Genomic DNA, 64,008 nt, shown 5'->3' with positions numbered 1-64,008 from the left:
TCACTATTGTTTATTACTCAGGTAGCTTGCTGTGACATCACTATTGTTTATTACTCAGGTAGCTTGCTGTGACATCACAATTGTTTATTACTCATGTAGCTTGCTGTGACATCACTATTGTTTATTACTCAGGTAGCTTGCTGTGACATCACAATTGTTTATTACTCATGTAGCTTGCTGTGACATCACTATTGTTTATTACTCAGGTAGCTTGCTGTGACATCACTTTTGTTTATTACTCAAGTAGCTTCTGTGACATCACTAGTAGGTCAGTGAGGAAAGCTGTTGTGATATTACAAGTGGGTTTCTGTGACATCACAGAAAGTTACTGTGATATCATAAGTGCTTTTCGGTTTGGAAAGTTATTGTGGCATCACAATTGTGTTATTCAGTCAGGAAACCTGCTGTGACATCCCAAGTGAGTTTAAGTCAGGAAAGCTTCTATGACATCACATGTGGCTTTCAGGCAAGAAACTTATTGTGACATCACAAGTGAGTTTCAGTCAATTAAGCTGCTGTGACATCACATGTGGGTTTCAGTGAGAATAGTCACTGTGACATCACTAGTGGGGTTGTGTCACTATAGCTGCTGTGACATCATAAGTGACTTGCAGTCAGGAAAGCTACGTACTGTGACATCACACATGGGATTCAGTCAGGAAAGTTACTGCGACAGAGAAGGACATGGTCACTCTTGGGCGACTTTCTCCTTATTGTTTCTCCTGAGATGGGAAGTCCTGTGGGGCCAACCTAAGAATGGGGCCAACCTAAGCGGTGCCGCCTTTTTCCATGTACCCCACACTAGTCACAGGGCTCTATATCTTATCTGTAAACATAGAAACTTGGTGCAACACGTTCAACATGAAGAATATGTCAGAAAAGAAGACAGATAATTAGGCATGGTTAGGATCTCAAGGACACTGTAAAGGTCGCGCCCTTCCCTTCCCCACCACCACACAAGTGTTGTACTTTGCACCTCAAAATAATGAATTAAGGACAGACGGCGACTTATTCTTTCATATAAGAGAATCTTCTGGAGAAGTTTGTTACTTTAATTACTATGGTGGTTTCCGAGCGTCTGCCCTGGAACAGACAAGACACTGACAGATCGCCCAAGAGGAAACCATAAATCACCGTCTCCCCACATCACAGGACTTGCTATTTTTTTTTTTACTTTGCTGCTTGATTTGTTCCCTTTCTCTTCTGTGTTGTTCTTGCTGGATGTGGCCATTGTCTGGATTAATTTCTGGGTGTTTTGTGCCTGTAATATTTTATGTGGAGTCTATCTGATGTTCTCGCTGCCTTTCCATCACTTGCACTCGTCTTGTTAATTCTGAAGAAAGTGAAGCCGGAGCCGAGCGCCTTCTATAGATAATATCCGCATCAATATTTCTGCTACTCAAGCAGAGCAGCGCGACTCGAGAAAAATAATTGTTATCTTTTCAGTAAAGTCAGCAGCGTATAAATGCTTAGTATTATAAACTCCAGAGAAAAGAAAAGACGAAGCCAGGGCCGGATTAAGGTCGGTGGAAGCTGCATGCAACAAATTTGGGGACCCAGCCCCCATGTAACCCCCTCTAACACCTTCATGTAGTAGAAGTGGCCGTCTCTACTGCCATTTATGAGACAGCCAAGACGGCGACTCCCTTAGACCTGGCTGAGGAGTAGCCCCCTCTTTTAGCTTGAATGTAATGGCCTAACGCCCATCAAGGAACCCCCTGAGGGGTGGCAGTCCCCGAGGTGAGCAATATACAATAATTTGTGACTTCCTAGGGTGTAACTAGAGATGCTGGGCCCCATAGCAAACTCATTCTGGTTACCTGAATGTCTCTTCGAGACAACCCCTGTCCATATGACCCATTAGGGGAACATCATGGTCGTAGAGGGGGGTCCTCTGTTTGTCACCCTCTTTTTGGGCCAGATCTGGGAACCGCTCTTTAATAGCGGCTCCTGTACTGGCAATCAGCTAATCACTGCACAGGTTCTTTCATATTGTGTATTTCTTAGAAGGGTCCCTTGAAATTAAGCAGATCACAAAGCATCCTCCTGCTGGGACCCCCAGTGATCAGCTGTGATCAGTGGGGAAACCTGGCAGTAAGTGTTCAATTTCCCTGCAGCGCCACCACAGGAGAAATGAAGTATTTCACATTGTCCATTCATATCAATGTGTTATCTGTGTAATACAGGACAGGTCCTCCAGAGAGAGACACTCTATGTAACCGTTCTCCACTCTGATCAAGAGATGAGGAACCTGAACAGAGGACCCCCCCCCCCTCTATTAACTCAGAATTCCCTAATAAGGTGTATGAAAATAGATTTTCTAAGCTGGGCAGCTATTCTTAGGGCTTATTCAGACGAACGTGGAGAAACTCGGACGTGAAAAATGGAAGGGTTTTTTTTGTTGCAACCGTGCGGGTCCCGTTTTCACGGATCCCCATAGACTTGAGTCTATGGAGGGATCCATGAAAACGGAAGATAATAGGACATGTTCTATTTTTCAATGGACCCTTCACACAGTTCGTTGAAACGGCCCCATTGAAACACATGCGTCCGTGTGACGGCCGTTGTTTTAACGGTCGTCCCACGGACGTATTTACCATTCGTCTGAATAAACCCTCAGTGCAATAGAAGAGTAAAGTCTCTGACCCAAAAATTATGAGGATAAAAAGTAACACTCCATCTGCTTGTTACGGTGCAGAATGTTGATAGTTTCATTCGGGTGCAATTGTACATTAAATAGGAATTCTACCTAAAGATAATATCAGGGTTCAAACTCCCACAATTCCTAAAATAGATTCCAAAATAAATGGTCGTCTATCATGAATGCTATGATGTTTATAGAGAAGCACAAGCTCTTAATTTTGGTTACCAGTTGGGTCCGAGCTGTCATCAATAACTCTAAGGCCGGATTTACACGAGCGTTGCGTTTTTGCGCGCGCAAACAACGCAGCGTTTTGCGCGCGCAAACACTATTTGACAGCTGCGTGTGTCATCCGTGTGTGATGCGCGGCTGCGTGATTTTCGCGCAGCCGGCATCATAGAGATGAGGCTTGTCGACGCCCGTCACTGTCCAAGGTGCTGAAAGAGCTAAATCTTTCAGCACCCTCAACAGTGAATGCCGAACACAACAGCGAAAAACCTTTTGAAAAAAAGATAAAGTTCCTACTTACCGAGGTGACGCGCCTCTCTTGACATCGAGCCCCACCTCCCTGGATGACGCGGCAGTCCAAGTGACCGCTGCAGCCTGTGATTGGCTGGAGCTGTCACTTGAACTGAAGTGTCATCCCGGGAGGTCAGACTGCAGGAAGGAGACAGGAGTAATCGGTAAGTTAGAACTTCGTTTTTTTTTACAGGTTCATGTATTTTGGGATCGCAAGTCACTGTCCATGGTGCTGAAACAGTTTAACTCTTTCAGCACCATGCACAGTGAATGTCCCCCGACGTCGCGGACAGGAAATTTTTTTGCCGGGTTCGGCCAAAACGAGTTTGGCCGACCCCGGTGAAGTTAGCTTCGGTTGTCGGGGTTCGCTAATCGCAAAGACACTCCGTTTGGATGTTCGGAAACAGAAAAGCACGTGGTGCTTTTCTGTTTACATTCATCCTTTTGACAGCTGTTGCGCAAACACGCAGTTCGCACGGAAGTGCTTCCGTGCGACATGCGTGGTTTTCACGCACCCATTGACTTCAATGGGTGCGTGATGCGTTGAAAACGCTGAATCAACGGACATGTCGTGAGTTTTTTGCAACGGAGCAACGCTGCGCAAAAAACGCTGCCATGTCTGCACGGCCCCATTGTCTAATATAGCTACGGGCAACGCACGTGAAAATCACGCGCGTTGCACGCGCGTATTTTACGTTCGTCTGAATAAGCCCTAAGGGTATGTGCACACACACTAATTACGTCCGTAATTGACGGACGTATTTCGGCCGCTAGTCCCGGACCGAACACAGTGCAGGGAGCCGGGCTCCTAGCATCATACTTATGTACGATGCTAGGAGTCCCTGCCTCGCTGCAGGACCACTGTCACGTACTGAAAACATGATTACAGTACGGGACAGTTGTCCTGCAGCGAGGCAGAGACTCCTAGCATCGTACATAAGTATGATGCTAGGAGCCCGGCTCCCTGCACTGAGTTCGGTCCGGAACTTGCGGCCGAAATACGTCCGTATATTACGGACGTAATTAGTGTGTGTGCACATACCCTTATACTCATGGTGGTGTAATTCCCCTTTAAGAAGCTGATATTTTTATGTTACTTTTGTATCGTGTTGTACTTTTTATTTCCACACTGTCTGCATTGGATGTCAAGGTCTCCTGTTGGAAATGTTACCGAGTCACCAAGAAAAGAAAGTTTGGAGCAAATGAGCTGTGAAATTCTCCGAGCCTTCGATTAGCATTAAACTGTTAAACAGCAGGAAAAAATCACCAACCAGACCAGCCGAATATATGTTTCAGAATGGTTGTCATGGAGACCAGACCATAAAGCGCTTACAGCTGTATAACATGGTGGGCGAGGGAGCCCCCTGCCCCATTCGAGGCGCCCCTTTGACTTGATGACTGTACAATGTGAACATTTGGGAACCCCCCCGCAGAGCAAATTGACGGAGAGAGCAAAGTTGTCGGGGGAATATTTTAGGTTTTCGGTGGATCCATCCTGTGCTCCTTACAAAGCACAGACCAGCACGTCTTATTCAATTGGGCGACCCGGGTCACCTCCTGAATATTTATACAGCAAGATTATATTCATCATGTGAAACTGTGAAATGGTCAGACGGTTTAATGGCAGAACCTAAACACGAACAAGCAGAAATCTGTCATTGCAGCACAACATAAAAGCAGCTACAACGACCACATCACAAAGCACAAAGATCTCCAGAGAAAGAGAATAATCAGCTGCAGAATCACCCAACACCACCCAGAACATAAAGAGAGGTGCAAAATAATCATCACAGCAATAATGATAAACCACATATACATTTATATCACACTAGTCACACACGATCAGGAAAATCTGAACCGTGACACTTCTATTCTTGTATATAGGGGCAGTATTATAGTAGTTATATTCTTGTATATAGGGGCAGTATTATAGTGGTTATATTCTTGTATATAGGGGCAGTATTATAGTAGTTATATTCTTGTATATAGGAGCAGTATTATAGTAGTTATATTCTTGTATATAGGAGCAGTATTATAGTAGTTATATTCTTGTATATAGGAGCAGTATTATAGTAGTTATATTCTTGTATATCGGGGCAGTATTATAGTAGTTATATTCTTGTATATAGGGGCAGTATTATAGTAGTTATATTCTTGTATATAGGGGGCTGTATTATAGTAGTTATATTATTGTATATAGCGGCAGTATTATAGTAGTTATATTCTTGTATATAAGGCCAGTATTATAGTAGTTATATTCCTGTTTATAGGAGCAGTATTATAGTAGTTATATTCTTGTATATAGGGGCAGTATTATAGTCATTATATTCTTGTATATAGGGGCAGTATTATAGTAGTTATATTTTTATATATATATATATATATATATATATATATATATATATATATAGGGGACAGTATGATAGTAGTTATATTCTTGTATATAGGGGCAGTATTATAGTAGATATATTCTTGTACATAGGGGGCAGTATTATAGTTGTTATATTCTTGTATATAGGAGCAGTATTATAGTAGTTATATTCTTGTTTATAGGGGCAGTATTATAATAGTTATATTCTTGTATATAGGAGCAGTATTATAGTAGTTATATTCTTGTATATAGGGGGCAGTATTATAGTAGTTATATTCTTGTATATAGGAGCAGTATTATAGTAGTTATATTCTTGTACATAGGGAGCAGTATTATAGTAGTTATATTCCTGTATATAGGAGCAGTATTATAGTAGTTATGTTCTTGTATATAGGAGCAGTATTATAGTAGTTATATTCTTGTACATAGGGGGCAGTGTTATAGTAGTTATATTCTTGTATATAGGGGCAGTATTATAGTAGTTATATTCTTGTATATAGGAGCAGTATTATAGTAGTTATATTCTTGTACATAGGGGGCAGTATTATAGTAGTTATATTCTTGTATATAGGGGCAGTATTATAGTAGTTATATTCTTGTATATACTAGGCAGTATTATAGTAGTTATATTCTTGTATATAGGAGCGGTATTATAGTAGTTGTATTCTTGTATATAGGGAGCAGTATTATAGTAGTTATATTCTTGTATATAGGGGGCAGTATTATAGTAGTTATATTTTTGTATATAGGAGGCAGTATTATAGTAGTTATATTCTTGTATATAGGTGCAGTATTATAGTAGTTATATTCTTGTATATAGGGGGCAGTATTATAGTAGTTATATTCCTGTATATAGGAGCAGTATTGTAATGGCAGCAAGGAGGTGAAGGGAAAGTGAGCCCTAATCTACCCACCGCCCTGTCCCTGCCTACTTGCAACGACCCGCCCTAGGCGACGGGGTACAACTGGGCGGCGGTCCCTACGCTGTCTAAGTGCACGGGAGAACAAACAGGTAACACGCAAGGGAAGGGGCAGTAGCCACGGAACGCCGCGAGGAAACGGAGCGGTGAATGAGTAGTCAGGACCAGGATGAAGTGGAGTATACCAAAGTGAGTACGGAGAAGGAAGCAAGCCAGGGGCAAAGCAAAGCAGGTTAAGCGGAACTGCAGCAAGGCAGAAGCACGGCAGAAGCAGGCTGGAGCAAGCAGCAGTGAGGCCAGGAATCCAGAAGACTTACAAGCACTGAGGAAGAGAACACGGCAGGTAATAAAGGACAGGGGGCGGAGCTAACGCCGACTGACCAGGCCGCGATAGGCTCTCCCACTCCTGAGCCTGCCACCCTGGTTGGTGGGAGATGGTGTCAGTCGAACAGGTCTGGCCTCAGGTGTGGATTGATTAATCCCAGGAGTATACCTAGACGTAGTACCTGGCAGATCCCTAACAAGTATTATAGTAGTTATATTCTTGTATATAGGGGGCAGTATTATAGTAGTTATATTCTTGTATATAGGGGGCAGTATTATAGTAGTTATATTCTTGTATATAGGGGCAGTATTATAGTAGTTATATTCTTGTATATAGGAGCAGTATTATAGTAGTTATATTCTTGTATACAGGGGGCAGTATTATAGTAGTTATATTCTTGTATATAGGAGCAGTATTATAGTTGTTATATTCTTGTATATAGGAGCAGTATTATAGTAGTTATATTCTTGTATATAGGGGCAGTATTATAGTAGTTATATTCTTGTATATAGGGGCAGTATTATAGTAGTTATATTCTTGTATATAGGAGCAGTATTATAGTAGTTATATTCTTGTATATAGGGGCAGTATTATATTAGTTATATTCTTGTATATAGGGGCAGTATTATAGTAGTTATATTTATATATATATATATATATAGGGGACAGTATGATAGTAGTTATATTCTTGTATATAGGGGCAGTATTATAGTAGTTATATTCTTGTATATAGGGGGCAGTATTATAGTAGTTATATTCTTGTATATAGGGGGCAGTATTATAGTAGTTATATTCTTGTATATAGGAGCAGTATTATAGTAGTTATATTATTGTATATAGGAGGCAGTATTATAGTAGTTATATTCTTGTATATAGGGGGTAGTATTATCGTTGTTATATTCTTGTGTATAGGGGGCAGTATTATAGTAGTTATATTCTTGTATATAGGAGGCAGTATTATAATAGTTATATTCTTGTATATAGAGGGCAGTATTATAGTAGTTATATTCTTGTATATAGGGGCAGTATTATAGTAGTTATATTCTTATATATAGGGGCAGTATTATAGTAGTTATATTCCTGTATATAGGATCAGTATTATAGTAGTTATATTCTTGTCCGCTTTAGCAGAGAACAGAATTATGTTTTTGTCCAGCAAAATAAACACTTCATGACACTGATTTAGCAGAGACGTCTGAATTTTGAGTTATTTGCATATTCATGAGCTCATTAGGGACATATGTACTTTGCGTTAGAAGAGCAGATTTTTAATGCATAGCGGCACTTGTGCGGCAGGCCGTTATTAACTACTGGGACCAGACGGAGCCGTGAGGGACAGAGTCTCATCGCAGTGTAATGGGGCAGCAGTTAGTTCCTTTAAAGAGCAAACTTCAGAAATGAATAAGTCACTTCGGATTCATGAAATTAACATTTTCCAAGTTAAAAAGCCTTTACAGATCTGGGGAACCCGGCCATGATGAGATGAGAGAAAACCGGCTGCATCTCTGAACAGCCAGCAAGACAAACATAATAAATTCCTCTAGATTGCTGTTTATGGTCAGGATATGAAAATCCACTCTGACCTGGTCCTGCTCACACAGCTGCTGAGTTTGTTACAATGCTGGCAATCCTTTTTTTGCTAAACACACCAGCTACAGAAAACGTTTTCCTGTCTTGGACTGGACTCCATCCTGATAGCTCTTGCTTACACTGATACATCGTCAAAAATCACAGCTGTGTGAGCAGGACTTGGTTTAGATTGGTTTCCATCCTCCGATAAACCATTTAGGGCATCATTGCATAGGCATTCATCAGTGGACAGATCTGTTTCAGGCTTTTGGTCCTCATCAGTGCAGACCTTTGATTGAAAATTTCCAACTGATGGTCCATATAATCTAAAATATCGGAAATTGTTTATCAGACTGGTGAATGGGGGATGGTCTATTACCCCTGGTTTTCCCTTAGCACCGTGCTGTTAGTTATACAATTATAGGGCCATAATGAAGATATGCATCCCTCATATTATATATTCATTTATATATGTCTTATTTTACTGACAAGTATCAAAGTCAACAAGAGTCCATAGACCAAAACCTGTCCTATTATCGGATGTTTACTCCTCCTAATGGTCCCATTTCTGGTAGGACAGTGCCAGATTTAAGGCAGTTTTGTTTCTTACTGTCTTACACACTTGCATTCCTGTGGAAGCAATGAAAAAAAACTCTCCTGCTGACTGTAACTGATGGAGCAGCTGTCATGTGACAGCTGCTCCTCGCACTCGTTCATGCAGAGAAGATCCCTGCTAAGAATAGGAGTGAGGAAAGTGACTTTTGGAAGCCATGGACTGGTTATTGGTTCTTGTCTTTTGAAATGTGCTGTCCTGGTCTTCAGACGATTAGGGGGTGATAGGACGTGCCTATGAGACGCTCCTCACAGACACTTGTATTTATGCAGAAGGTGTAACGCCCTGTGGTGTTAGACAATGACTAATCATAGACTGATCCTCCCATGATAAATGAGAGGACCCTTATAAAGATGGGCTTACAATGGATCCAAGGCAACATCATGGCACGGTCCATACATAACCTATAGCTACAGTGGATGAGATAAACCATAAGGAACACCCTATTATACAAGGACAACTTGCCCTAAACTACTATAAAAGTAGATCTCTTTTAAAGGCATATACACACGGTTTGTTGATCAAATTGGTCAATCTCGATTCCTCCATGTTCAAGCTGAAATCTACGATTTCCCCATTAGGGAACCTAATGTATTTCTATACATACCAACCCATCAATTCCCAATGGCCTGTAGACGCTACTAAGACATGAGGCATTAAATAAAGAGGTTTTCCAGGATTATAATAACATGTCTGCTTTTTTTCCAAAAACAGTGCCTCACCTGTCTACAGGTAGTGTCTGGTATTACAGCTGTTTTTGGAAAAAAAGAAGACATGTTTTTATAATCCTGGACATCCCGTTTATTAAGTACAAGTTGTTAGTAATTGTCAGTAAAATGACTTTTACAAGGTGGCTGAGTCTCTAGATATGGAGGGGGGGTGGATTCATTATCAGGTTACTGACAAGATCCTCAGAAAAAGGTCAAAAGACGAAAGAAGACGACGAGAAGATAATAAGAAAAGAGATGATGTGAGGTATAAATGCTGACAGCTCTGCTCTATCATTACACCTGTCTTCCATCTGACCCTATTCTGTATATAGGACAACCTTGTAGCTACGGCAGGTGGTTCCAAGCTCCAGCCGTCTGAAACCGACTTTTAATCTGGTGCCTGCTGCGCTGACATTAGTATAAGCCAGAACACGGAATTAAATAGAAACCTCTGCAGAAAAGAGGCTCATGAATTATGAACATAAATGGCTACAAGTGAATTTCGACATTTTAACATCATGTCATTTTAGGTTCAAAATTCTGTGCGGAATAATTTCTTAATATATCTTTATAGGGTTCAGAGATATCTATGTATAGCAGTTCTTGTCTGCAACAGAGCTCCAAATACCCTACATTGGTACAAACGTAAAGGATAACATTTTGGTTATTTGCAGTCGCCACTAGAGGGAGCTAAGGAGCTTGCTGCATACTGTAATATTATTGTGTTTCATATATAATCAGCATACTGTAAGCTATTTAGCTCCCTCTACTGGTGGTTGCAGGCAGACAGACTTCTAGCATTTAGCCCCTTCTCAACGCAGCCGTTTTTCATTTTTATATTTTTGTTCTTTCTTCCCCACCTTCCAAGAGCCATAACTTTTTTATTTTTCCGTCAAGATAACTGTTTTAAGCTAATATTGAATTTTTTTTATATATATATTATATTGGTTATTTTATTAAACAGGTTTGTTTTTAAAAAAAAGATTTAGTCCTCCTAGGGGATTTGAACAAGCAATCAATTGATCGCTGTATTGTATGTATTGCAGTGTATTGTAATTTTTACCAGGGCTTAATAGAAGCACCAAGAACAGGGGGCCTCTCGGAAAACCCCTGCTTTCTATAGGAGAACCTATAGCTGTCTTCATCCTGAGCCTCCTGGTTGATGAATAGAATACCAGAGCTACAGTGAATACTGACACACACACACACACACACACACACACACACACACACACACGGCATTAAGAGCAAGCTGTGTGAAAACCTCTATGTACACTTCCATGTCTACCATTAGTGATTTTTCTACAAACAGACTAGAGAAAAACCACAATGTATGAGACCTGCAGGAAATCCGCTTGCTTCACCTGTGCATCCAAATTCCCCAATGATCAGCAGATAAAACGTAGCACAGACAGATGGTTAAAGGCAGGGACAAGACACGAGAGCCAGATCAGTGACGAGACGCAGGGCACATCAAATGCCCCAAACATAGAGAGACAGATTAGAAATGCAAAGAGAAAATTTAAAAGCGACAGCGAGAGTGACACGCACACATGCGAAAGGGAACTTCAAAGATGTCCTTCTTGATGCTACAAACGCAGGAGATCAGTGGCGGGAAGAAACGTGCGCAGGTTGCACGAAGAAGAAACAAGATCAGAGGATAGAGTGGCGAACCAGCCGGGACATGAATCTATTTGCTGCAGCCGGGCTTAAAGGGGCAGTCACAGCAGGGGATGGACCGAACTGACCCCTGCATATCCTTTACCTCATTTATTTATGAAGAAAATACAAAAATATCAGCCTCAGGGAATTTAACACCTTAATAATTGTCCGCCCTGTAACCTCATATTTTATATTCTGTGATGATAAATGTCATCATTTATCTAAATCTTGTAAGGAGCTGCGTTTTTTCTGATACGGAGCTCCAAATCCCATGCATAGACATAGTTACAAGATAAAATTCTGTCTACCTGCAGCAACCACTAGAGGGAGCTCATTGCATACTACAGGTCCTTCTCAATGAATTAGAATAACATCAAAAAGGTCATTTATTTCAGTAATTCAAGTAAAAAACAGAGTGATCTATTTCCAGCATTTTTTTATTTTAATGCTCATGATTATGGTAACAGTTAATGAAAACCCAAAATTTAGTCTCAGAAAATTCAGAAAATATTCAAAAAGCCCAATTTCAAAATTGATTTTTAATACCGAAATGTTGTCCTACTAAAAACTATGTAGAGTATCTGCCCTCAATACTTGGTCAGGCTCCTTTTGCATGAATTACTGCATCAATGCGGCGTGGCATGGAGGCGATCAGCCTGTGGCACTGCTGAGGTGTTATCAGTGCGGCGTGGCATGGAGGCGATCAGCCTGTGGCACTGCTGAGGTGTTATCAGTGCGGTGTGGCATGGAGGCGATCAGCCTGTGGCACTGCTGAGGTGTTATCAGTGCGGTGTGGCATGGAGGCGATCAGCCTGTGGCACTGCTGAGGAGTTATCAATGCGGCGTGGCATGGAGGCGATCAGCCTGTGGCATTGCTGAGGGGTTATCAATGCGGCGTGGCCTGGAGGTGATCAGCCTGTGGCACTGCTGAGGTGTTATCAGTGCGGTGTGGCATGGAGGCGATCAGCCTGTGGCACTGCTGAGGTGTTATCAGTGCGGTGTGGTATGGAGGCGATCAGCCTGTGGCACTGCTGAGGTGTTATCAATGCGGCGTGGCATGGAGGCGATCAGCCTGTGGCACTGCTGAGGTGTTATCAATGCGGCGTGGCATGGAGGCGATCAGCCTGTTGCATTGCTGAGAGGTTATCAATGCGGCGTGGCCTGGAGGCGATCAGCCTGTGGCACTGCTGAGGTGTTATCAATGCGGCGTGGCATGGAGGCGATCAGCCTGTGGTATTGCTGAGGGGTTATCAATGCGGCGTGGCATGGAGGTGATCAGCCTGTGGCACTGCTGAGGAGTTATCAATGCGGCGTGGCATGGAGGTGATCAGCCTGTGGCATTGCTGAGGGGTTATCAATGCGGCGTGGCCTGGAGGTGATCAGCCTGTGGCACTGCTGAGGTGTTATCAGTGCGGTGTGGCATGGAGGCGATCAGCCTGTGGCACTGCTGAGGTGTTATCAATGCGGCGTGGCATGGAGGTGATCAGCCTGTGGCACTGCTGAGGTGTTATCAATGCGGCGTGGCATGGAGGCGATCAGCCTGTTGCATTGCTGAGAGGTTATCAAAGCGGCATGGCCTGGAGGCGATCAGCCTGTGGCACTGCTGAGGTGTTATCAATGCGGCGTGGCATGGAGGCGATCAGCCTGTGGTATTGCTGAGGGGTTATCAATGCGGCGTGGCATGGAGGCGATCAGCCTGCAGCATTGCTGAGGGGTTATCAATGCGGCGTGGCATGGAGGCGATCAGCCTGTGGCACTGCTGAGGTGTTATCAATGCGGCGTGGCATGGAGGCGATCAGCCTGTGCACTGCTGAGGTGTTATGAATGCGGAGTGGCATGGAGATGATCAGCCTGTGGCACTGCTGAGGTGTTATGAATGCGGTGTGGCATGGAGGCGATCAGCCTGTGGCACTGCTGAGCTGTTATCAATCCCCCCCCCCCCACCCCGCAAACTTCTCATGGCCGACGGTCCGCTTTCAGCTGCATCGCTGGGTCTCCTAAGTGACCCAACAATGCAGCACTAGCAGCCGGGGCGTCACTAAGGCTGGGTTCACACACACACTATTTACGGACGTAATTTGGGCGTTTTAGCATTGAATTACATCCGAAAATGCGGCTCAAAAGCGTCGGAAAACATCTGCCCATTCATTTGAATGGGTCTTACGATGTTCTGTGCCGATGGTCATTTTTTTTTACGCGCCGCTGTCGAAAGGCGGCGCGTAAAAAACTGCCTGTCACTTCTTCAGATGTAAATGGAGCCGTTTTCCATGGACTCCATGGAAAACCAGCTTCAATTACTTCCGTAGTGGACGCAGCAAAAGACGCCTGCACATGCCATTACGGCTGAAATTACGGTGCTGTTTTCTCCTGAAAACAGCACAGTAATTTCAGCCGTAACAGACGCTGCCGTGTGAACATACCCTCAGGGCTTAAAATGTCCGGGAAATAGCCCCAATACATATGTGTCCGCCCCAAAAAAAAGTGTGTGTATAGGAGACAGCATAGCATATCTATAGCACTACGACCCTATAAACTATGGATAGGATTAGATACAGTGGCTGAGCAGACAGTATCACACATGATAGGATTAGATACAGTGGCTCAGAAGGCAGTATCACACATGATAGGATTAGATACACAGCTCAGCAGACAGTATCACACATGATAGGATTAGATACAGTGGCCCAGCAGACAGTATCACACATGATAGGATTAGATACAGTGGCTCAGCAGACAGTACCACACATGATAGGATTAGATACAGTGGCTCAGCAGACAGTACCACACATGATAGGATTAGATACAGTGGCTCAGCAGACAGTACCACACATGATAGGATTAGATACAGTGGCTCAGCAGACAGTATCACACATGATAGGATTAGATACAGTGGCTCAGCAGACAGTACCACACATTATAGGATTAGATACAGTGGCTCAGCAGACAGTATCACACATGATAGGATTAGATACAGTGGCTCAGCAGACAGTATCACACATGATCGGATTAGATATAGGGCCCAGCACAGTATCATACATGATTGGATTAGATACACAGCTCAGCAGACTGTATCACACATGATAGGATTAGATACAGGGCCCAGCTCGCTGACATTGCGGCTCCAGCGCTGGACCCAGGAAAGGTAAGAATAATAATTTTGCTTCTTTATGTGTTACTGATTATTTTTGTGTGTTTGTGTTTTTTTTACAGGTTCGGTTGTTGGACTTCGGATACGAGGACTTCAATGACGGCGTTTTTTTTATTCTCAATAAAATGGTTAATGAGGGTTGTGTTTTTATTTCAATAAAAAAAATTTCTATGTGCTTGTATCTTTTTAAACTTTATTATCACCGCCTTAGTAATGGCCGCTGGCTGATTGACAACCTCCATTACTAAGGCGGGGCTTAATGTTAGCCGGTGCAGAGTCTACACTAACCCCCATTATTACCCCGGTACCCACCGCCACCAGGGGTACTGGGAAGAGCCGGGTACAAACCAGTACCCGACCAGCTGTAGTGACGGGCAGGCACCGGGGTGGCCGCAGGCTGGTAGTATTAGGCTGGGGAAGGCCAAAAACAGTGGCCCTTCCCACCCTTGTAATGCTGCCTGCTGCTGCTGTGTTGTATCTGGCTGGTTATGAAAATTGGGGGGGACCCGACATCGTTCTTTCCAATTATTTTTTAAATGACGTGGCGTCCCCCCCATTTTCATAACCAGCCAGATACAATAAAGCAGCAGCAGCCTAGCATCACCAGGGTAGGAAGGGCCACTGTATCTGGCCTTTCCCCTCCTGATAATACCAGCCTGCGGCCACCCCAGTGGCCGACCATCACTACAGATGGTCAGGTACTGGATCGTACCCGGCTCTTCCCAGCACCCCTGGTGGCGGTGGGTACCGGGGTAATAAAGGGGGTTAGTGTTAGCCTCTGCACCGGCTAACACTAAGCCCTGCCTTAGCAATGGATGCTGTCAATCAGCCGGCGGCCATTACTAAGGCGGTAGTAATATAGTTTAAAAAAAACCACAAAGACATAGAAAAAATATTTTATTGAAATAAAAAAAAAAAACACAACCCTCATTAACCATTTTATTAATAAAAAAAAAAGCTGTCATCGAAGTAGTCCTGGAATCCGCCGTAGTCCAACGACCGAACCTGTAAGAAAACACACAAAAAATGATTAGTAACACATGTGTTAGGGTATGTGCACACACACTAATTACGTCCGGAATTGACGGACGTATTTCGGCCGCAAGTAGTGGACCGAACACAGTGCAGGGAGCCGGGCTCCTAGCATCATAGTTATGTACGACGCTAGGAGTCCCTGCCTCGCTGCCGGACAACTGTCCGGTACTGAAAACATGATTACAGTACAGGACAGTTGTCCCACAGCGAGGCAGGGACTCCTAGCGTCGTACATAAGTACGACGCTAGGAGCCCGGCTCCCTGCAGTGTGTTCGGTCCGGTACTTGCGGCCGAAATACATCCGTCACTTACGGACGTAATTAGTGTCTGTGCACATACCCTAAGGCTTAGATACAGGGCCCATGTGTGATACTGTCTGTGGGACCCTGTATCTAAGCCTACCACAAGGTAGGCTTAGATACAGGGTCCAGCAGACAGTAATCTTATACAGTATAAGATTACTGTGTGCTGGGGCCCTGTATCTAAACCTACAGTGTGGTAGGCTTAGATACAGGGCCCAGCAGACAGGATCACGCATGGGCCATGTATCTAAGCCTACCATGTGATTGGCTTAGATACAGGGCCCAGCAGACAGCATCACACAATCTGTGATCCTGTCTCATGGGCCCCCTAAGCCTGCTACATCGTAGGCTTAGGGGTTGTGCAGTCCCTAAACATTGATGGCCTATCCTCAGGATAGGCCATCAATAGCTGATGTGTCGCCCGGGACCCGCAAATCAGCTGTTTTGAAGGGGCCGCAGCACTCGTACGAGAGCTGCTTCCCCTTCATTTCACTACTCGCCCACACTGTGAATCGCCGAAACCGATTCACAGTGTGACCGGAATGAAGTGACAGGAATGAAGGGGAGCAGCTCTCGTACGAGTGCTGCGGCCCCTTCAAAACAGCTGATTGGCGGGTCCCAGGAGTCGGACCCCGCCAGTCAGGGCTATCTTACCTTCCTCTTCGGCCGCGGCGGGAGTTCTGTAGTCTCGATGCTGTGCGCGGCGGCATAGCGCTGTGACGTCATGCGCTGCGCACAGCGCCTGACGTCAGGACCTCCGCTGCGATCCGGAACCAGGAAGGTAAGTAAAGTATGTTACTATAGTAACAGGGGCCCGCGGCCCGAGTTACTATAGTAACTTTTTATTGATGTGGTGCGGGGGGCCGTGGGCCCCCCTGGCTTCGGGGCCCGGTCGCAATTGCGACCGCTGCGACCCCTATAGCTACGCCAGTGGTCCACGGGCCTCTGTCTCAGTCCTCAGCATCGCGCAGCTGAGAACTGAGTCGGCCAGCAGAGGAACGGGCCCCCTTCCCACGCGGGGCCCTTGTGCAGCTGCACCGGCTGCACATGCGGTATGTCCGCCCCTGGATATCGGCCTTCAGCTCGTCTGCATTGTTGGGTTTGGTGTCTCATCTTCCTCTTGACAATATCCTATAGATTCTCTATGGGGTTTAGGTCGGCGAGTTTGCAGGCCAATCAGGCGCGGTGATTCTGTGGTTATTACACCAGGTATTGGTACTTTTGGCAGGGTGGGCAGGTGCCAAGTCTTGCTGGAAAATGAATTCCGCATCTCCATAAAGCTTGTCAGCAGAGGGAAGCATGAAATGCTGGGAAATGTCCTGCTAGACGCTGCGCTGACTCTGGACTTGATATAACACGGTGACCGGCACCAGCAGATGACACGGCCCCCAAACCATCACTGACTGCGGAAACTTCACACTGGACCGCAGGACACTTGGATTGACGCCTCTCCACTTTTCCTCCAGACTCTGGGACCGAGATTTCCAAATGAAATGCAAAATTTACTTTCATCTGAAATCAGGACTGTGGACACTGAGCAACAGACCAGTCCTTTTTCTCCTTAGCCCAGGTAAGACACTTCTGACGTGGTCTCTGGGTCACGAGAGGCTTGACACAAGGAATGCAACAGTTTTCTCCCATGTCCTGGATACGTCTGTGTGCGGCGGCTCTTGAAGCACTGACTCCAGCCGCAGTCCTCTCCTTGTAAATCTCCCCCAGATTCTTGAATGGTCTTTTCTTGACAGTCCTTTCCAGGCTGCGGTTATCCCTGTTGCTTGTGCACATTTTTCTACCACACTTTTCCCTTCTTCTTCCATTAATCTGCTTGGATACAGCGCTCTGTGAACAGCTTCTTTAGTAATGTCCTTTGGTGGCTTCCTCTCCTTGTGGACGGTGTCGATGACTGTCTTCTGGACAACGGTCTAGTCCGAAATATTCCCCATGATTGTGCATGTCACGATCTGTGGGTATGTGGACCCACTAGGCCGTACCACCGTAGCGGGATAGCAGCTGGCCAAACAGTGTACCAAGTCAATGTATAGATATAGTCCAAGCACAAGGGTACCTGTGCTTGGACTATAGTCGTTCAGACAGTAATGGAGGCTCGGCACAGACGGTACCTTGGCAGCAGACACCAGGCGTGGTGTAACACAGCAGGCATGACCGGGGGCACAACACGACTCCAACTTCCTAAGGCACAGGAACAATAGTAGCATGGGATACAGGATACAGGTAGCAGGACAGGGGAACACTGGGAACAGGATAAAACTAAGGGACCATTTGCAAGACTAACACGGGTAAACACAACAATACTCAGGCAATGGTTGAAAGGGTGATCATGAGCTAATTACAGATTTTACTCATGTGTGTGCACTGGCCTGTTAAGGCCTGGCGCGAGCGCGCGTGCGAGCACCCTATGGGAACCAGTGCAGCGATGCGGAAGTGAGTGCTGGTGTCTCTCAGGAGAGAGATGCCGTCCGGCACTCACTTGTCCATTGCCGCGGACGCCGGGGGGCAGGTAAGCACGACGGTTCGCGTCTGTGGACATTACAGTGCAGCCTACTGTACCCGACTGTTAGACCATTTAAAGGCTTAGGAAACCTTTGCAGGTGTTTTGTGTTGATTCGCTTATTAGAGTGTCACACCAGGAGGCGACAATCTTCGACTTTTACCCAATATTCTAATATTCTGAGAGACAAAATTTTATAAGAAAAAAATTCTGGAAATAGATCACTCTGTGTGTAATGGATCTATAGAATATATGAGTTTCATTTTTTTTAATTGAATTACTGAAATAAATTAACTTTTTGATTATATTCTTTGAGAAGGACTAGTATATTATTATTATTGAGTTCTGTGTATGACCAGTATGCATTAAGCTCCTAAGCTCCCCCTAGTGGTGACTGCAGACAGGTAAAATCATATAACTTTATATCTGTGCAGGGGATTTGGAGCTCTGTATCATATGGACATTTGGGGTATATATCTATTAGCATTTTATTTCCATTAAAGGGTTATCGCACCATAGACATTTATAAAAACCAACATTGGGACTCTCAGAATTGGGAAGAACAAGGGTCCCCTGAATATTGAATAGAGAAGTGACCACTCATGTGTGAAGCTCTTTTTAATCAAATTTTTGGTGGAAACCCTAATGCCCTACGAAGCGGTAACATTGAAAGACAGCCCTTGGGTTCTTCAATGGACCCTAAACTGTCTTCCCATTTAAAAGCAAGTGGGAAAATCGTGTTTCTGTGACACTTAGGAAGGTGCCATTTCTTTTTTTCTTTTTTAAACAGCGGGGATCAGGACTGTAGCATTGATTGACAGTAAAACTTCTGTGCACTCTGAAACAATTATATGGGGGCAGGGATGTATAATTGGGAATATTAGCAATTAACAAAAAATGACTTGATTAGATCAACAGTCGTAGTCGCTAATTATTTTGGTAAATTTGTCAATGAGCCCAAATATTACGAGTTTCCTGGAGCAAGAGATGTGATTCTGTACAAAAACAACTTTCTAAGACAAACTTTGAACAAAGCACCAGGAAAATCCCAGGAGACGGGATGAATGGACCATATGGTACCTCACAAACAGAGGGAATTTATGGTCCATTAAAGTTTGTGGCTGCCACATGCTGGGTAGTTTCAGAACAAAATGTTTGTCAATCTATATATAATGCTGTAGCTGCTGCCTGGAATCTGGTGCCAGGGTAAAGGTGCCAACGGGCAAAAGGCACCAAGAGTTAAACACTGGAAAAACTCCATAGTCAATAAAAAATCTGCGAAGTGATAATTACATGTTCATGTATGTAATCACATTGTACTATAATGTATAGTCTAATCTTACACAATTAATGTTTATTTATAACTAGTGCTGCCTTCTAGTGGTGAAAGAGAGAAAAGATAAATATATTGGTATTTCTCCATGAAAAGCAATTACAGTCATAATTAGTATTACCATAATGATACAATGTAACTACTATAATACTGCCCCTATATACAAGAATATAACTACTATAATACTGCCCCTATATACAAGAATATAACTACTATAATACTGCTCCTATATACAAGAATATAACTACTATAATACTGCCCCTATATACAAGAATATAACTACTATAATACTGCCCCCTATATACAAGAATATAACTACTATAATACTGCCCACTATATACAAGAATATAACTACTATAATACTGCCCCTATATACAAGAATATAACTACTATAATGCTGCCCCTATAAACAAGAATATAACTACTATAATACTACTCCTATATACAAGAATATAACTACTATAATACTGCCCCCTATATACAAGAATATAACTACTATAATACTGCCCCTATATACAAGAATATAACTACTATAATAATGCCCCCTATTTACAGGAATATAACTACTATAATACTGCCCACTATATACAAGAATATAACTACTATAATACTGCCCCCTATATACAAGAATATAACTACTATAATACTGCCTCCTATATACAATAATATAACTACTATAAGGGCGGGTTCACACATGGCGGAATTTCACTTAAATTCCGCTGCGGACACTCCGCAGCGTTAATCCGCAGCGGAGCCGTTTCTCCATTGACTTTCACTTTAATTTAGCAGTGTTCGTTTACACGATGCGTACAATTCCGCTGCGGAGCATAGGCTGCGGAGCGGAATTTGGTGTCCGCAGCATGCTCTGTCTGTTGCGGAGCAGTGGCGGACTCATGGCGGAATTTCTCCATTGACTTCAATGGAGATTCAAAGTTCCGCAATGAAGTCCGCAGCTGTCATGCACATGTCATGTGTGCTGCGGATGCGTCTTGCTTTTTTAACTTGACATTTCTTCATTCTGGCTGGACCTATGTATTTCTAGGTCTACAGCCAGACTGAGGAAGTCAATGGGGCTCCCGTAATGACGGGAGCGTTGCTAGGAGACGTCAGTAAATAGTCACTGTCCAGGGTGCTGAAAGAGTTACGCGATCGGCAGTAACTGTTTCTGCACCCGGGACAGTGACTACCGATCCCAATATACATGTATCTGTAAAAAAAAATGAAGTTCGTACTTACCGAGAACTCCCTGTTTCTGTCTCCAGTCCGGCCTCCCAGGATGACGTTTCAGTGTAAGTGACGGCTGCAGCCAATCACAGGCCAAGCACAGGCTGCAGCGGTCACATGGACTGGCGCGTCATCCAGGGAGGTCGGGCTGGATGCCGAAGGAGGGACGCGTCATAAAGACAACGGGCGGTAAGTATGAATTTCTTTTACTTTCACTAGGGAAAGTGCTGTCCCTTCTCTCTATCCTGCACTGATAGGGAGAAGGGAAGCACTTTTCCCGCAGTCCGCAGCAGCTAGTCCGCATCAATTTTCAGCACATTTTGTGCAGATCCGCAGCCGTAATCCGCAACCCGGATTAGGTGCGGCATTGATGCGGACAGTTGCGGAGGAATTCCGCCATGTGTGGTCATGCCCTAATACTGCTCCTATATACAAGAATATATATCTACTATAATACTGCCCCTATATACAAGAATATAACTACTATAATACTGCCCCTTATATACAAGAATATAACTACTATAATACTGCTTCTATATACAAGAATATAACTACTATAATACTGCCCCTATATACAAGAATATAACTACTATAATACTGCCCCCTATATACAAGAATATAACTACTATAATAATGCTCCTATATACAAGAATATAACTACTATAATACTGCTCCTATATACAAGAATATAACTACTATAATACTGCCTCCTATATACAAGAATATAACTACTATAATACTGTCCCTTTTATACAAGAATATAACTACTATAATACTGCTCCTATATACAAGAATATAACTACTATAATACTGCCCCCTATATACAAGAGTATAACTATTATAATACTGCTCCTATATACAAGAATATAACTACTATAATACTGCTCCCTATATACAAGAATATAACTACTATAATACTGCCCCCTATATACAAGAATATAACTACTATAATACTGCTTCCTATATACAAGAATATAACTACTATAATACTGCCCTTATATACAAGAATATAACTACTATAATACTGCCCCTATATACAAGAATATAACTACTATAATACTGCTCCTATATACAAGAATAAAACTACTATAATACTGTCTCCTATATACAAGAATATAACTACTATAATATTGTCTCCTATATACAAGAATATAACTACTATAATACTGCTCCTATATACAAGAATATAACTACTATAATACTGCTCCTATATACAAGAATATAACTACTATAATACTGCTCCTATATAGAAGAATATAACTACTATAATACTGCTCCCTATATACAAGAATATAACTACTATAATACTGCCTCCTATATACAAGAATATAACTACTATAATACTGCCTCCTATATACAAGAATATAACTACTATAATACTGCCCCCTATATACAAGAAAATAACTACTATAATACTGCTCCCTATATACAAGAATATAACTACTATAATACTGCCTCCTATATACAAGAATATAACTACTATAATACTGCCCCCTATATACAAGAATATAACTACTATAATACTGCTTCTATATACAAGAATATAACTACTATAATACTGCCTCCTATATACAAGAATATAACTACTATAATACTGCCCCCTATATACAAGAATATAACTACTATAATACTGCCCATTATATACAAGAATATAACTACTATAATACTGCCCCTATATACAAGAATATAACTACTATAATACTGCTCCTATATACAAGAATATAACTACTATAATACTGCTCCTATATACAAGAATATAACTACTATAATACTGCCCCTATATACAAGAATACAACTACTATAATACTGCCCCTTATATACAAGAATATAACTACTATAATACTGCCCCCTATATACAAGAATATAACTACTATAATACTGCCTCCTATATACAAGAATATAACTACTATAATACTGCCCCCTATATACAAGAATATAACTACTATAATACTGCCCCTATATACAAGAATATAACTACTATAATACTGTCCCTTTTATACAAGAATATAACTACTATAATACTGCTCCTATATACAAGAATATAACTACTATAATACTGCCCCCTGTATACAAGAATATATATCTACTGTAATACTGCTCCTATATACAAGAATATAACTACTATAATACTGCTCCTATATACAAGAATATATCTACTATAATACTGCTCCTATATACAAGAATATAACTACTATAATACTGCTCCTATATACAAGAATATAACTACTATAATACTGCCCCTATATACAAGAATATAACTACTATAATACTGCCCCCTATATACAAGAATATAACTACTATAATACTGCTCCTATGTGCAAGAATATAACTACTATAATACTGCCCTCTATATACAAGAATATAACTACTATAATACTGCCCTCTATATACAAGAATGTAACTACTATAATACTGCCCCTATATACAAGAATATAACTACTATAATACTGCCCCCTATATACAAGAATATAACTACTATAATACTGCCCCTATATACAAGAATATAACTACTATAATACTGCCCCCTATATACAAGAATATAACTACTATAATACTGCCCCTATATACAAGAATATAACTACTATAATACTACCCCCTATATACAAGAATATAACTACTATAATACTGCTCCTATATACAAGAATATAACTACTATAATACTGCCCCCTATATACAAGAATATAACTACTATAATACTGCCTCCTATATACAAGAATATAACTACTATAATACTGCCCCCTATATACAAGAATATAACTACTATAATACTGCTCCTATATACAAGAATATAACTACTATAATACTGCCCCCTATATACAAGAATATAACTACTATAATACTGCTCCTATATACAAGAATATAACTACTATAATACTGCCCCCTATATACAAGAATATAACTACTATAATACTGCTCCTATATACAAGAATATAACTACTATAGTACTGCCCCCTATATACAAGAATATAACTACTATAATACTGCCCCCTATATACAAGAATATAACTATTATAATACTGCTCCTATATACAAGAATATAACTACTATAATACTGCCCCCTATATACAAGAATATAACTACTATAATACTGCTTCCTATATACAAGAATATAACTACTATAATACTGCCCTTATATACAAGAATATAACTACTATAATACTGCCCCTATATACAAGAATATAACTACTATAATAATGCTCCTATATACAAGAATATAACTACAATAATACTGTCTCCTATATACAAGAATATAACTACTATAATATTGTCTCCTATATACAAGAATATAACTACTATAATACTGCTCCTATATACAAGAATATAACTACTATAATACTGCTCCTATATACAAGAATATAACTACTATAATACTGCTCCTATATAGAAGAATATAACTACTATAATACTGCCTCCTATATACAAGAATATAACTACTATTATACTGCCCCCTATATACAAGAATATAACTACTATAATACTGCCTCCTATATACAAGAATATAACTACTATAATACTGCCCCCTATATACAAGAATATAACTACTATAATACTGCCCCTATATACAAGAATATAACTACTATAATACTGCCCCTTATATACAAGAATATAACTACTATAATACTGCCCCTATATACAAGAATATAACTACTATAATACTGCTCCTATATACAAGAATATAACTACTATAATACTGCCCCCTATATACAAGAATATAACTACTATAATACTGCCCCCTATATACAAGAATATAACTACTATAATACTGCCTCCTATATACAATAATATAACTACTATAATACTGCTCCTATATACAAGAATATATATCTACTATAATACTGCCCCTATATACAAGAATATAACTACTATAATACTGCCCCTTATATACAAGAATATAACTACTATAATACTGCTCCTATATACAAGAATATAACTACTATAGTACTGCCCCCTATATACAAGAATATAACTACTATAATACTGCCCCCTATATACAAGAATATAACTATTATAATACTGCTCCTATATACAAGAATATAACTACTATAATACTGCCCCCTATATACAAGAATATAACTACTATAATACTGCTTCCTATATACAAGAATATAACTACTATAATACTGCCCTTATATACAAGAATATAACTACTATAATACTGCCCCTATATACAAGAATATAACTACTATAATACTGCCCCTATATACAAGAATATAACTACTATAATACTACCCCCTATATACAAGAATATAACTACTATAATACTGCTCCTATATACAAGAATATAACTACTATAATACTGCCCCCTATATACAAGAATATAACTACTATAATACTGCCTCCTATATACAAGAATATAACTACTATAATACTGCCCCCTATATACAAGAATATAACTACTATAATACTGCTCCTATATACAAGAATATAACTACTATAATACTGCCCCCTATATACAAGAATATAACTACTATAATACTGCTCCTATATACAAGAATATAACTACTATAGTACTGCCCCCTATATACAAGAATATAACTACTATAATACTGCCCTATATACAAGAATATAACTACTATAATACTGCTCCTATATACAAGAATATAACTACTATAATGCTTCCCCTATATACAAGAATATAACTACTATAATACTGCCCCTATATACAATAATATAACTACTATAATACTGCCTCCTATATACAAGAATATAACTACTATAATACTGCCCCCTATATACAAGAATATAACTACTATAATACTGCCCCTATATACAAGAATATAACTACTATAATACTGCCCCTATATACAAGAATATAACTACTATAATACTGCTCCTATATACAAGAATATAACTACTATAATACTGCCCCCTATATACAAGAATATAACTACTATAATACTGCCCCCTATATACAAGAATATAACTACTATAATACTGCCTCCTATATACAATAATATAACTACTATAAGGGCGGGTTCACACATGGCGGAATTTCACTTAAATTCCGCTGCGGACACTCCGCAGCGTTAATCCGCAGCGGAGCCGTTTCTCCATTGACTTTCACTTTAATTTAGCAGTGTTCGTTTACACGATGCGTACAATTCCGCTGCGGAGCATAGGCTGCGGAGCGGAATTTGGTGTCCGCAGCATGCTCTGTCTGTTGCGGAGCAGTGGCGGACTCATGGCGGAATTTCTCCATTGACTTCAATGGAGATTCAAAGTTCCGCAATGAAGTCCGCAGCTGTCATGCACATGTCATGTGTGCTGCGGATGCGTCTTGCTTTTTTAACTTGACATTTCTTCATTCTGGCTGGACCTATGTATTTCTAGGTCTACAGCCAGACTGAGGAAGTCAATGGGGCTCCCGTAATGACGGGAGCGTTGCTAGGAGACGTCAGTAAATAGTCACTGTCCAGGGTGCTGAAAGAGTTACGCGATCGGCAGTAACTGTTTCTGCACCCGGGACAGTGACTACCGATCCCAATATACATGTATCTGTAAAAAAAAATGAAGTTCGTACTTACCGAGAACTCCCTGTTTCTGTCTCCAGTCCGGCCTCCCAGGATGACGTTTCAGTGTAAGTGACGGCTGCAGCCAATCACAGGCCAAGCACAGGCTGCAGCGGTCACATGGACTGGCGCGTCATCCAGGGAGGTCGGGCTGGATGCCGAAGGAGGGACGCGTCATAAAGACAACGGGCGGTAAGTATGAATTTCTTTTACTTTCACTAGGGAAAGTGCTGTCCCTTCTCTCTATCCTGCACTGATAGGGAGAAGGGAAGCACTTTTCCCGCAGTCCGCAGCAGCTAGTCCGCATCAATTTTCAGCACATTTTGTGCAGATCCGCAGCCGTAATCCGCAACCCGGATTAGGTGCGGCATTGATGCGGACAGTTGCGGAGGAATTCCGCCATGTGTGGTCATGCCCTAATACTGCTCCTATATACAAGAATATATATCTACTATAATACTGCCCCTATATACAAGAATATAACTACTATAATACTGCCCCTTATATACAAGAATATAACTACTATAATACTGCTTCTATATACAAGAATATAACTACTATAATACTGCCCCTATATACAAGAATATAACTACTATAATACTGCCCCCTATATACAAGAATATAACTACTATAATAATGCTCCTATATACAAGAATATAACTACTATAATACTGCTCCTATATACAAGAATATAACTACTATAATACTGCCTCCTATATACAAGAATATAACTACTATAATACTGTCCCTTTTATACAAGAATATAACTACTATAATACTGCTCCTATATACAAGAATATAACTACTATAATACTGCCCCCTATATACAAGAGTATAACTATTATAATACTGCTCCTATATACAAGAATATAACTACTATAATACTGCTCCCTATATACAAGAATATAACTACTATAATACTGCCCCCTATATACAAGAATATAACTACTATAATACTGCTTCCTATATACAAGAATATAACTACTATAATACTGCCCTTATATACAAGAATATAACTACTATAATACTGCCCCTATATACAAGAATATAACTACTATAATACTGCTCCTATATACAAGAATAAAACTACTATAATACTGTCTCCTATATACAAGAATATAACTACTATAATATTGTCTCCTATATACAAGAATATAACTACTATAATACTGCTCCTATATACAAGAATATAACTACTATAATACTGCTCCTATATACAAGAATATAACTACTATAATACTGCTCCTATATAGAAGAATATAACTACTATAATACTGCTCCCTATATACAAGAATATAACTACTATAATACTGCCTCCTATATACAAGAATATAACTACTATAATACTGCCTCCTATATACAAGAATATAACTACTATAATACTGCCCCCTATATACAAGAAAATAACTACTATAATACTGCTCCCTATATACAAGAATATAACTACTATAATACTGCCTCCTATATACAAGAATATAACTACTATAATACTGCCCCCTATATACAAGAATATAACTACTATAATACTGCTTCTATATACAAGAATATAACTACTATAATACTGCCTCCTATATACAAGAATATAACTACTATAATACTGCCCCCTATATACAAGAATATAACTACTATAATACTGCCCATTATATACAAGAATATAACTACTATAATACTGCCCCTATATACAAGAATATAACTACTATAATACTGCTCCTATATACAAGAATATAACTACTATAATACTGCTCCTATATACAAGAATATAACTACTATAATACTGCCCCTATATACAAGAATACAACTACTATAATACTGCCCCTTATATACAAGAATATAACTACTATAATACTGCCCCCTATATACAAGAATATAACTACTATAATACTGCCTCCTATATACAAGAATATAACTACTATAATACTGCCCCCTATATACAAGAATATAACTACTATAATACTGCCCCTATATACAAGAATATAACTACTATAATACTGTCCCTTTTATACAAGAATATAACTACTATAATACTGCTCCTATATACAAGAATATAACTACTATAATACTGCCCCCTGTATACAAGAATATATATCTACTGTAATACTGCTCCTATATACAAGAATATAACTACTATAATACTGCTCCTATATACAAGAATATATCTACTATAATACTGCTCCTATATACAAGAATATAACTACTATAATACTGCTCCTATATACAAGAATATAACTACTATAATACTGCCCCTATGTACAAGAATATAACTACTATAATACTGCCCTCTTTGTAAATCGTGAACAGAACATGTTGCGGGTTTTCCTTCCCCCCTTCTCCTTCTTGTTAGACAGGACTGACCCTTGGAAGACCTGAATGACATTATAGACTTGAGGTAGACACGTTGATCCGCCATTGGCAGCATTATGATTATCTTGTTATATCTGACGGTTACTTCTCGCCAAGTTCCTTTATATTAAAAGTGAGCGTGAAATTTCTAAACAAAGAGGGAGGGTCTGGCAGTGACAATGGGATGGGGCCCTCTGACAAGACGAGAACATTCGCTATACTTCATTACACATTCATAAAATTTGGAGCCGGCTTTGCAGGGGAGAATGAAGTGGAGGGGAAGAATCTGACAGCTGCTTTTGGAAATAGAGATTGCACATTAGTGTAGAATTTAAGGGCTTTGCCTCTCTCATTAATAACCGGAGCTGTCTGTGGGAATCCTTCTCCAAAGAGGCAACAGGAGAGAAATATCTCCAGCCTTATTACCATGCGCCTTGTTCCGGAGCTCACACCAAGGATGTCTTGTGTTACTCAAGTGCTCCGTACATTTGCATGCAATACATCTTATAAACTTTGAATACCATTATCTTCCGAGTGAAGTGGTTTTTGTCTTTGGTCTTCTGGGTTAAAATGGGCTGACAAATTAAGAAAAGAACCTATAGAACATCACTCCTTTGTTTTGTAGAAATATGAGCTGCCTCTTGTTACCACTAGGTGGCGATGTGTGAAATTTACTATTCAGATCAATCCGATCCATAAGCAGTTGCTTACAGATCACCCCCTAGTGGTGGCTTCAGGCAGATGGGATTTTAAAAAAGTTGCGTGGTTGGGAGGGTGCCAGTGGAGCTTATATTAGGAAAATGTTCCTAGTTATTTGTGCTGGGGGGGGGGGGGGGGGCGGTGCTTAGTCAGACAAGGGATTGTTCAGATGGGACTACCCCTTAAAGGAATCAGGTACCAGCTTTACGATTGTTGCATTTACTTCTTGTGGCTATTGAAGCGTTTTTTTATAAAGACGTGTTCTGCAACCAAATAATAAAAAAAATAAAAAACAAGAAAAAGTTAAAAAATTCTAACATTTCAGTTTCAGGGAAGTTTGGAGATTTGGAGAGCACAGGACTCAAGGAAAGAATTTGGAGGTTTCAAAAAGTTTTCCAATTAAAGGTAAATATCACATTAGAGGTGAATCAGGAGACACACAGTCATGAGAACAGATGGGACCTGTTCCATGTTCCCCATGAAGTGTCACTCAATGGGAAATTAAATCCCATGCGGAGAACAAGGCCATCTTGTTCTGGAGATGGATAAGGGGCGTCACCTGGCAGCCCCTCGCTAATCTCATGTAAAAAAAAAAATGTGCTTCATTCATGCCCAGGTTCTGAATGGAGAATTATCGCGCATGCTCCACCACCAGTCTATTGAAACTCCTCCTAGCCTTTAGGCTGGGTTCACACGACCTATTTTCAGACGTAAACGAGGCGTCGTTTGACAGCTGTCAAACGACGACGCGTAAATGGACTGCCTCGGCAAAGAAGTGCAGGGCACTTCTTTGCCACGTAATTTGAGCTGTTCTTCATTGAACTCAATGAAGCACAGCTCAAGATTTACGAGCGTCTCAGAGCGTCTCAGACGCCTCGTAAATTACGAGGAGGAGCATTTACGTGTGAAACGAGGCAGCTGTTAACAGTCTGTCTTTTCACACGTAAATGCCTCTCATCGTGTGAACATACCCTTAGGTTATGCGGCTGGGTGGACCCCGTTTTAGCGATCTATGTGGGTCCCAGCAGTTGGACCCCCATGAATCTAACATTTTTCGTCTATTCAGTGGAAAGGTGATAAATGTTTTTTGATGGTATATCCCTTTAAACAAAATTTTTTTACAAATTTAGTCTTATTGGGTTTTCTTTGTTAGGGTATGTGCACACGTAGTGACCAAAAACATCTGAAAATACAGAGCTGTTTTCAAGGGAAAACAGCCCCTGATTTTCAGAAGTTTTTTGAGCAACTCGCATTTTTCGCGCCGTTTTTCGTGCCGTTTTCGCGCCGTTTTTTACGTCCGTTTTTGGAGCTGTTTTCATTGGAGTCTATGAGAAAACAGCTCCAAAAACGTCCAAAGAAGTGTCCTGCACTTCTTTTTACGAGGCGTAATTTTACGCGTCGTAATTGCCGTACGACGCGTAAAATTACGCGTCGTGGGAACAATACAGCGTTATACCCATAGAAAGTAATGGGCAGATGTTTGACAACGTATTTGAGACGTATTTTCAGACGTAAAACGAGGCAAAAAACGCCTCGTATACGTCTGAAAATAGGTCGTGTGAACCCAGCCTTAGGGTTTCCTATCCAGGACCATGATTTAGTTTAAGATATCGCCCAAGCATCTCCAAAACTAAACTGATCCTCCAGCATCAGATTGCCACAGAACATGTTATGTCAGATTCAAATGACTTGGAATTAGTGATAAAATATGCAGATGTAGCAGAGCTGAGTTCAACTTAAAAAACATAATATGACCGATCCAGAGCAGAAGGTAGAATATGGTCACTGTGTGATATTAGGTCATGTGCGCTGCTTACACACAGAATGAATAGAGATAGAATGGATATTCTAATTTTGCTTTGAAGTGTTGCCTTTCCAAAAAATTAAAATGTTGCAAGATCCCTGCGATAGATTGAAGACTGAAAAGCATAAAATGTAAAAAAAAAAATATATAAAAATCAAAAAATATTATCATTAATAATAATAATTATTATTATTATTAACAATAAAACAATAATACAATTAATAATAATAAAAATAAAATAATAATCATAATAGTAACAGTAAAATAATAATAAAATTAATAAAAATAAAATAATAATAATACAAATAATAAAATAATAATAATACAAATAATAAAATAATAATAATAATAATACAATGAGAATAATAGTAGCAATAATAATAATAATAAAAATAATAATAATAAATCTAATAATACAATGATTATACTATATTATTAATATAATTTTATTAATATTATTATTATTTATTTTTTATTGAGACTGGCCCATCGACTGCCTGATCGCCCTGGGTCCAGCTTCAGAAACCCCCGACGATCAGCTGTTATGGCTGGGGGAAGTTCGGCTATACATTTCAGCCATACGTGTCCTCTGTAGGGAAGTAGTATTACATTCCGGCTATTCAAATGAACAACCGACCAATGATATACATGGCTAGGCCGCTAGAGAGTGAGAGTTAATCTTTTTTAGCGCTTTCCTCTCTGGCTCATAGAGGGCGGTCTATATAACGTCCATACACGTAACACGAAATGTTGCAGATTTTTCCCCGCGTATCGGCAGTGTTTCCACAGCATTTCCGCAATGTTTCTGCAGCAAAATCCAAGAGTGTTACGTGTGGATTTTGCTGTGGATTTCACCCCTTCTACATTGAAAAGGGTGAAATCTGCAGTGAAAATCCACAGGAAAATATTAAATAAAAATATCAAAAATGGTCAATGAATGCAAAATGACATAGTTATTCTAAAAAAACAAAAATGATATAATGAAATGAAAAATAAATAAATTTAAAAAATAATTAGAATTCTGGTTTAAATATTAAAGAGGTTCCTGACACTGAGTGGGGATTTTTTTTCCAGGTTATTCCCACGACGAGATCTTATGACGGAGAAATCTGCCTGGATCCATGACACATTTCTGCTGATCCTCATAATATTATCGGCTGAGGTAATATCATGACACAAGGAGCCGGACCGCTGCCTGGAATCGGTTAAAGTCACATTGGGCGACACGGTCCATGTACGCTGACGTTTTTGACTCTAATCGTCTTTGATGGATCCATCAATTAATTAGAGTTGAGCTAATGATTCCGGGCGACTGAGCAGATATACAGTATGCTGCGGTATGTAAGTGATATACAACAGGCCGTATATAGACCAACACGAGGCGTCAACAAGAGGGACAAAAATAGACGAATTACAACAATGGAGAAAGTCTTTTTTTTTTTGTCTTGAGAAAAAAAAATTGTATACAAATTTTAAAGCAAATTATAATTTCACGTATCATTTTCCGACCAGAAGTCACGAGTTAAGTTATGTTAAAATGCTACAGGTCTGCCATCTTATTTTTTATTTTCTGCCGCGAACACCCAAATTTCTGCCACGGATAATGTTTATCCGTGATTTTTCATCGCAATATTCACAGCAATAATCATGTCGCAGAATTTGGAATCCAGAGTGTAGATTAATCATTCCGTGCAAATATTTTCCTAAAATGCCCCATTAACATGTCCTGAACAAGTGAACAGTGCCCTAGGGTGCCCGTACACGTAGCGGCCGTGTTGCGGTTCTGCGGAGTGTCTTCAAGTCATGCGGTAAATGCCGGAAGCACAGCCACTGCGTGTACGCACAACCTTAGCTTGAGATGTGTCCATTGCAGACCCCAAAATTTTGCCAGGAGCCGTCTAAACACCAATATAGGACTCACTTATTCATGACTACAAGGGTACCGTACATGTAACGCCTATGGAAATGCACAACCGCGTGTGTTTACTGCAAATTGCCATGGTTACGTGATCGTTTTTTGATCACGCGCCACACTCCGCAGCACGGTCTTTACGTATACTTGCCCCATAATGGAACGCATTGATTTGCACCATATGGGCTACCCAGAGCGACCACAACTCAAAGTGATGGATGAATGATCCTTCGTTTGGATAACAGTCCAACTACTACAACAGACGTAAGCGGTGGTCTCTCCAGTTAAACTATTATAAATTTTACGTGTGTGGTCATTCTCCATTGAAATTAATGAGTTACGAAAATGTCTGGGTGCCCGCAGCTGGAGGTTTCTATCAATTTTAATGGAGAGTTGAACACGACACTCCTGTTCTGGAAATTGGTGGAGCGCTACCCGTCACACTCCTCATACAGGGCAGAAGTCACGTAATGTAATTTGGTTCCCTCAAGATGGCATGATTCAAGACTATCTGTAAATAATGTATGGCATTGACCTTCACTTATGTTGAGGGTCATGAGTGCAACTTTTTTTGCTTGGCCCTATTATAAAGAGTTGTGTCAGTGACCTTCTTACATACACAATCCAGCCATGAGTGTTGACTACTTTTCCATTTTCTTATCTCCAAATGTTCTTTATTTGTAATTGTCAATACATAGAGCGTCTCTCACACTGGAGGACCCGGTACGTCCATGCAGGATCAGGCAGCCCACTAATTTCCATGATTATCGTGTAATGCTTCATCTCCCCTGTGGTGGCGCTGCTGGGAAACTTAACACTTGATGTTGGGTTCCTCCTCCCATTACAGCTGATTGTTGCAGGTACCAGAAGCGGAAAATCTTCTAACAAAAATAAATTGTCCAAAGCGGACAACCCCATAAATGCTTACTGTCTGATAACTCTATATAAATAGGATCGTTTGTTGTCTATTACGGGTACTGTATGGGGTCCTCGGAACCCTCCAATATGCTCTAGGCCTAAATAATTGAGATATCAGCTAAAAACTTTAATAATATTCAGTATCGTTGTGATGGTCTGATGTTTGCTGTTATTCTAGAGTTAAAAATATCTCCTACCAAAATACCACCCATGCCCAGCCTCATATTGGATGATACCGTGAGCGATATCTTCTATTGCCCCCCCCCCCCAATATGATGTATGATTATACAGCGTAAATAACCATACCCTACAGTGCTTAATTAAATGTACCATACAGTATGGTGCCCAAATACAGCGCCATAGATTGGTCAAATAAAGGTGCAATACAATTGCCTAAATAACAATGCTATACATTGCTGCCACCTGCACTAATATTATTGTGCAGCTCTTACCAGTATTCTTTTACTTGTCTATTCCGGCATGTTGTATCACCATTTTAATCTGAATAGATCCTCCAGCATCAGATTGCCACGGAATATGTGATGTCAGATTCAAATGACTTGGAATTAGTGATAAAATATGCAGATGTAGCAGAGCTGACTTCAACTTAAAAAACATAATATGACCGATCCAGAACAGAAGGTACAATATGGTCACTGTGTGATATTAGACCATGTGCGCTGCTTACACACAGAATGAATAAAGACAGAATGGATATTCTAATTTTGCTTTGAGCTTTCTGCCTTTACAAAAAATGGTAATGTTGCAAGATCCCTGCGATAGATTGAAGACTGAAAAGCATAAAATATCAAATATATATATATTATACTAAAGAGCTTTTGTTACCTTTTTTATTATTCTATTTTTATAAAAAGAGAAAAGTAGTGCTAAACAATGTAAATACCCCCATATAGGGACCACATAATACCACCACCATACAGTGCTCAAATAATATTACCATACAGAGCCCAAATAATACCACCCTACAGAGCCCAAATAATACCACCATACAGAGCCCAAATACTACCACCATACAGAGCTCAAATAATACTACCCTACAGAGCCCAAATAATACCACCCTACAGAGCCCAAATAATATCACCATACAGAGCTCAAATAATACCACGATACAGTGATTTAATGACAGCTCCATATATCAAGTATTCTAATAACAGAAATAATACTGCTATACAAATAGTATTTATGGTGATCACACGCCTCGAGTACCAGTTTCATTGTGGCATCCCCTTCAGCAGGGGCAGCTGATTCACCCTTGTGCTAACCCTGGCAGCATAGTCTACACTGCAAGTTGAGCAAAGATGTTACGATACCAAGGGGCTGAATTTGGACCACCACTTTCTGGTGTCAATCAAATATGACACATCCCTTCCCCAACTTCAGACGGAATGTCGACCCTAGAAGAACCGATGAACTTATTTCTGAACTTTTTTTTAATGCGGATGCCCTTCCCCCTATATGAATGGTGTATACATGGTCATACCCTCTCACTCACACACATACCTTAGATTGTGAAACCCACTGAGCTGTGAGGACTAGTTTAGAAAAATAAAAAAAAACTTTTTATCCTGTTACCTGGCAACACGGTGCCCACCGCACAACTTCTCCAGATCACATCGTGGGTCGGAGGAGCAGATCCGCACTTCTTGCCTGCTCGGGTCTTTTATGCCTCTAATCACAGGTGTAATTACACGTTATTATCACGCTCTCGCTATGTTTTGTTCCGCGCCTTTTACATGACAGTGACAAGGTCATGGGCCGTGACGTCAGCAGTTCCATCTCTAAACCAATTTTTCCATTTTATGTTTTTTTTTTTCCTTTTTATTTTGAATCTAAGATTGGTAATATGTGGCTGATACTCTGATGAAATGGGGAGGACGTTCCTTCTGATAGATTTAATTATGGAGGAGGGTCAATGAGTCTTTCTTTTTTTTTTTCGGATTCTCCATTGAAGGCATGGGAATTATTTCAATTTTTAAAGTAATAAGAGACATTGCTGACAGTGACATATTGAGAAAAGATGGGGCCCCATAAGAAATATCAAACCAGTCCCCCCTATTATGATTCCAGGCCCCCCCCCTTTTCTCACCCTTTCCATGAAACTTGGGCCAATTCCCCACCTCTTGCTTTCTAACCATGTATCTCCTCTAGAAAGGGTTTCCTTCATAGAATCTAGCCACTCCCGAAGGAGCATATGGGATGAGACCAACCAGGGCGGAACCCTCCTCTCTCCGAGGGCCCATAGCCCATGTGGTCTGCCTCTATAGTATGTATGCTATTGATTGCTGTAATATAACATCTATTGCCATGGATCTAGAAGTAAGATATAAAAGAAGAGAGAGAAGACTGAAAAGTCTCTCCCAAGAATGGATGAGGGTGCCTAGTAGTGGTACTGGAGCTAGCTTAGCTATGGGGTGCCTAGGGGTGGCCTAAACTATAAGTGAACTGGGCAGTTGGGTACCTAGGCATAGAATTACCCCCTTATAGACCACAGCAGAAAAGGAAACTTTTATTCCTTGCACATGGTAGAGCTTGACTGGTGGACCCACATATGAACCTCACAATGGAGGAGATGAGATCTGAGCTACTCACATGAACTCCACCCTATCGAGATGATCCGGCAGAAATCTGAGACTTGTTAGTCCATTCATCAGAATATCGTTACCTAATGTTTATACCTACTACTACTTTATTACTTGTTATTATGTTACTATAGTATTATATTATTATGACTTTTTATGTTACTGTAGTATATTATTATAAGTTGCTATGTTATTATAGAATATTAATATAACTTTTTATTATATTACTATGGTATACAGAACTATTATTAGTTTTATTATGATTACATATAATGTTACTAAAATATATTATCCGTGTTATTATGTTGCTATGTTACTATAGTATAATACTAATATTAGTTGTTATTGGATTACTATAGTAAAATATTATTATTAGCTGTTGTTACTGTTGTCTAAAAAATAATAAAAGTTGGTATTATGTTAGTATAGTATATTATCAGTTGCCATGCTATATTAGTATAATATTATTAGTTATTATTGTGTTGTTGTTATTATTATATTATTAGCATCATTTTTCAATTATTATTATAATATAATATTATTAGATCTTATATTATAGTATGTTACTAATTATTTTCTTAATATAGTATTATAATAATAATTATTATTATTAGTTATTATTATTATTATTATTAGTTATTATTATTATTATTATTAGTTATTATTATTATTATTATTATTATTAGCTGTTATTGTTTTGCTTCCTCTTTATGGTAATGTTTGATAAGTCATTACTATCTGTTATTAAAATCTGTAATTATGGAGAACTTAAAGTTGGAATTCTTTTCTAGACTTCACTTGTGTCCATCTGCACTGTATGGACTGTAGATGTCTCTATAGAGACGGCCCGGAGCTGCTGCAAGGAAGATTCTGCTTTCCAGATGAGTTCAGCTTCTTACAATCCTCAGGTTCCTGATCTGTCAGGTTTGAGGGAAGCTCTCTTGATTTTTCTGACAGTTTTATCCAGTAGAGTAAGTGCACCAGGGGGTACAATACAATTCACCATCCAGGCACGTCCCACTGACTTCAAGGCATCTGTGCCGGGAAACTGCCGCCTGGGATTGTTGGTCAGAAATAAACACAAAATATCACAAAAAAACTACTATTTAGAATAAAATACAAAAAACCCAATCAGGATATTGTAAAAAGGTCAATCTCATATATGTGCGCTATTAAAGTACAGCAGTTATTCTATCTATCTATCTATCTATCTATCTATCTATCTATCTATCTATCTATCTATCTATCTATCTATCTATCTATCTATCTCATATCTATCTATCTATCTATCTATCTATCTATCTATCTATCTATCTCATATCTATCTCATATTTATCTATCTATCTATCTATCTATCTATCTATCTATCTATCTATCTATCTATCTATCTATCTATCTATCTATCTATCTATCTATCTATCTATCTATCTATCTCATATCTATCTATCTATCTCATATCTATCTCATATCTATCTATCTATCTCATATCTATCTATCTATCTCATATCTATCTATCTATCTCATATCTATCTATCTATCTATCTATCTATCTATCTATCTATCTATCTATCTATCTATCTATCTATCTATCTATCTATCTATCTATCTATCTATCTATCTATCTATCTCATATCTATCTATCTCATATCTATCTATCTCATATCTATCTATCTATCTATCTATCTATCTATCTATCTATCTATCTATCTATCTATCTCATATCTATCTATCTATCTATCTATCTATCTATCTATCTATCTATCTATCTATCTATCTATCTATCTATCTATCTATCTATCTATCTATCTATCTATCTCTCATATCTATCTATCTATCTATCTATCTATCTATCTATCTATCTATCTATCTATCTCATATCTATCTATCTATCTATCTATCTATCTATCTATCTATCTATCTATCTATCTATCTATCTCATATCTATCTATCTATCTATCTAATATCTATCTATCTATCTATCTATCTATCTATCTATCTATCTATCTATCTATCTCATATCTATCTATCTATCTATCTATCTATCTATCTATCTATCTATCTATCTATCTATCTATCTATCTATCTATCTATCTATCTCTCATATCTATCTATCTATCTATCTATCTATCTATCTATCTATCTATCTATCTATCTATCTATCTATCTATCTATCTATCTATCTATCTATCTATCTATCTCATATCTATCTATCTATCTATCTATCTATCTATCTATCTATCTATCTATCTATCTCATATCTATCTATCTATCTATCTATCTATCTATCTATCTATCTATCTATCTATCTATCTATCTATCTATCTATCTATCTATCTCATATCTATCTATCTATCTATCTATCTATCTATCTATCTATCTATCTATCTATCTATCTATCTATCTATCTATCTATCTATCTATCTATCTCATATCTATCTCATATCTATCTCATATCTATCTATCTATCTATCTATCTATCTATCTATCTATCTATCTATCTATCTATCTATCTATCTATCTATCTATCTATCTATCTATCTATCTATCTATCTATCTATCTATCTATCTATCTACGACCTGTGATTGGCTGCCATAGTCATGTGTTCATGTATGACTTATCAACGCGCTGATCCGATGTAACCAATATAGGTAAGTATAATACAGTCTATTGCATTTAGTCATTTGCAGCAGGTTGTTAGGGGTCGGAAAACCCTTTTAAAGAAAATATGGCTCCCGAGGTTTGCAGTACCTCGTGCCTCTGTGATATCAGCGGCTGCTTTCTTATGAATGTTTTTAATTTTACATTCCATGCTATGCATGTTCTGATTGTCTGGGCATGTGGAGTATCCAGGGACATGTAGGGACTACTTTCCTCATCACCTTCTTTCATTTCCTGTCTTTTCCCCATAGCAGCAACGTAGGGCCGACCTCGTAGAATGATGGATGACATATGAAATGTAATGTACTAGCCAGACGCTGCTGGTTCTCATCATGTAAAGCGCCACTTGCAGTTAATATCCGTGATTTAGAGTCTACCTGTCCTCTGCAGCTCTGACTTAGCTACGACCTGTGCAAAGACTTTTACATTTTGTGGACAAAGATAAGAAATAAGCTGAATCATAACACCCCTGTCCTGTCATTGAGAACATCTGTTTAATGCCCAGTATACATCTTCACCTGGTATGAAACCGCATGAACTGAGAACCAAAGGACATGAGGACATGTTGAGAGTAGTTAGACAATAGCTGAAGAGTCAGAGGTTGAAGATCAATGTTATAAAACATGACATCAATATAGGAAAGGGTTCTTTACAGTTAGAGTAGTCAAACTATGGAATGCCCGACCCTAAGAGGTAGTAATGGCAGATACTATGTCAGCATTAAAAAAAGGTGAGATGTTTATTTACTGAGGAAGGGCTTTGAGGGTTACAATTAATCAATAAATGAATGACGGGTAAGTGATTGAGAAAGGTTGAATTGGATCTGTGTCGTTTTTCAATCTATGTAACTATATGTAACTATATAACTATATCTAACTTTATGTAACTATGTGTAACTATATAACTATATGTAACTTTGTAACTATATGTAACTGTGTAACTATATGTAATTATGTAACTATGTAACTATATGTAACTATGCAACTATATGTAATTATGTAACTATATAACTATATGTAACTATATGTAACTATATAACTATATGTAACTATATGTAACTATGTAACTATATGTAATTATGTAACTATGTAACTATATGTAACTATGTAACTATATGTAACTATGTAACTATGTAACTATATGTAATTATGTAACTATATGTAACTATGTAACTATATGTAATTATGTAACTATGTAACTATATGTAATTATGTAACTATGTAACTATATGTAACTATGTAACTATATGTAACTATATGTAACTATATGTTACTATGCTCCCTGCTATAGTCCAGATGGCCACTAGGGGTGCAGTTCCATTGGCTTCTCCAGCTGTGCCTCTTACATTCTAGAGGACAGTAACTCTGGATAATTAATGTGAGTGTAATGAGGCTCTGAGCGCGGTGCGAACTATGTCGACGCGGTTTATTGAACATTTATATTACAGTAAACCGATGATAAACTATGTTTATACACAGGGAGTTTATCCATTGTAGTCCCTCATGCCGGCACTCGCTGAATGTTACGCTGCTTCACCTTGTATTTTGTGCTTGTTAATGGTATCTACAGATTTACAATGTTGATCATCGAGCCACAGACCCCGACATGAGCTTCAGGATTTATTTTACGGTCAAAGAAACAGAAAAACAGAAGGAAGGTCCAGATTATAAGGAGAACGCAAGGGGCACCGGACCCCGGTCACCACCACCTTGGGAGCCCCATTACTCGGTTAGTTTCAGCTCTTTCCAGACCCTCAGCAGCACGACGCGGATGTTGGAAAAGAAATAAAGTGGACCTCCAACAATATAAAAGTTTTCAGCTGTGAATATGTGTAAAGAGCTTACTGTCTGGGATCTGTTCTATTCCTATGGAGCTTTAATATCGAATCTGCCTGCACTGCTATCTAGAAAAAATTCAGTGGTGCATTTTTATTGCCATAGGAAGATGGAGATAAGCAGCTGCCAGACACTGCTTATCTCTAGGGTGAAACAATTATCAGGCATGGTAAAATTCAACATGTCAACCCTTGTTTCCCCCAACACATACACTGGCTGTCCTTCTACACATTAGATTGTCGCTTGACATCAGGGCATGACCAGTTGGTCAGCCATGCGTTATACGATACTTCTACAGGAGAGCGACCTCCACCAGACTAGACCAGGTCCTGAGGGAAGGTGACCTTGACATTAGCATACTGGTGGGGCAACACGTACTAAATGCTTGTTTCCCTATTGAAATACATGGCCAGTCCAAAATAATCAGTGGGGGAATCCTTCCAATTTGGGACCACCCCTGCTTTTCAGACAACCCCCTAAATGATGTCATGATTCTAAAAACTTTCTATCATGTCCTAGAACTTTTTTAATTGAACCCTGCAGAAAGCACTGGACACACATAATGCATAAGGGCTCATACACACACGCATTATATAGTCGTGGGCAACCTCTGAGATGTAGGAAGCCATAATATGACATCTATGGGGTCCTACTTTACCTCTCTGTGTCTCTGATTGCTTACATAGGCGTAAGGAGGTTTTTGCATGAACTTTTTGCCCGTTACTAGTCCTTCATACAATGACTCTCTCATTTATTCATATACAACATGCAATGTGAACAAGCCAAGCTGCAGTGTAAAGGAAGGAGGACAGAGCAGCAGTCTGAGCCTCTGTTGAGATAGAAGATGGATTTCAGATCACCTCAGACTCCACGAGACAATGCAGCTAAGCTGGAGTCACTGATATCTACAGCAAGTTGTGCCCTTGAGCAGAGGTGAAATAAGTCGAGCTGCAATACCAGACACTGCCATGGACAAGAGTGGCACTGTTTTTTCCAGTTTCATACAACCTCTCTAATGAACATATGTGGCTCTTCTTCCATCTCTTTAGGATCAAACTGGCTCAACGGAGTACCAAATCACCCTATGAATGGCCTTTGGCACAATTTTGAGCCCCAAAGGTCCAGCAGAAGACAACTCCGTTTGGTGCTTACTATAGAGCCAATCACTTGACACTAAGGCGCAGACAGGTTTAATAGAAAAAAGGGTCCTGGAAAATAAGCAAAGTAGGACTCCCGCCCACAGTTATGTCCTTTTTACCAAAAGGTTTCTACCCAAATATTGTCATACAATACCAAGTAATATTTCATACAGTGCCCACAAAATGCAGCCATTTAGTGCCCAAATAATGATACTATACAATGCCTTAAAGGGGTATTCTCCTCTCAGACATGCAGATACGCCATAAATATCCGATAGATGCGGGTCCAACTTATGGGACAACCATTTATCTCCAGACCACTCAGGCCACTAAGTTCCGAGCTGGACAGGAATACCAAAACTACGTAGAAATAGGTGTGGGTCCCAGAGGTGGGACTTTTATCTATTATGCATATATGGCATATCTGTACATAATACCTCCATACAGTATCCAAATACTACTACTATATAGTGCCTCATAACACTGCCATATATCTCCTACACAACACTGCATACAATGTGTCTAAATAATGCCGCCATACAATGCCTAAGTAATACTCCTATACAGTGTCCGAAGAATACTGCATATACAGCCCATATAATACTATATAGTGGTCTGGCGGGCTCATGTGGAATACTTTGACACTCCTATTATGGGCACTGTTGAATGGCCGAGAGGGCTCACAGACAGGAGGGAGCTGCTATATACAGTGTCTTTAGTAGCATTTGTGGCTCGCTTTATTGTGATCTCACAGATGTGACAAGTTCCCTTTAAAACCATTCTTGCTTTGATGCTGAGAGTGCTCGTATTCAGGGGGTTGTCGTACATTCCCTAAGCGGAATTTCCATTTGCATGATGGGAGAGTGACATCCAGCAGGTGATGCCTGTCATTATGAAGGAGTGATTCATAGTATTAATAAGCAGATGTACGCAGTGGATTACAGTGATATAAAAATCCACATTATATATATATATATATATATATATATATATATATATATATATATAAATAAAATATATCTGTTGACCCTGCCCTCTAATAATAATGTGATGTGTCTGCTGATCCTGCCCTCTAATAATAATGTGATGTGTCTGCTGATCCTGCCCTCTAATAATAATGAGATGACTCTGCTGACCTCACCATCTATTGATAAAGAGATGTCTCTGCTAACCCTCACCTCTAATGAGATGAATCTGCTGACCCTGCCCTCTAATGATAATGAGATGAATCTGCTGACCCTGCCCTCTAATGATAATGAGATGACTCTGCTGACCTCACCATCTATTGATAAAGAGATGTCTCTGCTAACCCTCACCTCTAATGAGATGAATCTGCTGATCCTGCCCTCTAATGCTAATGAGATGACTCTGCTGACCTCACCATCTATTGATAAAGAGATGTCTCTGCTAACCCTCACCTCTAATGAGATGAATCTGCTGACCCTGCCCTCTAATGATAATGAGATGACTCTGCTGACCTCACCATCTATTGATAAAGAGATGTCTCTGCTAACCCTCACCTCTAATGAGATGAATCTGCTGATCCTGCCCTCTAATGCTAATGAGATAACTCTGCTGACCTCACCATCTATTGATAAAGAGATGTCTCTGCTAACCCTCACCTCTAATGAGATGAATCTGCTGATCCTGCCCTCTAATGATAATGAGATGACTCTGCTGACCTCACCATCTATTGATAAAGAGATGTCTCTGCTAACCCTCACCTCTAAGAGATGAATCTGCTGACCTTGCCCTCTAATGATAATGAGATGTCTCTGCTAACCCTCACCCTCTAATGATAATGAGATGCCTCTGCTGACCTCACCCTCTAGTGAGATGACTCTGCTGACCCTGCCCTCTAATGATGAGATGCCACTGCTGACCCAGCCATCTTATGATAATGAGATGTTTATGCTAATCCTCACCTTCTAATGATAGAGATGAATCTGCTGACCCCACCCTCTAATGATAATGAGATGACTCTGATAAACCTCACTCTCTAATGATTATGAGATGACTCTGCTGACCCCCACCGTCTAATGATAATGAGATCTATCTGCTGGCCCCACCGTCTAATGATAATGATATCTCTCTGCTGGCCCCACCGTCTCATGATAATGAGATCTCTCTGCTAACCTTCATCCTCTAATGATAATGAGATGACTCTGCTGACCCTATCCTCTAATGATAATGAGATGACTCTGCTGGACCTCCCTCTAATATTGAAGAGATTACTGTGCTGGCCTTTGCATTCTAATGTTAATAAGAGGACTCTGCTGGACCAGCCCTCTTAATGATAATAATAAGACTCTGCTGACCCCACCCTCTAATGATAATAAGATGACACTGCTGGACCTCCTTCTAAGGATAATGAGCTTACTGCTCTGCTAACCCTGCTTTCTGATGATGAGATGACTCTACTGACCCCTCCCTCTAATGATAATGAGGTGACTCTGCTGGAACACTGCCCCAGTCTACACACCAAAGTGGAAAAGTGAGCTGCAGAAAACTGGAAAATATATTTATAATAAAAACTTGATTGAAAGAATAAGTTATTTTCTGATGATACATTCCCTTTTAAGACTCGCTATTCTGTAACATTAAGCGTTAGATGCGACGCGGCAGACGTATCCTGTGTGATCAATGACATTTACATCAATTAAGCTTCTCTTATAATCTACATGATCCAGATTCAGTAACAAACTCAGACTTTGTCTCTGGAGCAATAGTCACAGCTTCTCTATGAACAAAGAGATTTTCCCGTTCTTGAGGCGCCGCTCATCAAACAAGTCTTTATTTGTCATATTTTCCATAAGAAATAATGTTCTTAATAGAAAACATTTTCTGCATTTTTTTAAATCTTTATCCCCCCACAGTTTCTGAACAAGTGAAATTTTCCTCAAAATACTCTGTGCTGCTACTATACTCTAATGTTAATTTCTCTCCATTCCCCTTCTCATATTAATATTTTGCTTCTGTCATGCAGTCCTGTCTTCACCAATATCACATGAGTGAACAGCTCGCTGCCCTCATCAGAATCAGCACACTCCTCTGCTGAAGTACTCCGTGCTGCTGTGAGCTCTGTCCCTTCCACTTGGCGCGCACCTTCCCTCTTCCGTCACAGAACTCTCCGTCTGTGATCTCCCACAAGATCAGCACACGTATCTCCTGAAATACTTTGTGCTGCTGTTCACCCTGCTCATTCTACTATGGAACTCTCAGTCTGTGACCTCCCACAAGACCAGCCTACTTCTCTACTGAAATACTCTGTGCTGCTGGAGAACACTGCTCCTTCCACTGTGGAAGTCTCCGTCTGTGATCTCCTACTTGTCTCTTTTCTCTTCCCATCGTGACACAGGCAGCCTTGTCTTAACTAACATCACATGTCCCCCACAAGATGAGTCCACCCATCTCCTGAAATACTTTGTGCTGCTGGGGAACACAGCTACTTTCATTGTGGAACTCTCAGTTTGTGACCTCCCACTTGTCTCCCTTTTCCTTTCATCATGACACATGCAGCCTTTACTTAACTAACATCAATACTCCCCCCCCCTAATATTTGGCCACTCCTCTCCTGAAATACTCTGTGCTGCTGGGAGACCCTCTGTAGATAATGGAACATTTGAACACGATGTATGCTAGCATAATTATAGTATAGTATGCGGCATGGAATTATCGGATGTCTCCACTTTAGCAGGTGTCACGATCATCACGCAACCGGCGTTGTCAACATTTCACACTTCATCGATGTCATGTGACGGGTACATGACCTTTTCTGAAAATGTCGCCTTTCAAACGTATTCATCGCTGTCACCTGTAACTTAAAATGCATTAGCGCCTTCCCGAGAGTCATTTCATCATCTGCATAACGACATCCTTCAGGTGTAGAACCCCGGAAAAGCCCCAGCGAGCGACACTTGTTCAGGATTAGTGTTAATGCCGCAGATTATCTTCATGCAAGTCGTGATTATTATAGTGTCACTAATTAGAATGAATCCAGATAAATGACGGGGGGAGGGGGAGGTAAAATCCCGGCTGGAGTCTGACGTCCAACTTCACGGAATAAGAAAGAAAAAATAGAACGCGCCGCAGTTTTTCATAGGCCATAAATATTCCAAGGTTTTTATTTTTCTATTTTATACAAAAAGTTTCTTATAAAAAAAAAATGGATACAATTGTATCGTCCGAAACATAAATGGATACACAGATCCTGAATCATGCGCCGCACCTGGCGGACTGCGTGCAATGCGATAACAAGTGAACATCCCGCCTGAAGAATGGGAACACGGGTAAGTGTCCGCGGCCGTACGCAGGGGGCCGTATGCAAAATGTAAGTAACCTAAGCGAGCGAGACTTTCCGTCCAACTCCAGGGCTTATTTTTAGGTTTTTTTTTACAAAAATTGTAATTCATTACAAAATTTTTCCGTTCGTCACCCGTTTTAGATCGGTGATTGGATATATTATACTTAGGGTATGTTCACACGCAGTAAACGCCTCGAAAAACGCCCAAAGAAACGGAAGCTGAACGCACCCAAATATCTGCCCATTGATTTCAATGGGAAAAACTGTGTTTCGTTCAAACGAGGCGGTTTTTTACGAGGTCGTTTGTAAAAACAGTCCGTAAAAAATTAATCTTCCAAAAAACCCTGTGACACTTTACGTATAATGCTTAAATTAGGAGGTCGATTTCACCTCCGATGAAGCAGGAATTGCGCTCTGAAGGCGTTGACTGGCTCATTGACCTCCACTGGGTACAAGAAAGAGAGGACCAGGACTGGTGAACGTTTTCCATTGGTCGCACGCTGGACTTTTTGAAAACACCATCAAAAACAGCGTCAAAATTCTTGGCCATTTAGAAGATAAAGTCGGAGATTCCAAGTCACTAAGATCTGTGGAGGCGATCGGGCTCTTTAGAGATGATCTCAGTCCCTTCACTTGGGAGGTGGTGGAAGTCCCAGCTCCGTCCCGTCCCGTCGTCATTCACCTCTTAGTTGCCCTTTGAAGACGCCTCTTACCGGCAGAACGTCGCTCCTCGTGGTCGGTTCCTTCCTTACAATCAGTTCCTGCCGGAAATCTCCCCATCAGGAATATAACACTTATTATTTACATCCAGCCGCACATTATACGGAGCGGCCACAGCGGTCAATATCTGCTGCCTCGGCAATCACAGAGTTAAGGGCGCGATGATGAATCACATTGTCTCCCGTTTATCCCCGACTCCTGGAGAAGACGCTGTTATGATGGACACAATCTCACCGCATAAATCACACGTCAGATCTTCACGTCCTGCTCAGAGGACGTCATTGAGAAGTCTGTGGAGTCGAGAAAACATGTCCTCCCGGAAAATAAAGTTCTGAGGGGGGGGGGGGGGAGCAACGTGTCCTGTAAGCCAAGTGTCATTGTCCTGTACCCCAAGTGTCATTGTCCTGTACCCCAAGTGTCAGTCTATCATTATCCTGTACCCCAAGTATCAGTCTATCATTATCCTGTACCCCAAGTGTCAGTCTATCATTATCCTGTACCCCAAGTGTCAGTATCATTATCCTGTACCCCAAGTGTCAGTGTATCATTATCCTGTACCCCAAGTGTCAGTGTATCATTATCTTGTACCCCAAGTGTCAGTATCATTATCCTGTACCCCAAGTGTCAGTGTATCATTATCCTGTACCCCAAGTGTCAGTGTATCATTATCCTGTACCCCAAGTGTCAGTATCATTATCCTGTACCCCAAGTGTCAGTGTATAATTATCCTGTACCCCAAGTGTCAGTATCATTATCCTGTACCCCAAAATTCAGTATCATTATCCTGTACCCCAAGTGTCAGTGTATCATTATCCTGTACCCCAAGTGTCAGTGTGTCATTATCCTGTACCCCAAGTGTCAATGTCATAATCCTGTACCCCAAGTGTCAGTGTCATTATCCTGTACCCCAAGTGTCAGTGTCATTATCCTGTACCCCAAGTGTCAGTGTATCATTATCCTGTACCCCAAGTGTCAGTATGCCATTATCCTGTACCCCAAGTGTCAGTGTCATTATCCTGTACCCCAAGTGTCAGTGTATCATTATCCTGTACCCCAAGTGTCAGTGTATCATTATCCTGTACCCCAAGTGTCAGTGTATCATTATCCTGTACCCCAAGTGTCAGTATATCATTGTCCTGTACCCCAAGTGTCAGTGTGTCATTATCCTGTACCCAAAGTGTCAGTGTCATTATCCTGTACCCCAAGTGTCAGTGTGATTTAAAATAAAATAAATATATAAAGCGGAGCTGTTGATCCCGGCTGACTGGCACACTGTCACGTCTCCCCTCCTGTGCTCATCACACTCTGTACTATATGTGTAATTAGTGGGTAACATAAGCTGTGTGTGCGGGTGCGGGGAGCCTGTGGCTGTCGGTCTGCCTGGTGTTTGTCATGTATGATTTTTGATGTCGTGGGTAGATTTGCCAGTATGAATTTGGCGCGTGCCAGTAATCGGTTAATCCGCTCGTCTTGCTTCATTAGCGTTATCCACCATCAGGAGGTGATAGAAAGTAAAACCGGAGAGACAAGAGAATGAAAATGCTGGGGCTGGAGATTCCTCAGAATTTGCTCTTATCTAACAATAAAGTGCGCGCCTTAATGCGGAGGTTCACCATAGGGCTGGGTTCACACGCAGTGTTTTCAGGCATATTTTGGGGCATTTACGCCTCGAAAAACGCCTGAATAAACGGAAGCTGAACTCCTACAAACAGCATTTAGTTCATACGGGGCGTATTTTTACGCCGCTGTTTTAAAAAATGGAGCGTAAAACGACGCTCCGTAAAAAGAAGTGCATGTCACTTCTGGAGGCGTTTTTTGGAGCTGATTTTCCATGGAACACTATGAAAAATGGCTCAAAAAACGCCTCAAAAGAAGCTCCAAATAAGGGTATGTTCACACGGGCTATTTTCAAACGTTTTTGAGTTTGCGTGTGAACATAGCCTCACTGACCAATGTAGCAGAGCTGATTTTGTTATATAGCACAACTCGTTGACATATCAATGTATCATCTGTGCAGATTAACATATTATCACGATGCACCAAAGAAAAGATTCAATGACAAACTCAGCTCTACTACATGTATGGAAATGATAACCTAGACGATGATCCCTTAGCTAAGACCCCAGCATTTCTCAAAACGAAGGAACCTCATTATTCTGTAAAGGACTTCACCCCTTCAGTGCTAGAAGAAACTTGGCAATAGGGCAATGCAATATCAAGTTTATTTAAGGTGGAATTCACATTTAAGGTAGCCTAATAATCTCCACAGCTCACCACGAGCCAAAGGACACATTCAGCTCTGCTGCATCTATTTACAGTGATTATTGACACAGTTACCTTTTGCAGGAGTATCGTAATAAAGGTAATAACTTTACTGAAATGACGTATGATGTTGCCTCATGGGGTCTGGAACATCACAGGGAGGCCGATACCTGCATTGTCCCCCTTATTTATACCCCTCCCTTCCTTCAATGCCACAGCTATGTCCCTTATCCTGTGATATTTTAGATAATTCTAAATCCGATAATCAGGGTGCTCACAGCAGCACAGAGTATTTACAGGAAATAGGAACAATATTCTTGTATGGGAACATGATTGCCGTTTATGTAAGTCAGGGAAGATGGGAATGGACACAAGCGGTAGGTCCCAGATTGAGTCACATAGTGAAAGGATGTTAGCAGCACAGAGTATTTCAGAACAGAAGTGTGCTGATCTTCTTAAGAAGTTGCGACCTGTCCACTTGTGATTATACCAGTGAGGACAGAGCTGCCTGTGACCGGCGCAGTGCCATGATGTGATGAGGAATAAGAAAACAAAGTGGAAGGGATTTCCAGCAGCACAGAGTATTTCAGAAGAGGAGCATGCTGATATTTTAGAAGATCACAGCTTGAGAGTAACATAGCAGAACAAGCAGGGTACAAAGTATTTCTGGAAAGGAATGTGCTGATGTTATGGGGATAATGAATTAGAGTTACATAGTGGAAGAGGCAGGGTTCCCAGCAGCACAGAGTATTACAGGAGTGTGCTGATCAGAAAGCCTGTCATTTAACACTAACAGCATATAATAGTCAGACTAGAAATTGTGTGGGGCCCCCAGCCACTAACACTCGTGGGCCCCTTACCCACCCCTAGAACCATGATACGGTACCACCATGCAGCACACTCATCTTTGCAGCTGGATTTTTCGGGGGGCTCATTCTCTGATATGAGGGGGTCCTAGAGGTGTGACCTCCCCCTGGGAGACATTTAGGACATATCATAAATGTCTAGTATTGGAATACCACTTGTGCCCCCATTGGCCATGAGCCCCCCCGGCATTGCCCTATCAAATCCCTATCACTGAATGGGCTCTGTAAGATCTGTAGGGCCCCGTTTATTATCCGGGGAGTTTGGCGCTGATCGTGAGTAACCAAATATCAGGATTCATACTAAATACATTGCAGTCAGCTCAGGCACAATGAGAACAGCAAATCAATATGGCACTGCCCGCGCAACAGACTGGACTGCCCACATAATATGTCATGAACTCAGCAGCACTAGCGGCAGTCCGGGCACCGGCTCGAAGGTTAAACATCCTTTATTCGAACTCTCCGAACACTACATCATTTATAGACATGACAAATCAGGCAGCGGACTCATTGACACCACTCGCAGCCTCAGCTCCATCATATGTAATATAAAGCGCCACGCAATCCCATCAATAAATCAACGAACGCAACTCTGCAGGAGGTTACACAGGGATCTCCAGCCACCAGTGACTTAAAGGGGATCTCTATTTTAGACAATCCCTTTTTATTAGAAAGATCCCCCCTAAAAATCTAGTCATGGGTGGTACCACTGCTCAGACCCCCGGCGATCAGCAGCGATCTGCGAAGGAACCTGGCTGCAAGTGTTCAATTTCCCTGCAGTGCCACCGCAGGGGAAATTAGGTATTACACGGTGCCTATGGAAATGAATAGACTGTGTGTAAAGGATCTGCCAGGCACTGCTGGGTTAACTCCCAGAACTAATCAGTCAGCACCTGAGAATACATCCCTGAGACTGACTCCTGCTTCCACCATTCAGGCTGGCAGGCTTAGGAGTGGGAGAGCCTATCGTAACCTGGCCAGACTCAGCTAGCTCCCGCCCTCGGTCTATTTAAGCCTGCACTTCCTGTCCCTCGGTGCTTGTTATTGCTTTGGTTTCCTTCCTTGTGGTTCCTGGCCCAGCTACAGCTCCTGCTATTTTTGATCCTGCTCCATACCGACCCTGGCTTACCGACTACTCTTCTGCTGTTCGTTTTGTACCTCGCACACTCCTGGCTTGACTCGGCTCGTTCACCACTCTGGTTGCTCACGGTGTTGCCGTGGGCAACGGCCCCTTCTCCTTGCTTGTGTTCCTTGTATGTTTGTCGTGTTTGTCGTGCACTTACTGAGCGCAGGGACCGCCGCCCAGTTGTACCCCGTCGCCTAGGGCGGGTCGTTGCAAGTAGGCAGGGACAGAGTGGCGGGTAGATTAGGGCTCACTTGTCCGTCTCCCTACCCCCTGCCGTTACATAATAACAAGCACCGAGGGACAGGAAGTGCAGGCTTAAATAGACCGAGGGCGGGAGCTAGCTGAGTCTGGCCAGGTTACGATAGGCTCTCCCACTCCTAAGCCTGCCAGCCTGAATGGTGGAAGCAGGAGTCAGTCTCAGGGATGTATTCTCAGGTGCTGACTGATTAGTTCTGGGAGTTAACCCAGCAGTGCCTGGCAGATCCTTTACACTGTGTGTAATGCATGGACGCTCATGGTCCTCTGGAGAAAGAGACACTCTTTGTTGGTTCTCTCCATCCTGACTAATAGATGGAGGTCCCAATGGAACTCCCCTTTATTTTTACAACCCTGATAACCCCTTTAAGACCGTTTGATACACGGGGTGCTTTGCGAGATACGAAACGCGTGGGGTGATGACGAAAAGCTCAAATATCCAACACAACCAGGGATACATGTTTATGGTCTAACATGTATTGTCTCGACTCTCGAGCATTGACTGGTATAGTGGATGATGTAGTAGTTGTCAATATATTGCAGATAACAATGATAGGAATTGTTGTCCATTAACAACTCCCATCATCCATCTTATGGCATTGATGATAAATAGTAGATCTGCCATCTACACCACTGGGTTTGATGAAGAAGACATCATTTGCATATAATCATTTGTTATGTACACATGTACCAAAGATGTAGCAGAGTTGAATTTGTCATTGAGCTGTTTATTTTGTACATCACTTAATTTACATAATGCGGGAGGTTTACCTGCAGTTCTGTGAAATATAACACATCATAAATGTTGGTGTCCTGGTATATTATGGCAAATGACCTACTCAGCTCTACTATACCGATATATCATAGATTGAATGCTAAAGGCAATAGCACTTACAATGTTTGTTTTTGCTGATAATCAACTATTTATCGTCAATGTGAAAGCAGAAAACAGAAGTTGGACAGTAATAAACAGGATTTCTACCAAACACATCCCTGTGATCATCTACAGATATAGCAGAGTTTATCGATGTAGGTGAGCTGGGTTTGTCACCTGCACAGATCATGGCGATTTCATGATATACTATTTGTAGTTTCCCAGAGGATTGTTGGTAAACCTATTTTTACTCGCTATGTTACAGTGCGCAAAATAAACCAATAACAAATTCATCTCTACTACATCTGTTTCTACTTCTATCGGCTGAAAAGCTCAAATTGCTGCGTGTGGAATTGGATGCGATGCCTTGTGCACCATTGGAAAATAACAAACTTTTTTATTCCTATACTAGACAAAGAGTATAGGACATACAGTACAAACAGATGTAGCAGAGCTCAGTCTATCAATGGAAGAGAGCTGAGTCTATCATTTAACCTGGATGCTGTCACAATCTGGGATTTTTTCCATAGAGCTTCAAGTTCAATGACAAATTCAGCTCTGCTGCATCACTTATTATTCTCTTATGGTATTTTATGCTATTCAAATATTTTCTTCTTCCATAAATAGTCTGAGATTGAGTTTGTAATGAAAATGTCATTTTCCGTAGCGGAATATTCCGCGTTTGTTACTGTAACTGAGCTCCGGTAAATGTCACACTTTCAGAGGTTGCTGTAACCTAATTAAATCTTGTTGCAAGCTAAGCCTTCTGCGCTCGCCACATGAAGAGTTACAGCAGTGCTGGATCAGCGCTGGCAGCCGAGGAGGAAGAAACGCATTAAAAGAAGGGAATTTACTAACATCAAGCTCAGCAGACACCGGGAGTGATGGACTTTGTAGGGTTGACAGAAAAGTTGAGTCACATGATGTAGTGTGGGCCCAAAACTCTATATGCCGTAGAACAAGCTGCCCCCATGGAGCTCATGTTCCAAATCACGTTTTCCCTGTCCCCCCTATCTTCATTGGTTGTATGAACGATAAGGGTATCCTGCTCGAAAGAGGGTCAAGCCCCATTTAACTCAAAGAGAATGAGCAAGGGTTGAGTCAATGGTGGGATGATGGTGGTTGTGGTGGTGGAAAGATCCTGTAGGGCCCCATTTTACATTTTAGCTATGGGCCCTCACCTCTATGTACATGCCAGGGTAGGACTGCTCCACCAGAAGACCAGAGGATGCCCAGGTGAGCCCATAAAGTGAGACCCAACCCACAACAGGGCTCAGAAGAAGACAACCCAACCTGTAGGTCACTTAAGGCTGGCGTCTAACACTTTCACAAATAACCCTTAAGTCCTTACTGATTGTATGACCTGTGTATGTAAGGGTATGTTCACACGGCGGGGGTCCGTAACGGCTGGATTTACGGGGATGTTTCAGCCTGAAAACATCCCCGTAATTTCAGCCGTACCGGCATGTGCAGGTGCTTGAACGCCGCGTCAATTACGGCCGTAATTAGCGCTGCTATTCATTGGAGTCAATGAATAGCGGCTCCAATTACGGCCAAAGAAGTGACAGGTCACTTCTTCTACGCGGGCGTCTATTTACGCGCCGTCATTTGACAGCGGCGCGTAAATATACGCCTCGTGTGAACAGACAAACGTCTGCCCATTGCTTTCAATGGGCAGATGTTTGTCAGCGCTATTGAGGCGCTATTTTCAGGCGTAATTCGGGGCAAAAACGCCCGATTTTCGTCCGTAAATAGGCCGTGTGAACATACCCTAACCGTACAAAATCTGCAACTTAGTGTTTTAATTCCTCAACAGTTTGAAATTTTATGCTTGCTGTCAGTGAATTGGAACATTCTTGTTTACAGCCAGAGGTTTAAATACTGTATGGAGCGAATACTTTTACAGCTGAAGGTTTGATACAATTGCATCCAGTCTTGACAATCCTCTGGGAGGCGTCCAAACCGATACATCTTATCTGCACCGATACATTGTTGCAAATGTGGTGTTTAACATCAAGATACAATTGTAGCAAACCCTCAGCTATGTCGTGCTCAGCGGTTGGGTTTATCTCTGGGCTGTTGGCGTATAATAGACTCATTTCGTCATTGTACCTGCTATGGCCGATACCCCGTAGATCACTCTATGGATGACGGGGGCTCTCGGATTCTGAATGACTTGGTTTTTGTGACCTCTGAGTAAGAAGTTCCTTTCAATGACCCCGAGAAGCCACCAATCATCTTCACAGTTTTATGAATGTATAATAGTATTGACATAAAATATCAATGATATAAATAATGTATTCATTATAATGTAATGAATCTGCCTAGTAAAGATGTGACATAAATAATGCATCCCCCTCTCTGCAATAACCGCGGCACAGCAGAGCGCTGGCCAGAAAGTGCGCGGTCATATCTCTACACTACAAGTCTATTAGGTTAGATAAGGGAGAACTCCAACAAGAAACTATTGTAACAGGTTAATAAAAACCCCAAAACAAGGGTTCCCCAGTGCCTGTTCCCAGTGGAGAGGCAGCCATCATGCTCCATGGACAGCTGAGCACGCTCACTAGGTTGTTTTATGAGGACCATTTGGTTGGAAGAGTCTGGCATGAGTGGAGGACCTACAGTAGCATGGTGAGGTTGGACTTTCCACAAATGGTCTGAATAATGGGTGAGGAGGTCATCATGGGTTTGTATTTGGGGGCGATTTTGGACACTTACATTTACATTTTCTCACAATATGAAATGATTGGACCTTCTATGTCTTTGGCACATTGGGGAATATGTCAATGGGCCAACCTGTCACCATGACTGGCTTCACCGATCATAGACTGGGCCCGAAGTTGGCCATAAACATAAGAGTTTAACTTAACCACATGGTAGAAAGACCAGTTGCCCCTAATAATATATGGGGGCATTATAGGACTTTGTAGTCCACTGTAGATGGGTGCTGGCTCCCCCTATATATGAGTTATGGCAGAAGTTGACATTTGCCCATGGGTCATGGTTATTGTCATGGGTTACTATCCCAAAAACAGGTGAGGGTGAATAACAAATGACTTCTACGTCCAACCCATCTGATCCGGGTCCATGAAGGCATTTTGTGACCATGACACATGGGTTGCCCAGTTGTGTAACAATGTCACCTAATACTTTGTATCATATCAATAGGGTGAGCAGATCCTGAATGGTTCCTCAAGACTTCGGAATAATATCTATGTGGGGCTTAAAGGGGAACTCCTTCAAACCCTCCAATGAATATACTGTTCTAGAGAAGAGCTGCAAGGAAGGAGACCACGCTGATCTCCATGATCACCCTCTATAGAGTAGAAGCTGGTACTGCAACCACCACCAGTATTTCCACCCTGGCCCCCAGTGAAAGTGAAGTACTATTGTAATTTTTTTGGTCTATGAGGTGTGACAATTTTTGAGGGTGAGGGTACTGGGCCAATGGGGCACTAGATGTTTCCCAGGTTCTTCCTTCAGATCTAATCCATAAATCACTTCCTTCCATGTCTTTAAAGTTCTACATAAAATACTTTTTGTTTCCCCAAAAAATTGACAACTTGTCCTATGCAATGTGTCACCCATAAGACGCCCTGCAGCTGGTATGTGACAATGTGATCCGGCTCAGTCTCACGTGTGTACAGGGTCTCTCTCCAATCAACACCTATTCACACCGTTTACCGTTCTGTTCCAAAACTCCTTCTCTTCAAACACTTAGGACGAACAGTTACAGTTCTAAAGAAAATGATACATTGTATCGCGCTGACATTAGACGGGTGTTCAATGCGCCTCGCCAACCCTGAGAAATCGGGCATGTGCATATTTCTATTATAATAATCCCTCTTGTCACGGTTAAATAGGTAAAACCAGCCCCAACCCTTTGTAGATGTTACTGAAGACGTGTAATCATTCTGTACCTCAGATACTATTAGGATTTTTATCCGCCCCCGTTCTCATGTGTCGAAAAATGTGTCCTACTATTTACTGTATGCTGCCTCATTTCCAGTGGCGTGTCTACCATAGCGAGAGGGCAGGCGACCCATGGTGGGAGGGGGCCGAGAACTGAACTGTTTCCACTACTTGCCATAATGTTGTTATAGTGGATACTGACAGCCACCACTAGGGGGAGCTCACTGTATACAGATTTATACAGCTCTACAAGGAGTTCAATACTAGCTGTATACAGGCGTATGCAGCGAGCTCCCCCCAGTGGTGGCGGCAGAAGGACAGAATTATATAATTTATCAATTCAGATATTAAAAGGGGCATTTCTGGTCTGTTTTAGGGACCTTACCGTATCGATCTGGAATTGGGCTCAAAATGTCCCATGATTTGGGCTTTAAGTATGAAAATATATTTCCTAAAGATTCATCATCTGAAAAATCACAATAATTAGGATGACTGGTGGTAATTCTTAGGTCATTCTCACATCATAGGATCAGAGTGAGAATGACCGGGGATTGCAGAAGAACATTCTCACACTATAGACATTCGGCTCAGCCATTTAAGAGAAGCTAGAGATTCGCATCTTTTTTTTTTATCAGAAGCAGCGCCACTCCTGTCCACAGGCTGTGTATGGCATTACGGGTCAGCCTCAAATTAAAGGAAATTAGCTGCAATATAAATTCTAAAAGAAATGACTGAAGACTGCAGGTTGCTCTACATAAACTTACAAGAGAGAGGAAAATAAAAGGTTAAAACCCTCATCTTCCCCCTCACGCTGGTTTGATAGAGGTAACTTATGGACCTGCGTTCCCCATTGTAGTCACTGCTGCTAAGCAGATTTTGTCCCTTGCTGTGAAAAGCTTCAGTCTGAGCAGTTTAAGACAGAATTTTCTATGTGCAAAAAAACTTCACCACCGGAGTCAAAGAAAGAAAAAGCAACAGAGGATGAAACATGAACTTCATGAAACCCTGAACAATTAGAATGGAAGAACAACGCAACCCATGACTTATACTATAAGGCTGTCAGCATAGACATCACAGGGTGTCACTCTGTTCTTCACCTACAATTTGTGGTGGAACCCATCAGCAAGTGTTCAATTTCCCTGCAGCATCCCCATAGGTGAAATAGAGTATTACACATGTTTTTTTAATCAAAATCATCAGGTTGTCTGTGTAATGCAAGACAGGACGGGTCCCCCAGAGGGAGAGACGTTCCTTGTAAACACTTTTCACTCTGGCCAAGAGACGGGGATCCTGAACAGAGGAACCCTGAAAATTCTGCACCGCAGCCTATGGTCCGCAGCGGAGTTTTCCGCAACGTCTGCATGAAGATAACTAAAAAGATGTGGAAACCAATGGACAAACTGTCTGCAAAGGATTTCCACTGCGAACTGTCCGCAGCGGAATTCAACAGCAATTCCACCACGTGCCCTTATAGTAGTTATATTCTTATACATAGGGGCCAGTATTATAGTAGTTATATTCTTGTATATGGGGCCAGTATTATAGTAGTTATATTCTTGTATATGGGGCCAGTATTATAGTAGTTATATTTTTGTATATAGGCGGCAGTATTATAGTAGCTATATTCTTGTATATAGGAGCAGTATTATAGTAGTCATATTCTTGTATATAGGGGGCAGTATTATAGTAGTTATATTCTTGTATATAGGGAGCAGTATTATAGTAGTTATATTCTTGTATATAGGAGCAGTATTATAGTAGTCATATTCTTGTATATAGGGGGCAGTATTATAGTAGTTATATTCTTGTATATAGGGAGCAGTATTATAGTAGTTATATTCTTGTATATAGGAGCAGTATTATAGTAGTTATATTCTTGTATATAGGAGCAGTATTATAGTAGTTATATTCTTGTATATAGGAGCAGTATTATAGTAGTTATATTCTTGTATATAGGGGGCAGTATTATAGTAGTTATATTCTTGTATATAGGAGCAGTATTATAGTAGTTATATTCTTGTATATAGGGGGCAGTATTAGGGCATGACCACACATGGCGGAATTCCTCCGCAACTGTCCGCATCAATGCCGCACAGAATCTGCGTTGCAGATTCTGCAGCGGATCTGCACAAAATGTGCAGAAAATTGATGCGGACTGGCCGCTGCGGACTGCAGGAAAAGTGCTTCTCTTCTCCCTATTCAGTGCAGGATAGAGAGAAGGGACAGCACTTTCCCTAGTGAAAGTCAAAGAAATTCATACTTACCGCCCGTTGTCTTGGTGACGCGTCCCTCTTTCGGCATCCGGCCCGACCTCCCTGGATGACGCTCCAGTCCATGTGACCGCTGCAGCCTGTGCTTGGCCTGTGATTGGCTGCAGCCGTCACTTACACTGAAACGTCATCCTGGGAGGCCGGACTGGAGACAGACGCAGGGAGTTCTCGGTAAGTATGAACTTATATGTTTTTTTACAGATACATGTATATTGAGATCGGTAGTCACTGTCCCGGGTGCAGAAACAGTTACTGCCGATCGCGTAACTCTTTCAGCACCCTGGACAGTGACTATTTACAGACGTCTCCTAGCAACGCTCCCGTCATTACGGGAGCCCCATTGACTTCCTCAGTCTGGCTGTAGACCTAGAAATACATAGGTCCAGCCAGAATGAAGAAATGTCATGGTAGTAAAAACAATACGCTCCGCAGCACACATAAGATCTGCGGACTTCATTGCGGAATTTTGACTCTCCATTGAAGTCAATGGAGAAATTCCGCCATGAGTCCGCAACCAGTCCGCCACTGCTCCGCAACAGACAGAGCATGCTGCGGACACCAAATTCCGCTCCGCAGCCTATGCTCCGCAGCGGAATTGTACGCATCGTGTAAACGAACACTGCTAAATTAAAGTGAAAGTCAATGGAGAAACGGCTCCGCTGCGGATTAACGCTGCGGAGTGTCCGCAGCGGAATTTAAGTGAAATTCCGCTATGTGTGAACCCGCCCTTATAGTAGTTATATTCTTGTATATAGGAGCAGTATTATAGTAGTTATATTCTTGTATATAGGGGGCAGTATTATAGTAGTTATATTCTTGTATATAGGAGCAGCATTATAGTAGTTATATTCTTGTATATAGGAGCAGTATTATAGTAGTTATATTCTTGTATATAGGGGCACTATTATAGTAGTTATATTCTTGTATATAGGGGGCAGTATTATAGTAGTTATATTCTTGTATATAGGAGCAGTATTATAGTAGATATATTCTTGTATATAGGGGCAGTATTATAGTAGTTATATTCTTATATATAGGGGCAGTATTATAGTAGTTATATTCTTGTATATAGGGGCAGTATTATAGTAGTTATATTCTTGTATATAGGGGCCAGTATTATAGTAGTTATATTCTTGTATATGGGGCCAGTATTATAGTAGTTATATTTTTGTATATAGGCGGCAGTATTATAGTAGTTATATTTTTGTATATAGGGGGCAGTATTATAATAGTTATATTCTTGTATATAGGAGCAGTATTATAGTAGTCATATTCTTGTATATAGGGGGCAGTATTATAGTAGTTATATTCTTGTATATAGGGAGCAGTATTATAGTAGTTATATTCTTGTATATAGGAGCAGTATTATAGTAGTCATATTCTTGTATATAGGGGGCAGTATTATAGTAGTTATATTCTTGTATATAGGGAGCAGTATTATAGTAGTTATATTCTTGTATATAGGAGCAGTATTATAGTAGTTATATTCTTGTATATAGGGGCAGTATTATAGTAGTTATATTCATATATATAGGAGCAGTATTATAGTAGTTATATTCTTGTATATAGGGGGCAGTATTATAGTAGTTATATTCTTGTATATAAGGGGCAGTATTATAGTAGTTATATTCTTGTATATAGGGGGTAGTATTATAGTAGTTATATTCTTGTATATAGGAGCAGTATTATAGTAGTTATATTCTTGTATATAGGAGCAGTATTATAGTAGTTATATTCTTGTATATAGGAGCAGTATTATAGTAGTTATATTCTTGTATATAGGGGGCAGTATTATAGTAGTTATATTCTTGTATATAGGGGCACTATTATAGTAGTTATATTCTTGTATATAGGGGGCAGTATTATAGTAGTTATATTCTTGTATATAGGAGCAGTATTATAGTAGATATATTCTTGTATATAGGGGCAGTATTATAGTAGTTATATTCTTATATATAGGGGCAGTATTATAGTAGTTATATTCTTGTATATAGGGGCAGTATTATAGTAGTTATATTCTTGTATATAGGGGGCAGTATTATAGTAGTTATATTCTTGTATATAGGGGGCAGTACTATAGTAGTTATATTCTTGTATATAGGAGCAGTATTATAGTAGTTATATTCTTGTATATAGGAGCAGTATTATAGTAGTTATATTCTTGTATATAAGGAGCAGTATTAGGGCATGTTCACACGTGGCAGATTTCCTCCGCAACTGTCCGCATCAATGCCGCACAGAATATGCGTTGCAGATTCTGCTGCGGATCTGCACAAAATGTGCAGTAAATTGATGCGGACTAGCTGCTGCGGACTGCGGTAAAAGTACTTCCCTTCTCCCTATCAGTGCAGGATAGAGAGAAGGGACAGCACTTTCCCTAGTGAAAGTAAACGATTTTCATACTTACCGGCCGTTGTCTTGGTGACGCGTCCCTCCTTCGGCATCCAGCCCGACCTCCCTGGATGACGCGGCAGTCCATGTGACCGCTGCAGCCTGTTATTGGCCTGTGATTGGCTGCAGCCGTCACTTAGACTGAAACTTCATCCTGGGAGGCCGGACTGGAGACAGAAGCAGGGAGTTCTCGGTAAGTATGAACTTCTATTTTTTTACAGGTTGCTGTATATTGGGATCGGTAGTCACTGTCCCGGGTGCAGAAACAGTTACTGCCGATCGCTTAACTCTTTCAACACCCTGGACAGTGACTATTTACTGACGTCTCCTAGCAACGCTCCCGTAATTCCGGGAGCCCCATTGACTTCCTCAGTCTGGCTGTAGACCTAGAAATACATAGGTCCAGCCAGAATGAAGAAATGTCAAGTTAAAAAAGCAAAACGAATCCGCAGCACACATAACATGTGCATGACAGCTGCGGACTTCATTGCGGAAATTAGAATCTCCATTGAAGTCAATGGAGAAATTCCGCCATGAGTCCGCAACCAGTCCGCCACTGCTCCGCAACAGACAGAGCATGCTGCGGACACCAAATTCCGCTCCGCAGCCTATGCTCCGCAGCGCAATTTTACGCATCGTCTAAACGAACACTGCTAAATTAAAGTGGAAGTCAATGGAGAAACGGCTCCGCTGCGGATTAACGCTGCGGAGTGCCCGCAGCTGAATTTAAGTGAAATTCCGCCACGTGTGAACCCAGCCTTAGGGCGGGTTCACACATGGCGGAATTGCACTTAAATTCCGCTGCGGACACTCCGCAGCGTTAATCCGCAGCGGAGCCGTTTCTACATTGACTTTCACTTTAATTTAGCAGTGTTCGTTTACACGATGCGTACAATTCCGCTGCGGAGCATAGGCTGCGGAGCGGAATTTGGTGTCCGCAGCATGCTCTGTCTGTTGCGGAGCAGTGGCGGACTCATGGCGGAATTTCTCCATTGACTTCAATGGAGATTCAAAGTTCCGCAATGAAGTCCGCAGCTGTCATGCACATGTCATGTGTGCTGCGGATGCGTCTTGCTTTTTTTACTTGACATTTCTTCATTCTGGCTGGACCTATGTATTTCTAGGTCTACAGCCAGACTGAGGAAGTCAATGGGGCTCCCGTAATGACGGGAGCGTTGCTAGGAGACGTCAGTAAATAGTCACTGTCCAGGGTGCTGAAAGAGTTAAGCGATCGGCAGTAACTGTTTCTGCACCCGGGACAGTGACTACCGATCCCAATATACATGTATCTGTAAAAAAAAATGAAGTTCGTACTTACCGAGAACTCCCTGTTTCTGTCTCCAGTCCGGCCTCCCAGGATGACGTTTCAGTGTAAGTGACGGCTGCAGCCAATCACAGGCCAAGCACAGGCTGCAGCGGTCACATGGACTGGCGCGTCATCCAGGGAGGTCGGGCTGGATGCCGAAGGAGGGACGCGTCATAAAGACAACGGGCGGTAAGTATGAATTTCTTTTACTTTCACTAGGGAAAGTGCTGTCCCTTCTCTCTATCCTGCACTGATAGGGAGAAGGGAAGCACTTTTCCCGCAGTCCGCAGCAGCTAGTCCGCATCAATTTTCTGCACATTTTGTGCAGATCCGCAGCCGTAATCCGCAACCCGGATTAGGTGCGGCATTGATGCGGACAGTTGCGGAGGAATTCCGCCATGTGTGGTCATGCCCTTATAGTAGTTATATTCTTGTATATAGGGAGCAGTATTATAGTAGTTATATTCTTGTATATAGGGGGCAGTATTATAGTAGTTATATTCATGTATATGGGGGGCAGTATTATAGTAGTTATATTCTTGTATATAGGGGCAGTATTATAGTAGTTATATTCTTGTATATAGGGGCAGTATTATAGTAGTTATATTCTTGTATATGGGGGGCAGTATTATAGTAGTTATATTCTTGTATATAGGGGCAGTATTATAGTAGTTATAGTCTTGTATATAGGGGGCAGTATTATAGTAGTTATATTCTTGTATATAGGGGCAGTATTATAGTCGTTATATTCTTGTATATAGGGAGCAGTATTATAGTAGTTATATTCTTGTATATGGGGGGCAGTACTATAGTAGTTATATTCTTGTATATAGGAGCAGTATTATAGTAGTTATATTCTTGTATATGGGGGGCAGTATTATAGTAGTTATATTCTTGTATATAGGGGCAGTATTATAGTAGTTATAGTCTTGTATATAGGGAGCAGTATTATAGTAGTTATGTTCTTGTATATAGGAGCAGTATTATAGTAGTTATATTCTTGTATATAGGGGGCAATATTATAGTAGTTATATTCTTGTATATAGGGGGCAGTATTATAGTAGTTATATTCTTATATATAAGGGCAGTATTATAGTAGTTATATTCGTGTATATAGGGGCAGTATTATAGTAGTTATATTCTTGTATATAGGGGCAGTATTAGGGCATGCCCCCACGTGGTGGTTTTCCTCCGCAACTGTCCGCATCAATGCCGCACAGAATCTGCGTTGCAGATTCTGCGGCGGATCTGCCCAAAATGTGCAGTAAATTGATGCGGACTAGCTGCTGCGGACTGCGGTAAAAGTGCTTCCCTTCTCCCTATCAGTGCAGGATAGAGAGAAGGGACAGCACTTTCCCTAGTGAAAGTATAAACGAATTTCATACTTACCGGCCGTTGTCTTGGTGACGCGTCCCTCTTTCGG

At 40.9% G+C, this 64,008-nt stretch overlaps 1 long non-coding RNA gene across 1 annotated transcript; it reads left to right on the top strand.

The window, feature by feature from the left end:
* Positions 1-3,286: 3,286 nt before the first annotated feature.
* LOC142741668 (uncharacterized) lies at positions 3,287-36,806 on the top strand. The gene is made up of 3 exons (XR_012881236.1): positions 3,287-3,324; positions 29,756-29,835; positions 32,309-36,806. It is a non-coding gene; the product is annotated as an uncharacterized LOC142741668 (long non-coding RNA).
* Positions 36,807-64,008: the final 27,202 nt, after the last annotated feature.

The sequence above is a fragment of the Rhinoderma darwinii genome, chromosome 2, assembly GCF_050947455.1.
Source record: "Rhinoderma darwinii isolate aRhiDar2 chromosome 2, aRhiDar2.hap1, whole genome shotgun sequence".
In the NCBI taxonomy this organism is placed as follows: Eukaryota; Metazoa; Chordata; class Amphibia; order Anura; family Rhinodermatidae; genus Rhinoderma; species Rhinoderma darwinii.
Note: the sequence above shows the minus strand (reverse complement) of the source record. Positions and strands in the feature narration are given on the sequence as shown.